Source organism: Pan paniscus, chromosome 6, assembly GCF_029289425.2.
Source record: "Pan paniscus chromosome 6, NHGRI_mPanPan1-v2.0_pri, whole genome shotgun sequence".
Classification (NCBI taxonomy): domain Eukaryota; kingdom Metazoa; phylum Chordata; class Mammalia; order Primates; family Hominidae; genus Pan; species Pan paniscus.
In genome coordinates, this window is record NC_073255.2 from 185721190 (window position 1) to 185776332 (window position 55143).

The following is a 55143-nucleotide window of genomic DNA, read 5'->3' on the forward strand; positions in this document are numbered from 1 at the left end:
GCCCAGCTAATTTTTTTTTTTTTTTGAGACGGAGTCTTGTTCTGTCACCAGGCTGGAGTACAGTGACGCATCTTGACTCACTGCAACCTCTGCCTCCCAGGTTCAAGCAATTCTCCTGCCTCAGCCTCCAGAGTAGCTGGGACTACAGGAGCACGCCACCACGCCCAGCTAATTTTTGGATTTTTAGTAGAGACGGGGCTTCACCATGTTGACCGTCTTGATTTCTTGACCTCCTCGTGATCCGCCCACCTCGGCCTCCTAAAGTGCTGGGATTATAGGCACAAGCCACCGTGCCCAGCCAATTTTTTTTTTTTTAAGTTTTAATTTTTTTTGTAAAGATGGGGTCTCACAATGTTGCTAAGCTGGTCTTAGACTCCTAGGCTCAAGTGATTCTCTCATCTGGGCCTCCCAAAGTGCTGGGATTATAGGCATAAACTAGTGTACCTGGTCTATTGTTACTGTGTGAATACCTACTTTTAAATTTAGGTATTCTAAATTCCAAATGTAACTTGAAGTATAAAATCTAATGATGTGCCTGCCGGGCGCGGTGGCTCACGCCTGTAATCCCAGCACTTTGGGAGGCTGAGGCGGGCACATCATGAGGTCAGGAGTTCGAGACCATCCTGGCCAACATGGTGAAACTCCGTCTCCACTAAAAATACAAAGATTAGCTGGGTGTAGTGGCACATGCCTGTAGTCCTAGCTACTTGGGAGGCTGTGGCAGGAGAATCACTTGAACCCGGGAGGCGGATGTTGCAGTGAGCGAGATCAGCCACTGCACTCCAGCCTGACAACAGATAAATAAATAAATAAAAATTTGGCCGGGCGTGGTGGCTCACGCCTGTAATCCCAGCACTTTGGGAGGCTGAGATGGAGGGATCACGAGGTCAGGAGATCGAGACCATCCTGGCTAACACAGTGAAACCCTGTCTCTACTAAAAATACAAAAAATTAGCCAGGCGTGGTGGTGGGCACCTGTGGTCCCAGCTCTACTCAGGAGGCTGAGACAGGAGAATGGCGTGAACCCAGGAGGCAGTGAGCCGAGATTGCGCCACTGCACTCCAGCCTGGGCAACAGAGCGAAATCCATCTCAAAAAAAAAAATAAATAAATAAAATAAAAATTTAAAAATAATAAAAGTAAAATCTGATGATGTGCTTTAATGTTCAAATCCTAGCAGTCAGTTGAAGTATATATGAATATATATTTAATACTGCAAAAGTAAAATGCTATAATAATTATTGAGGATTACGAAAGATGTTATTTTATGTAATAAACAGGAACTTTCAAATAGTTACATACATTGACAGTATATTTAGAGTGTGTTATCTAGATAACTTTAGAAAGAACATTATGTTCTTTTTGAGCCTACAGATGTTTATAAAAATATAATTCTACCATAGGGAAAGAGAATTAACATTAGACATAATAATTCTAGTTACTATGGAATTATTTTGCACAGTTGCATTCATAACAGTACATAAAATACTCTTTTTTTTTTTTGAGACAGAGTCTCGCTCTGTTCCTCAGGCTGGTGTGCAATGGCACGATCTCAGCTCACTGTAATCTCTGCCTTCCAGGTTCAAGCGATCCTCCTGCCTCAGCCCCCTAGTAGCTGGGATTACAGGCATGTGCCACTATGCCCGGCTAACTTTTGTATTTTTAGTAGAGACGGGGTTTCATCATGTTGGCCAGGCTGGTCTCAAACTCCTGACCTCGGGTGATCCACCCGACTCGGCCTCCCAAAGTGTTGGGATTACAGGCGTGAGCCACCACGCCAGGCCCATAAAACACTCTTTAGAAACGAATGTTTAACAATTTTGTTCCATTCTGTCCTTTCAAAAAAAAAAAAGATCCCTGGCTGTGCGTGGTAGCTCACACCAGGAATCCCAGCACTTTGGGAAGTCAAGGCAGGAGCATCCCTTGAGCCCAAGAGTTGGAGACCAGCTTGGGCAACATAGCAAGACCTTCTCTCTACTAAAAATTTAAAAGTTAGCCGGGTGTAGCAGGGTGGGCCTGTAGTCTCAGCTACTTGGGAGGCTGAGACGGGAGAATTGCTTAAGCCAAGGAGGTCAAGGCTGCAGTGAGTCATGCTTGTGCCACTGCACTCCAGCCTGCGCGACAGAGGCACAGCCTGTCTCAAAAAAAAAAAAAAATCCCTATTTGGTAATTTTTCACACATTAGGGAGAAAAAAGCAGTGTCAACTTGGTCACCTCAAAATTTCACAAGGAGGGAGAATCTCATCTACAACACATATATGATAAATCATCTTTAAATCATCTTTGAGTCATGATTAAAATTTTTTTTAAAAGAGAGTATGAAGAAAAAGAGAAAGTTTAGATTAAAATGGGGCACTCCAAATACAACTGTTCTCTCTAATCCACAGATTTTTTTTTTTTGAGACAGAGTGTCGCTCTTGTGGCCCAGGCTGGAATGCAATGGCACAATCTTGGCTCACTGCAACCTCTGCCTCCTGGGTTCAAGTGATTCTTCCATCTCAGCCTCCCGAGTAGCTAGGATTACAGCTACTTTTCTTTTTTTTTTTTTTTTTTTTTTTGAGATGGAGTCTCACTCTGTAGCCCAGGCTGGAGTGCAGTGGCATGAACTTGGCTCACTGCAAGCTCCGCCTCCCGAGTTCATGCCATTCTCCTGCCTCAGCCTCCTGAGTAGCTGGGACTACAGGCGCCCGCCACCACGCCTGGCTAATTTTTTGTATTTTTAGTAGAGACGGGGTTTCACCGTGTTAGCCAGGATGGTCTGGATCTCTTGACCTCGTGATCTACCTGCCTCGGCCTCCCAAAGTGCTGGCATTACAGGCATGAGCCACTGTGCCCGGCCTCATTTTTGTATTTTTGTAGAGATGGGGTTTCACCATGTAGGCCAGGCTGGTCTTGAACTCCTGACATCAGGTGATCCACCCACCTCAGCCTCTCAAAGTGCTGGGATTACAGGCGTGAGCCACCGCGCCCGGCCCTAATCCACAGACTTTAGAGCATGCTTTTAATAAGACAAGTTATCATAGGTTGGCATCCATGAAGGCTGTTTTTGTTTGAGACAGGGTCTCGCTTTGCCACTCAGGCTGGAATGCAGTGGCGCAGTCATGGCTTACTACAGCTCCAAACTCCTGGGTTCAAGCAATCCTCCCACCTCGACCTCCCAAAGTGTTGAGATTACAGAGGTGAGTCACCGTGCCTGGACTAATGTTTTTAGAGCTTGTAGAGATAATTGCTATAGACTGGTAACCATTTTCGGTTGAGATTTCCTCAAGATCTTAATTCTAAATATTGATTTATTTTAGGAAACATTCCTAAAATATTTTTCCTGATTCATTTTCTGCTGTGCACAAAAAGGTTAATGAAATATTAAAAATGCTGCAATAAAATATTGAAAATGTCTTATATACCAGATATATACTGTATATATCTGTATATGTACCAGATACTGTATATATCTGGTATATAAGATATTTGGGGCTGGGAGTGGTGGCTCACGCCTGTAATCCCAGCACTTTGGGAGGCCGAGGCGGGCGGATCACGAGGTCAGGAGATCGAGACCATCCTGGCTAACACGGTGAAACCCCGTCTCTACTAAAAATAAAAAAAATTAGCCGGGCGCGGTGGCGGGTGCCTGTAGTCCCAGCTACTCAGGAGGCTGAGGCAGGAGAATGGCGTGAACCCGGGAGGCGGAGCTTGCAGTGAGCCAAGATCGCGCCACTGCACTCCAGCCTGGGCAACAGAGCGAGACTCCGTCTAAAAGCAAACAAACAAAGAAACAAAAAACCAGACATTTGGATATGAAGAATCACGCTTAACTTTTTATGTTTGACCATACAGAGGACCAATTATTAATTCAACTGGGTTTCCATTTTCCCTACTTAATGAAAAATTCCTAGGTCTCAGTGAATCTGACTTTGAGAAAAATTTATGGAATGTAAAATCAGTAAACAGAAACGCATGAACGTCGAATTTCCCATGGAAAAATACAGTAAAGGCTATGAGCACAAGCACACTATAGTTTGTTCCCATCTTCAGTTTTACATTCAGAAAACAGGTATAGCTTCATGTATGTTATTTTATTGATTGATGATTGATTAGTATAGTGGCATGATCTCGGCTCCCCGCAAACTCAACCTCCCAGGCTCAGGTGATTCTCCCACCTCTAGCTTAATGTATTAATGATGTAATAGACAATTACTGGCCAGGCGCGGTGGCCAGAGCGAGACTCCATCTCAAAAAAGAAAAGAAAAGAAAAGAAAATTACTGGCGGCAAGCAGGAACATTGTAGATTTTGAAACTGTCTTGTTTTACAAGATACTGAAGCAAGGTGGTGCAATTATTACGTCCTTTTAAGCTGATCGGATAAAGGCTTTAATTTTGTAATTTTCAGAGAATATTACCAATGTAGCAAGATTTACCAATAACCAATGGTTGCTTGAAGACAAAAGAGTTTGTTGGAACTTGCTGAATAAATTGATGTGCTATCAGTGTATTTTTTACATGATACATGCTGAAAAAAATCTGTCCTTGATTCTATGCAAGGGAAGATGCTGAAATTGGTGTGCATATGCAGGGAAAGTCAAGATGCAGATGGAAACTGGGATTATTTTGTTAACTCAAAAACCAATTGGCAGGGTGCGGTGGCTCACGCCTGTAATCCCAGCACTCTGGGAGGCCAAGGCGGGCAGATCACCTGAGGTCAGTAGTTCGAGACCAGCCTGGCCAACATGGTGATACCTCATCTCTACTTAAAATACAAAATTAGCCCCCATGGTGGCGCATCCCTGTAATCCCAGCTACTTGGGAGGCTGAGGCAGGAGAATCACTTGAACCCGGGAGGCAGAGGTTCCAGTGAGCAGAGATTGCGCCATTGCACTCTAGTCTGGGCAACAAGAGTGAAAACTCCATCTCAAAAAACAAACAAACAACCCCCCAAAAAAGCCAATTAAATTGTTTCATAGTCACATTTCTAGATCCAAACTTTTAGGACAATTTTTTTCTCTAGTGATTATGTATAGCAGCAAGAGCAGATAAAAATATTATAAATTAAAAATAAGTTAGTACAACAACCTTACATCTGCTTCTGAAAATATTGTGCATATTCTTTAAAAAGTACACAAAAAGCTTCAGTCAGTGAAATTGCTTAATGAAATGCCAGTACCATCCAAAGAATTTTTAAGGCCAAGAATTAAATAGGAAGAATTTCTTGTCTTAATATATTCTAATATATTAAATGAAGGAACATTTAATAAGTTGGTGGTAATATTACCATATTAAAGCAGAGAGGTAGCCTTGCTTTCTATGGAGCTCAGTTGGAAGTGTCTTATTTAGTAATACAAATGTCCCTGTTAAATGGCCATAGGAGCATCTGACAGAAATTGTTGTTCTTGCCTTATAACATCAAACTTGAAAACTTTACTACTTTTTTTTTGGAGATGGGATGTCAGTCTGTCGCCCAGGCTGGAGTGCAGTGGTATTATTACAGCTCACTGCAGCTTCAACCTCCCTGGCTCGAGTGATCTTACCTCAGCCTCCCGAGTAACTGGGTCGACAGGTGTGCATTACCATTTCAGGCTAATTTTTGTATTTTTTTATAGAGACAGGGTCCCACCAGGTTGCCCTGACTGGCCTTGAATTCTTGGGCTCCAACAATCTACCCACCTTGGCCTCCCACTGTGCTCGGCTACTACATTTTTTTTTCTTTTTTGAGATGGAGTTTCACTCTTGTTTCCCAGGCTGGAGTGCAATGGTGCAATCTCCGCTCACTGCAACCTCCTCCTCCTAGGTTCAAGTGATTCTCCTGCCTCAGCCTCCTGAGTAGTTAGGATTATAGGCGCCCACCACCACACCCGGCTAGTTTTTCTATTTTTAGTAGAGATGGGGTTTCACCGTGTTGTTCAGGCTGGTCTCCAACTCCTGACCTTAGGCGATCCACCCACCTCGGCCTCCCAAAGTGCTGGGATTATAGGCGTGAGTCACCGTGCCCGGCTTCTCGGCTACTACATTTTAAATAATAAAATTATACAACAGAATTTTCTTTCCAAGAAAATTCAGATTATTATTTTTTTGTAACCTACTCATATTGTGAGTCAGAGAATGGCAATTTTCATTATTAAGCATTCACCATCTGACAAATATGTATATTCAGGTAAATCCCAAATTACGGACTGCATATGTAGCCACAGGCTAAAAGTAACTTAGTCTGCTCAAGAGCAGTTGCCCCAACAGGATAGTTCTCATACTTTTGTGATTTACAGATAGTTATACTGTTAAGGGCATTGACTTGATTCATGTGTTGAAATACAGGTTTGGCAGGGTTTGATTCATACATGTTTGAAATGAAGACTTCCTGGAAAACCAGGGTCATGTGCTTATCCTATCACCACACACATGAAACCACCCCAACAGGGTTGACAAAAATTGCATGCAGGTTCTGGATAGAAATATAGTTATCATTAAGCATTAATCAGGCTGCACTTCGGCCTACTTCCTTGTTGCTAATAGTCACAAGGCACTAGATACTGACATTTGCATCTCTATTGTTCCTATAGATAGGATTTCAGACATCAGACTAAGAATTGATTTGCATCCCTGTTGTTCCTGTAGACAGGATCTCTGACATTAGAATCATAAGGCTTTTGTTTAAGGATCGCTTAAGATGTTTTTCAGACCACGAGTTCCGGTGAAACAGTTGAGTTCAACCAGCTTGAAGACCCCCCACAGAGGAATGGGATGAGCATGAGAATGTAGTTTCTTCATCTCCTTGTACCACGATTTCACCAGCACTCTCCCACCAATCAGTCAACTCCATTACCCTTACAAACTCTAACCCCAAATTCCCAAATTCCTAGCAGAGATGGATGTGAGGCTTCTTCCTGTCTCCTCCTTAGGTGGCCCTATGATTAGACCTCTTTCTCTGCTGCAACCTGGTGTCTCTGCATATAGACTTGCTATGTGCATTGGGCAAGGAACCTACTGCTGTTACACACACTCTGTTGACTTAAAACACAACCTCCCCAGAAAACACTTTGTTCGCGCAGGTCCTTTTTTTTTTTTTTTTTTTTTTTTTTTTTTTTTAAGATGGAGTCTAGCTCTGTCGCCCAGGGTAGAGTGCAGTGCTGCCATCTCTGCTCACTGCAACCTCCGCCTCCTGGGTTCCAGCGATTCTCTTGCCTCAGCCTCCGGAGCAGCTGGAATATCAGGTGCACGACACCACGCCCGGCTAATTTTTGTATTTTTTAGTAGAGACGGGGTGTCACCATGTTGGCCAGGCTGGTCTGGAACTCAGGTGATCTGCCCGCCTCGGCCTCCCAAAGTGCTGGAATTACAGGCGTGAGCCACTGCGCCCGGCCTGTTCTCGCAGGTCCTTTAGCTCAGACGCAGCAAACCGTAACCCCAAGCTCGATCTCTGCTGCTCTCAGGAATTCCACTTCCTCCAGCTTGGGCAACATAGCGAGACCCTGTCTCTACAGAAAAATAAATAAGTAAATAAATAAATACAAATAAATAAAACATTAGCCGGGCTTGGTAGCTGCGCCTGTAGTCCAAGATGCTCGGGCAGGCTGAGGGGAAGGATCGTTTGAGCCCAGCAGTTTAAGGCTGCAGTGAGCCTTGTTTGTGCCACTTGCACTCCAGCCTGGACGACAGAGGGAGACCGTCTCTAAATAAATCAATAAATAAGGCCGGGCGCAATGGCTCACGCTTGTAATCCTAGCACTTTGGGAGGCCAAGGCGGGTGGATCATTTGAGGTCAGGAGTTTCAGACCAGCCTGGCCAACATGGTGAAACCCCGTCTCCACTTAAAAAAAAAAAAAAATTAGCTGGGCATGGTGGTACATGCCTGTAATCCCAGCTACTTGGGAGGCAAAGGCAGGAGAATCGGTTGAACCCGGAAGGCGGTTGCAGTGAGCCGAGATCCCGCCACTGCACTCCAGCCTGGGCGACGGAGTGAGACTGCGTCTCTAAATAAATAAATAAACAAAAATTAAGAATCCTATTTCCAGACCAGGCCCCGGAGAGTCAATAATCCGAGATGTGAAGGAGACCTTAAAATATTATTGATCCCAACACGGGCCGCGTGGGACGTGAACCGCCTCACCTTGGCAACCACATTTGTAATTTCCGCAAATGATCTATATCTTCTTCATTCCAAAATTGTGCCTCTCCGTCACTCATTCCACCCATAGGCTCCCTTCAGCCCTGTCCCCCTTACTCTCACCCTGCACATTTCCGCTGTTCTAAATACGGCTGCCCTTCAGCAGAAGCTGTTCCCTGCAGACGGCGCCTGCGTATCGAGCCTCCGTGAAGAAAATCACTCCCCAGAATGAGCCCGGCTTTGCGGCTGGGTCCTAAACTGCGGTGAGCTGAACCTTCTCGTGGGAATGTGAGAAAGCGGAACACACGTGGGCCCCAAATAACAACCCTCCCCACACCGAAGCCCAAGAGCTGGGGGGGAGGGGCGGAGGCGACGCGGGCGGCGCTGGCCGCAGGGGCCGGCAGGGGGCGCGCTGGCCGCGGCGGCTGGGCAGCGCGAGCCTGCGGCGCGTCTAGGCCCGCGCGGTTCCCGGTGCACTCGCTGCCCACAAAGCGCCAGCTGAGGGGCCGCTGCGGGTGGAGTGCGGCGGAGTCGGCCTCGCGACCCCAGCTTGACCCGCCGCCTGCTGCACCGCGCCTCCGCCGCGTTCCTGCGCGTCCCGAGCCCCGACGGCCGCGTGAGTCCCGTCCGTGCGGGGAAGGCAGGGCCGGGTCGGCGCCGCCTGTGGAGAGGACCCGGCGGCCGGGCCTGCTTGGAGCCGGGCGCGGCGGCAGCGGCGGCGACTTCCGAGGCCCGGGCTAGACAGCGCAGGGCCATGGCTGAGGCGGCCCCGGCCCCGGTAAGGGCGGCCGCGCGCGAGTGTTGTGAGCCCCCGAGACCCAGACCCCGAGGGAGGAAGGCGGGCGGGCAGGGAGCTGCCAGGCACAGGCGCCGTTCTCGGGTCCCGCCGGCCACGTCGCCTGTCGCCCGTGCTTGGCGGCTGCAGCCTCGCGTGAGGGGACTTAGCGGGTGGGTGTGAAACCGCCGACCCGGGGACACCAGGCTGGGCCGCAGGTCTGAGGGGGACTCGCAGGCAGCTATGAGACCCGGGGCCCTGCAGTTGGGTTGAAGTCGAGGGGGTGCCTGCTGCGTGTCAGCCCCACGCCTGCCCGCCAGACGCGCAGCGGGGTTGGGCTGGGGAGCCGTCAGCCATTCTCGCGGCCGCGGGAGCGTTCGTCACCAGCAATCTGAGCGGTGGCGCGGGCGGCATTTAAGTGTGCGGAGGCTCATTCCCGCCGCGCTGCGTGACGCCTGGGCTCCCGGCACCGGACGCGGGACACGCGGGAGGCCCTCCCGAAATAGCTGCCGAATGAATGGTGCGGACCCGGAGGCTGGAGTGGCCTCGCGTGCGTGGCGGTTCATTCGCGGGTGTTTGCCAAGGCCTGCGGGGGCCGGCAGCGGCCAGTTGCCAGGGCGACCGAGGCGACCGGGCCGCGCCTGCACGCAGCCCCGTAGAATGAGAAGGGGACGGTCAGGCCGCGGGGAAAGCACTGATCGCATTTGCCACCCAAGAGGTCTTTGGTCACCTCTAGGAGAGCGATTGTACTGGGTCAGGAGCCACCCTGGCACATTAGGGGTGACTGGGAAAAGGAGGAAGAGCAGCGATGGGTAGGGGATAGAGCAGAGGGAAGTGCCACCTCCACTCTTGGACCTGTTTTTCTTTTTTCCAACCTTTTTTTTTGTGTATAGGTGGGATGGTAGCGATGATCCTGTGTCTGTGCCAGTCCTGGCTAATAGAAATATAAGGGAAGCCGCATACAAAACTCTAAATCAAGCTTATCCAACCCGCGGCCCCCAGGCCGCATGCGGACTAGGACTGCTTTAAATGCGGCCCAACACAAATTCGTAAACTTTCTTAGAACATCATGAGATTTATGCACGGACCTTTTTCTTTGTCTTTTTTTTTTTTTTTTTTTTTTTAGCTCATCAGCTATCATGATCAGTATTTTATGTGTAACCCAAGACAGTTCTTCCAATGTGGCCCAGGGAAGCCAAAAGATTGGACACCCCTGCTTAAATTCTCTAGGCGTCACGTTTAAAAAGTAAAAAGCCAGGCGCTGTGTTGTGCACACCTGTAGTCCCAGCTAGGCCGGGGACTGAGGCGGAAGAATCACTTGAGCCCAGGAGTTCGAGGCAGTCCACACCGCGTCTCTAAAATGAAAAAAATTTTTGAGAAGTTAAAAAATAAAGATAAATAGATGAAATTAATTTTAATTATATATCTAACTCAATATATGCAAAATATTATTTCAACATGTCATCAATTTATTTATTTATTTTTTGAGGTGGAGTCCCACTCTGTCCCTCAGGCTGGAGTGCAGTGGCGCCATCTGGGCTCACTGCAACTTCTGCCTTGCCGGTTCAAGCGATTCTCCTGCCTCAGCCTCCCGAGTAGCTGGGACTACAGGCGCGTGCCACTACGCCCGGGTCCTTTTGTATTTTTAGTAGAGAGGGGTGCTTCACTGTGTTTGCCAGGATGATCTCAATCTCCTGACCTCGTGATCCGCCCGCTGGGATCCAAAGTGTTGGGATTACAGGCGTGAGCCACCGCGCCTGGCCTCATGTAATCGATTTAAAACATAAATGGCCGGGTGTGGTGGCTCAAGCCTGTTATCCCAAGCACTTCAGGAGGCTGCCGTGGGAAGATAGCTTTAGCCCAGGAGTTGAAGACCAGCCTGGGCAACATAGGGAGACCCCATCTCTACAAAAAAAAAAAAAATTTTTTTTTAAATTAGCCAGGCGTGGTGGCATGCGCTTGTACTCCCAGCTACTCCGGAGGTGGGAGGTATTTGAGCCAGGGAGGTGGAGGCTGCAGTGAGCTGTGATCCTGCCACTGCCCTCCAACCTGGGCAACAAAGTGAAACCCTGTCTCAAGCAAACAAACAAATATTTTTTTCATACTAAGTCTTCAAAGTCTCGTGTATTTTATACTCATAGCACATCTCAATTTAACTAACCACATTTCAGGTGCTCAGTGGCCACATGTAGGTAGTGGCTACTGTATTGAACAGTGCCAGTCCACCCTATGGAGAAGAATCAGGAGACAGATTGACACTAAGAAAGGAACAACCTACCCAAAAAGGTGGAAGGGGTTGGCATAAGTGAAGCAAATGTGGAGAGTTAAGATTTAAATAGGATGCAACTTCCTTAGGAAGTAAAGAAGAAAACTTAGATTCGGTTACTGATAAGTTTGAAGCGAGGAGTATGAAGAGAAAGTTGAATGAATTTAGGTCTGATTAATTTCCATCTCAAAGTAAGAGGACATGTCATCTTCTGAGAGTGGGGGCTGCAGCAGAGAAGTCTTACTACTCAGTGTCAGCATCACCTGGGAGTTTGTTAAAAATACAAAATCTCAGGCTGTGTACCATGGCTCACACCTGTAATCCCAGCACTTTGGGAGGCTGAGGCAGGTGGATCACTTGAGCTGAGGAGTTTGAGACCAGCCTAGGCAATATGGTGAAACCCTGTCTCTACCAAAAATAAAAAATTAGCAGGGCATGGTGGTGTGTGCCTGCGGTCCCAGCTACTCGGGAGGCTGAGGTGGGAGAATCGCTTGAGCCCATGAGATGGAGGTTGCGGTAAGCTGAGATTACACCACTGCACTCCAGCCTGGGTGACAGTGAGACCTCATCCCAAAAAAACAAAAACAAAACCCAACAGAATCTCAGTTTTCCTTACAGACCTACTGAATAAAAATCTGTACTTTGACAAGATCTCCAGGTGATTCTTCCCTGCCCCCTGCGCCCCCTGCGCCCCCCCGCCGCCTCCCCTCCCACCCTAGACAGTCTTGCTCTGTCACCATGCTGGAGTGCAGTGGCACGATTTCAGGTCACTGCAACTTCCGCCTCCTGGGTTCAAGTGATTCTCTAGCCTCAGTCTCCCGAGTAGCTGGGATTACATCGCTTGCCACCACACCCAGCTAATTTTTGTATTTTTTAGTAGAGATAGGGTTTCACCATGCTGGTCAGGCTGGTCTCAAACTCCTGACCTCAGGTGATCCACCTGTCTCAGCCTTGCAAAGTGCTGGGATTACAGGCATGAGCCACCGTGCCTGGCCCCTCCAGGTGATTCTTATTCATGTTAGTTTGAGGACAAACTGTACTAAAAGCTGAAGGACTGTGCTGAGGCTTTGTAGTAGCCACTTTATGGAATGGGACAAGCGGCATGGAGGGCACGAGTCAGTGTTGAGATCCCCACTAAGCTTAGAAACCATTGGTATGTGGTGACAGCAGTTTACCTGGTGATTTCCTCTAGGCACGCTTACTAATCTGCTTACAGGAATGGAGAAAGAATGATTGGACTGATTCAAGGCCGGAGGTTAGCTGAGCAGGTGAGGCAGAAAGACATGAGAGAAGGGGAGTTGGAAGTAACTGACGTGATCAACTAGAGAAAAAAAGCCAGGAACGGGCAGATACCAGGAGCGAATGGAGTGGTCAAAGGACTAGGTGAAATGAGAATAAAGTAGTGGGTGAGTTGGAAAGATGGGAGGTTGTGGTCAGAGAGTGGCTTATCAGGTTCATAGAGTTAGAAGGCTTTGTATACATCATCCTAGTCCAACTTATTTGTTGTGGGAATTTTTTCCTTTTATACTACTCTTTGTTTCAAAGTAAATTATTTTGGAGCAGCCTTTTATTTTCTTGGAAAGATCAATAACCCAGGAGTTATAGGTTACAAGGGGCTATGGTCATGTCAGTGCACTCCAGCCTCGGTGACCCTGTCTCTAAAAATAAAAAAACATAAAAAAAAATTAAGCTATAGAAGGCACCCTGAGGCGGCTGGTTTGCATGCAAGCCTATTTATTTATTCATTCATTCAACAAAAATTTTTTTCTTTTTTTTTCTTTTTTTTTTTTTGAGACTGAATCTCGTTCTGTTGCGTAGGCTGGAGTACAGTAGCACAATCTTGGCTCACTGTAACCTCTGCCTCCTGGGTTCAAGCAATAAGTGGATAACATTTAAACTATCCATCTTAGACTTTAAAATCATATATAAAATAATGTGGCCGGGCACGGTGGCTCACGCCCGTAATCCCAACACTTTGGGAGGCCGAGGAGGGCGGATCACGAGGTCAGGCTAACATGGTGAAACCCCGTCTCTACTAAAAATACAAAAAATTAGCTGAGCATGGTGGCACGCTCCTGTAGTCCCAGCTACTCGGGAGACTGAGGCAGGAGAATCACTTGAACCCAGGCAGCGGAGGTTGCAGTAAGCTGAGATGGCACCACTGTACTCCAGCCTGGGCGACAGAGCGAGACTCTGTCTCAAGAAATAAATAAATAAGTAAATAATAAATAATGTGATTTCCCTTAAAGATTTCTTTTTTTTTTTTTTTTTTGAGACGGAGTTTCACTCGGTCACCCAGGCTGGAGTGCAGTGGCGCGAAGTCGGGTTACTGTAAGCTCCGCCTCCTGGGTTCACGCCATTCTGCTGCCTCAGCCTCCGAGGTAGCTGAGACTACAGGCGCCCGCCACCACGCCTGGCTAATTTTTTCTATTTTTAGTAGAGACAGGGTTTCACCGTGTTAGCCAGGATGGTCTCGATCTCCTGACCTCGTGATCCACCCCCTCGGCCTCCCAAAGTGTTAGGATTGCAGCGGTGAGCCACCGCGCCTGGCCTAGATTTCTTTTTTTCTTTTCTTTTTTTTTTTTTTTCTGAGACGGAGTTTTGCTCTTATTGCCCAGGCTGGAATGCAATGATGTGATCTCGGCTCACCGAAACCTCTGTCTCCTGGGTTCAAGCGATTGTCCTGCCTCAGCCTCCGAGTAGCTGAGATTACAGGCATCCGCCGTGATGGCCGGCTAATTTTGTATCTTTAGTAGAGATGGGATTTCTCCATGTTGGTCAGGCAGGTCTCGAACTCCCGACCTCAGGTGATCGGCCTCTCAAAGTACTGGGATTACAGGTGTGAGCCACCCACCGCGCCCAGCCTCTTTTTTTTTTTTTTTTTTTGAGACACAGTCTCCCTCTGTTGCCCATGCTGCAGTGCAGTGGCATAATCTTGGCTCACTGTAACCTCCGCTTCTCAGGTTCAAGCTGATTCTCCTGCCTCAGCCTCCCGAGTAGCTGGTGTTACAGATGTGCACCATCACCTGGCTAATTTTTGTACTTTTAGTAGAGACGGGATTTCACCATGTTGGCCAGGCTGGACTCGCACTCCCAAGCTCAGGTGATCTGCCCACCTTGGCCTCCCAAAGTGCTGGGATTACAGGCATGAGCCACCGCACCGGCAAGAATTTCTTTTTTTGAATAGTTCAACAATTATTTATTAGTGGGTCACAATGGCCCACACCTGTAGCCCCAGCTACTTAGGAGGTTGAGGCAGGAGGATTGCTTGAGCGAGCCAGCCTAGGCAACATAATGAGACCCCGAGACCCCGTCTCTAAAAAGAAAAAAATGTATTTATTGTAGGCCAAAGTTTGCCTGTCTGAAAATTTCGTTATATTGGTTCTAGTTCTGCCCTCTGGAGTAACATAGTGTAAGATGAAACAAGGCTGTTCTGCCTTCTGTTTTGTAACCCTCATTATCTGAAAACAGCTCTCATGTTTTTTTCAGATTCAAGATTCTTAGCTTATTCAGCCATTACTGAATGGTGTGGTTGTAGTTTGTAAACAGGGTGATTGACAGGTCTAGAGCATAAGTCTATAATGGATTTATCAGAGGGCACTAAGTTCAGTGAGGCCTGGAAAGGATCCTTGTGCACATTTGCCTTTTCCAGAGATAGAGGATGCTGCAGCAACCTAAGCTGGGCCTTATAGCGGAGGAAATATACCAGACTAGTTCAAGAGCCAATTTCATTAATTCACTGTCTTACCCAATCTATCCCAGAACCACCAAATCAGGTCTCTTGGCTGTTGATGCCAGTGAGCTCCAGAAAGATGAGGCATACGCAGGCAGTACTAGAACTATATTCAAATTAATCTCTGCTGGACAGTTAAGCAGTCCTTATCTGATTTTAGTTTGGAGTTAGGGTTCCTTCTAACACTCAATGTCTTGTTCCATCTTTCCACTGCATGCAGACATCTGAATGGGACTCCGAGTGCCTTACATCCCTGCAGCCCCTTCCTCTTCCTACAACCCCAGCAGCAAATGAGGCACACCTGCAGACAGCAGCTATCTCTCTGTGGACAGTGGTGGCCGCCGTGCAGGCTATAGAGAGGAAGGTGGAGATCCACAGCCGGCGACTCCTACACCTAGAAGGTCGGACAGGGACAGCAGAGAAGAAACTAGCCAGCTGTGAAAAGACAGTTACCGAGCTTGGGAACCAGCTGGAGGGCAAGTGGGCCGTGCTGGGAACCCTGCTGCAGGAGTACGGGCTGCTGCAGAGGCGGCTGGAGAACTTGGAGAACCTGCTGCGCAACAGGAACTTCTGGATCCTGCGGCTCCCTCCAGGTATTAAGGGAGATATCCCAAAGGTAATACCTTCATTTCCAGATGTAAAGTGGTACCACTAGAACTTACATTAGTAGTAGTCTTGGTCATTCAGTTACTTAGATTTTTTATTTCCTTTTAAAGTTTCTTAAAATATCTCAGGCTGAAAGAATCATGAAGGTGTTTTATGTTTGTCTATTTGGGAAACATTTTATGTTCAATTTAGTACCCATTTAGAGTGCCAAGATTCAGATTGGAAACCTCTTGCCGGACCAAAGTTGGCTATCTGGTAGATGGATTTTTTTTCTCTTTTGGTTTCTCCTACCCATTACCCATGAGCCGCTTCTTTCTTCGTTAACTTGTGTGCCAGATTCTTGGGGAGGAGACTACATAAATATTCTTCTAAATCAGTCAATTTGAGGCTGGGCGCAGTGGCTCATCCCAGCACTTTGGGAGGCTGAGATGGGCAGATACCTGAGGTCAGGAGTTTGAGACCATCCTGGCCAACGTGAGGAAACCCTGTCTCTACTAAAAATACAAAAATTAGCCGGGTGTGGTAGCACACGCCTATAATCCTAGCCACTTGGGAGGCTGAGGCTGGAGAATAGCTTGAACCCAGGAGTTGGAGGTTGCAGTGAGTCGAGATCATGCCACTGCACACCAGGCTGGGCAATAAGAGCAAAACTCCTTCTAAAAAAAAAAAAAGGCCTGGCGAGGTGACTCACACCTGTAATCCCAGCATTCTGGGAGGCTGAGGCAGGTGGATCTCCTGAGGTCAGGAGTTCAAGACCAGCCTGGCCAACATGGTGAAACCCCGTCTCTACTTAAAATACAGAAATTGGCCAGGCGTGGTGGCTCACACCTGTAAACCCAGCACTTTGGGAGGCCGAGAAAGGCAGATCACAAGTTCAGGAGTTCAAGACTGGCCTGGCCAACAAGGCGAAACCCCATCTCTATTAAACATACAAAAATTAGCTGGGCTTGGTGGCGGGCACCTTTAATCCCAGCTACTTGGGAAGCTGAGGCAGGAGAATCGCTTGAACCCGGGAGACGGAGGTTGCAGTGAGCTGAGATTGCGCCACTGCACTCCAGCCTGGGCAACAGAGTGAGACTCCGTCTCCAACAACAACAAAAAAGAAGAATCACCTGGTAGGCTTTTAAAATTTTGGTGAGCATCACATCCAGATTCTGACCTAATAGGTCCAGGATGGAGCTTAAGCACGAATAATTTTTTAAAAACCTCCATAGATGATTCTAATATATGACTAGGGTTGTGAATCACTGATGTGTAGGGCATTTAAAACCAAGGAAAGGAATTTGGATTTTTAACTAAGGTGTAATGAGGAGAAATTGGAGGGTTTGAAGCAGAGGAATTATATTTGGTTTTATTTATATTTTTATATATATATATATATATATATATATTTTTTTTTTTTTTTTTTTTTTTTTTGAGATGGAGTCTCACTCTGTTGCCCAGGCTGGAGTGCAGTGGCGCCATCTGGGCTCACTGCAAGCTCTGCCTTCCGGGTTCACGCCATTCTCCTGCCTCAGCCTCCTGAGTAGCTGGGACTACAGGCGTCCGTCACCATGCCCAGCTAATTTTTTGTATTTTTAGTAGAGACGGGGTTTCACCATGTTAGCCAGGATGGTCTTGATCTCCTGACCTCGTGATCCGCTCACCTCGGCCTCCCAAAGTGCTGGGATTACAGGCGTGAGCCACCGCACCCGGCCAGTTTTATATATTGAAAGAATCCCTTTGGCTGCTTTGTGGAGGATGGATCGTAGGGGAAGAACTGAAGAAGGGAGGAAATACTAAGGCAGGGAGGGATGCAAGTGGCTTGGATGAGGGTAGCAGTTGTAGAGATGGAGAGAAGTGGACAGATGCAGGATGTTTGGTGGTAGAACTGACAATAAGAGTTACTGATGGGAAGGCCGGGTGCATTGGCTCACGCCTGTAATCCCACCACTTTGGGAGGCTGAGGCGGGCGGATCACGCGGTCAGGAGTTTGAGACCAGCCTGGCCAACATGATGAAACCCCGTCTCTACTAAAAATACAAAAAAATTAGCTGAGCATGGTGGTGGGCGCCTGTAATCCCAGCTACTTGGGAGGCTGAGGCAGGAGAATCGCTTGAACTTGAGGGGGAGGTTGCAGTGAGCCGAGATCACGCCACTGCACTCCAGACCAGGCAACAGGGTGAGACTCCATCTCAAAAAAAAAAAAAAAAAAGAGTTACTGATGGGAATTAGGAAATAAGGCATTAAGAACAGTAATTGTAGGCCAGGCGCAGTGGCTCACGCCTGTAATCCCAGCACTTTGGGAGGCCAAGGCAGGTGGATCACCTGAGGTGAGGAGTTTGAGACCAGCCTGACCAACATGGAGAAACCCCATCTCTACTAAATATACAAAAAAATTAGCTGGGTGTGGTGGCGCATACCCGTAATCCCAGCTACTTGGGAGGCTGAGGCAGGAGAATCGCTTGAACCCAGGAGGCGGAGATTGTGGTGAGGGGAGATTGTACCACTGAACTCCAGCCTGGGCAACAAGAGCGAAACTCCATTTCAAAAAAAAAAAAAGAATAATTATAAATTTACTGTGTGGTAATTTAGTTAGAACTTACTATTCTAAGTGTTCTTATTTTAAGGCATATGAGTCTCAGAAGAACCCAACTTGCCCGAGATCACATAGTTAATATAAATAACAAAGTTATGTTTTAACTAGGTTGGCTCCAGAGCAGATGCTCTTAACCACGTTAGGTTTACTGTCTCAGGCTTTCGGCTTGAAGAACTGGGTAGATGGTGTTGGAGTTTCCTTGAGGGGAATACCTTGGGAAAGTGTGGCCTTGGGGGTGGGAGGAAATTAGGAGTTCCTCTTTGACAATGTTAGGTTTGAAATGCCTGTGATACTTTCAGGAGAGACGTTAAAAGTGGACTAAGAAAGTCCAGGACAGGGCGGGGCGCGGTGGCTAATGCCTGTAATCCCAGCACTTTGGGAGGCCGAGGCGGGCGGATCACGAGGTCAGGAGATCGCGACCATCCTGGCTAACACGGTGAAACCCCGTCTCTACTAAAAAATATATAAAATTAACCGGGCTTGGTGGCGAGCGTCTGTAGTCCCAGCTACTCGGGAGGCTGAGGCAGGAGAATGGCATGAACCCGGGAGGCGGAGCTTGCAGTGAGCCGAGATGGCGCCACTGCACTCCAGCCTGGGCAACAGTGAGACTCCATCTCAAAAAAAAAAAAAAAAAAAAAAGAGAAAATCCAGGACCAGCAGGGCGTGGTGGCTCACGCCTGTAATCCCAGCACTTTGGGAGGCCAAGGCAGGCGTTTCATGAGGTCAAGAGATCGAGACCATTGTGGCCAACATGGTGAAATCCTGTCTCTACTAAAAGTACAAAAATTAGCTGGGCGTGGTGGCGCTTGCCTGTAGTTCCAGCTACTTGGGAGGCTGAGACAGGAGAATTGCTTGAGCCCGGGAAGCGGAGGTCGCAGTGAGCCGAGATCGTGCCATTGCACTCCAGTCTGGGCAACAGAGCAAGACTCCGTCTCCAAAAAACGAATAAAAATAAAAATCAAAAAGAAGGAAAGGCTGATGAGGTAGAGGAAAAAACAAACAGGAAAGTATGTGGTGTCACAGGGCCAAGGAGAAAAAAAAGCATCCCAAGTAGAGAGTTGTCATTTATGTTGAATATGTTACTGGGAGGTTTAGAAAGATGAGGACATTGAGTATGATTTGTCTGCATAGATGTCACTGGTGGCTTTTACAATAATTGCTTGTGTGGACTGGTGGGATAGAAGACTGAATGGAACAGATTTTGAAGAGTGAATGCGAAGAGAAAAAATGGAAAGATGATCAACAACTTTTTCAGATTTTTCTGTGAAGTGGGGTGGAGAATGAGGAAGTACCTGGGAAGGATATTGGAGCCGTTTCTCATAGAGAACCTTCTCCATAGTACCTTTTGTTTGTGCATCTGGAGCTCCTCCAGAAGTTCCTTGGGATAATTTAAATTTAGTATTCATGGCCTGGCGTGGTATCTCACACCTGTAATCCCAGCACTTTGGGAGGCCTAGGCAGGCAGATCATCCGAGGTCAGGAGTTGGAGACCAGCCTGACCAACATGGTGAAACCCTGTCTCTACTGAAAATACAAAATTAGCTGGGCATGGTGGCGCATTCCTCTAATCCCAGCTACTCGGGAGGCTGAGGCAGGAGAATTGCTTGAACCCGGGAGGCAGAGGTTGCAGTGAGCCGAGATCATGCCATTGCACTCCAGCCTGGGTGACAGAGCGAAACACTGTTTCAAAAAAAAAAAAAAAAGAAAATTAGTATTTATTTTAAGAATAATAGTAAAGGTAAGTTAAAGTTATTGTCTTATCTGGAATAAGTGGTTAACAGTTAAACTGTCCATCTTAGACTCTAAAATCATATATAAAATAATGTGATTTCCCTTAAAGATTTTTTTTTTTGAGATGGAGTCTCCCTCTTGCTCAGGCTGCAGTGCAGTGGCGTGATCTCGGCTCACTGCAACCTCCACTTCCCGGGGTCAAACGATTCTCCTGCCTCAGCCTCCCAAGTAGCTGAGATTACAGGTGTGTACCACCACGCCTGGTTAATTTTTGAATTTTTAGAGGAACTCTGACCTCAAGTGATGCACCTGCCCTGGTCTCCCAAAGTGCTGGGATTACAGGTGTGAGCCACTGCGCCTGGCCGTCTCTTAAATATTTCTTAATGAAATTAAAATGCATTTGATTCTAGTCAAAATGTATTAAAGATTTACTAAATTGAAATATGAGAAACTTTTGTGTCCTTGCTTTGTTGAAAATGCTCTTTTTCGGCTGGGCACGGTGGCTCACGCCTGTAATCCCAGCACTTTGGGAGGCTGAGGCAGGTGGATCATGAGGTCAACAGATCGAGACCATCTGGCTAACATGGTGAAACCCCGTCTCTACTAAAAATACAAAAAAAATTAGCCGGGCATGGTGGCGGGTGCCTGTAGTCCCAGCTACCCGGGAGGCTGAGGCAGGAGAATGGCGTGAACCCGGGAGGTGGAGCTTGTAGTGAGCTGAGATCGCGCCACTGCACTCCAGCCTGGGCTACAAAGTGAGACTCCGTCTCAAAAAAAATGCTGTTTTTCTGCTCTTAAATTTGAATGCCAAGTTCCAGGTCCAAAATAACTTTTCCTCAAAAAAAAAAAAAAAAAAAAATTTTTTTTTCAGACGGAGTCTCACTCTGTCTCTGTTAGAAAGATGGAGTGCAGTGGCACAGTCTCCACTCACTTCAGCCTCCACCTCCCAGGCTCAAGCGATTCTCATGTCTCAGCCTCCCGAGTAGCTGGGACTAAAAGCATGCACCACCATGCCTGGCTAATTTTTGTATTTTTAGTAGAGATGGGGTTTCCCCATGTTGGCCAGGCTTGTCTCGAACTCCTGACCTCAAGTGATCCTTCTTCCTCAGCCTCCCAAAGTTCTGGGACTACAGGTGTGAGTCACCAGGCCCAGCCAGTGTGATACTTTGATACATTTGTATAAAGTGTAATGATAAAAGGAGGGTAAATTAGCATATCTATCACCTGAAGCATTTATCATTTTTTTGTGTTGGGAACACCAAAAAATCCTCTCTTCTAGGCCAGGCGCGGTGACTCACGCCTGTAATCCCAGCACTTTGGGAGGCCAAGGCGGGCGGATCACAAGGTCAGGAGATCGAGACCATCCTGGCTGACATGGGGGTCTCAACTAAAAATACAAAAAAGTAGCCAGGTGTGGTGGTGGGCGCCTGTAGTCCCAGCTACTTGGGAGGCTGAGACAGGAGAATGGTGTGAACCTGGGAAGCGGAGCTTGCAGTGAGCTGAGAGTATAGACCAGTTTATACTAGGAAGTGGGATTCTCTTCTGCATATGGCCATTCCCTACATGCAGTCTTAACCTCAATGAGGCAGAATTCACAGTCCTCCTCTGAATGCACTCTTCAGTTTCCTTCACTTGAATGTTTTCTCCATTCCCATTAGGACTAGCCAAAGTCACATCTCTTTTTGAGTCATGCCAGCCCCATGTCTTGTCCATGTCATTCATTTGCAGATAGTCATATTCCCCTTTGGGGCAGAAACCATATTTTAGTTATCTCAATGCTTAGGGAAAACCTTGTATGTAGTGGATACTCAGAATATTTTCTTGTGTGAATTAAGTATGCTTTGCATTTGTATCTAACTCTGAGTAACTCTGAGTCCTCCACCCTCCAGAAGCTCACAGCTTTAGATTATCACCTTTCTTCTTGAAATCATTGTGAACTCCTAGAGATTGGTCTGTGTCTTATTTTTCCTGTATCCTTTCAGTACCCCATATAGTTTTCTCAGTCAGGAGGCACTTAGTAAACAGTAAAGATTTTTAGACTGAGGGGTCTAGAGTGGGGGCGGGCTGCTGGCTGAGGTGGTGTCTCTGCTCTGCACCCCAAGGAGGCCTGTCAGGAGGAGGTGGGCTTTCCCCAACGCTGCCCTCTTGACCCTTGGAGCTCTCCCAGGATTCCTCAGATTTCCCCAGCGCCCCTTTGGCACTGTGTCTCCTCCTCTTTGCCCTGCCTCCTCCCTGTCCCACCACCACCTCCTCACCCTGTCTCTCCCTCCTCCTCTTTGCTCTGGCTCCTTGCCACCAGGATCTTTTCCTGACTTTTTTCTTTCCTAGTAAAGACAATGGGCTGACAACCTGACTTCCAAAAAATATTGAGGAAAGGCAAAAACTAGTTTTTAGGCCAGGTGTGGTGACTCAAGCCTGTAATTCCAGGGCTTTGGGAGGCTGAGGTTGGAGGATTGCTTGAGGCCAGGTGTAGGACACCAGCGTGGGCAACATAGCCAGACCCATCCCTACAAAAATTATGTTTCTAAAGATTGACTCGCCATAGTGGCATGTCACTTCCTGACTCATCCCAGCTACTCAGGAAGCTGAAATCGGAGGATGACCTGAGCTCAGGAGGTCGAGGCTATAGTGAGCAATGATCACATCACTGCACCCCAGTTTGGACGACAGAGTGAGACCCTGTCTTAAAAACAAACAAAACAAAACAAAACCAAAACCAAAACCAAAAACAACTAGTTACCAGATTCTGAATGCCTAACATACAAGCATACAAGGTGGCAGGATGAGTACATAAAGTCGCAAAAAGTACTCAAGCGCCTATTAAATGAAAAGCAAACATACCAGGAAAAACTTCAGCTCCTGCTTGAAGAACTAAGAGGGGAATTAGTAGAAAAGCTAAGGACTTAGAAGAAATGAAGCTGCAGGTAATTAACTCCAAAAAAAAAAAAAAAAAGGGAATTGTTAAAAGCCCAAATACAGCAAGAATTAGAAACTCCAGTGTTTTTGCAATTGGGATGAAGAAGTGGAAAAGTATAGAGCTGCAAGCTTTGCTATAAACATATATTTCTTAAATAGAATCTGAAACACTAGGAAGAAGAATTTACATGTAGTTTAGAAAAAAACTCTAAAATTTGAATTAGAGATTTATTTTTATTTTTACTTATTTATATATATTTCAAGACAGGGTCTTGCTCTCGCCTGGGCTGGAGTGCAGTGGTGCTATCTTGGCTCACTGCAGCCTTAAGGCTCAAGTGAGACTCTTGACTCAGCCTCCCGAGTGGCTGGGACTACAGGTGTGCATTACCACAGCTGGTTAATATTTTTTTTTGAGTTGGAGTCTCGCTCCGTCGCCCAGGCTGGAGTGCAGTGGCGCAATCTTGGCTCACTGTAACCTTCGCCTCCTGGGTTCACGCCCTTCTCCTGCTGCAGCCTCCCGAGTAGCTGGGACTACAGGCGCCTGCCACCATGCCTGGCTAATTTTTTTATATTTTTAGTAGAGACGGGGTTTCACCATGTTAGCCAGGATGGTCTCGATCTCCTGACCTCGTGATCTGCCCGCCTCGGCCTCTCAAAGTGCTGGGATTACAGGTGTGAGACGCTGTGTCTGGCCCCACAGCTGGCTAATTTTTAAATTTCTTTATACAGACAGGATCTCACTATGTTGTCCAGGCTGGTTTCGAACTCCTAACCTCAAGTGATGCTCCTGCCTTGGCCTCCCAAAGTGCTGAGATTACAGGCATGAGCCAGTGCACCTGGCCTGAATTATAGATTGCAAGACTGGGGAAAGATGTAGAACTATATAACTAGCTGCTTAGTGTTGATCCCACAAGAGGCAACAAATGAGTAGAGGAACTTGTTTGAGAAAAAGTCCATTTGTTTCAGAAATTAAAATATTCATAGGCTGGCTGGGCACAGTGGTTCACGCCTGTACTCCCAGCACTTTGGGAGGCCGAGGTGGGCAGATCGCCTGAGGTCAGGAGTTTGAGACTAGCCTGGCCAACATGGCAAACCCCTGGGTGGGGGGAGGGGGGCGGCGGAGGTTGCAGTGAGCTGAGATCGCGCCATTGCACTCCAGCCTGGGCAACAGAGCGAGAGTCTGTCTCAAAAAATATATATATATTCATTCAGAGGCTGAAGTAGCAGATTTAACGGCTGAAAAAGAGAATTCTGGTGCTCAGTTAGAAAATGTCCTAAGAATACAGGTGTGACAGTTGGCTGAGATGCAGTTACAGTCAGGTCCCAGGAGGCCAAAAATGTCACGTAAACTGTAGGTTAAATGCTCGGAAAAAGAGCCACAATCAAACAATGAACAAAATACCTGTGTTTTGTTTGTTTGTTTGTTTGTTTTTTTCAGACGGAGTTTCACTCCTGTCGCCCAGGCTGGAGTGCAGTGGCGTGATCTCAGCTCACTGGAACCTCCGCCTCCCAGGTTCAAGCGATTCTCCTGCCTCAGCCTCTTGAGTAGCTGGGATTACAGGCATGCGCCATCATGCCCAGCTAATTTTTTTTTTTTTTTTTTTGAGACGGAGTTTTGCCCTTATCATGCAGGCTGAAGTACAATGGTGTGATCTCGGCTCACCGCAACCTCCGCCTCCCGAGTTCAAGCGATTCTCCTGCCTCAGCCTCCCAAGTAGTTGGGACTACAGGCATGTGCCACCACACCCCTGGCTAATTTTGTATTTTTAGTAGAGACGGGGTTTCTCCATATTGGTCAGGCTGGTCTTGAACTCCTGACCTCAGGTGAGCCACCGCGCCTGGCCACGCCCAGCTAATTTTTGTGTTTTTAGTAGAGACAGGGTTTCGCCATGTTGGTCAGGCTGGTCTCAAACTACTGACCTCGGGTGATCCACCCGCCTTGGCCTTCCAAAGTTCTAGGAGCCACTGCGCCTGGCCAAAGTACCTTTTTAATCATTAAAGATTACATAAAACTGAACAAGAAAGAAATACCCTGACCAGGCTGGGAGTGGTGGCGGTGGCTCACGCCTGTAATCCCAGCACTTTGGGAGGCTGAGGTAGGTGAATCATTTGAGGTCAGGAGTTGAGACCCACCTGACCAACATGGTGAAACCCCGTGTCTACTAAAAATACAAAAATTAGCCAGGCGTGATGGTGTGCACCTGTAATCCCAGCTACTTGGGAGGCTGAGGCAGGAGGATTGCTTGAACCCAGGAGACAGAGGTTGCAGTGAGCCGAGATAGCGTCACTGCACTCCAGCCTGGGTGATGGAGCAAGACTCCATCTTATAAAAAGAAAGAGGGCCGGGCGCAGTGGCTTGAGCCTGTAATCCCAGCACTTTGGGAGGCCGAGGCGGGCAGATCACAAGGTCAGGAGATCGAGACCATCCTGGCTAACACGGTGAAACCCCATCTCTACTAAAAATACAAAAAATTAGCCGGGCGTGGTGGTGGGCGCCTGTAGTCCCAGCTACTTGGGATGCTGAGGCAGGAGAAGGGCGTGAACCCGGGAGGCAGAGCTTTCAGTGAGCCAAGATCGCACCACTGCACTCCAGCCTGGGCGACAGAGCAAGACTCCGTCTCAAAAAAATAAAAATAAAAAAAGAGAAAGAAAGAAATACACTGACCACTAAAGTCAAAGAACGAAACTTTCAAGCATACTAGAAATAACAGCCATGAAACTAGAGGCAGCAAGAGTGAGCTAGAAAGGGAAAGGAAAAAGATTCAAAGTGAACTGGATGGTTTACTGTCAGACAATGAAATTCTGAGACCAGCTATTGAACACCACAAAGTGCCCTTAGTAAAAAAAGAGCATATATTAATATGTAAGGCACCAGATGCCAAGGAAGAAGGTTGTAAAAGACTTGTGGCATTACAGGATGAAAAGCTAGAATTTGAAAACAAGTTAGCAGATAGAAAATGAAAGTGGATCATGATGTCTGCAAGCAATGTGAAAAGCATCAGTGTGAAAAGAAATTGTGGGAGGCCGGGCACGGTGGCTCACACCTGTAATCCCAGCACTTTGGGAGGCTGAGGCAGGTGGATCACGAGGTCAGGAGCTCGAGACCAGCCTGACCAACGTGGTGAAACCCCATTTCTACTAAAAATACAAGAATTAGCGGTGTGTGGTGGCGGGTGCCTGTAATCCTGGCTACTTGGGAGGCTGAGGCAGGATAATTGCTTGAACTCGGGAGGCAGAGGTTGCAGTGAGACGAGATCGCGCCACTGCACTCCAGCCTGGGTGTACAGCGAGACTCTGTCTCTAAAAAAAAAAGAAAAGAAAGAAAGAAAATGCAGAGGAAGAAAAAAAATGAAAATTTTGACCTGGAATAGTAAATCAGTAGTTTTCAGATCCAAGTTACCTCACTTGCAGAGTTCAAACCGAATGCTGAAAGAAACTATGGAGACATTAAAACAGGAATGCTGAAATATAAGAAATCAAGCTGAGAAAGTCTAACTAGAAGTCAAAAAGACATTGGAAAAAGAACAGACACAGCAGTTAGAAGAAAAGCATATGCTTCATGAATGTATCTCAGAGAAATGTAAAGCTAAAGAGAAATTGCAGTGAGCTGCAGTTGCCCAGAAAAAGAGGAAATCTTGCCGTGAAAACAATTGAAGAGATGGCAGGACAAGGTGTAAATCTTGGAGGCAGGTAGAGAAGAAATGGAAACAGAAAATTGGGTTTTAAATAGACAAAATGTTCCATTTGAAGAATGTACAAAGCTTCAGAAAAGACTAAAGGATACACACAGAAGACATAATGAATTTTGAAGTTTAATTTTGGTTCCTAACATGCCTCCAAAATCAATCCTGTTTGCTCTCAGTCATCAGCCATGGTATTATCCTTTCCTCCTCATGTGCATGATGAACAGCATCAAAGGGAACTCTGTACTTGGCAAAAGACTAGAGGAACTAGAAACAACACAAAGAAAACAAATAGAGGAATTTGGATCTCCTGGAGAGTGATGTTCTTAGAGAAAAGGCATTTTAAAAGAGGTGAAATCAAAGACTCAATAAAGCTTGAAGTTTTAACATACATGGTATTTAGATATTTTATTACTGCTTACCGAAATACTCGAATGTGCCTCAAGAAAAGGTACCAGCTTTATTTAAGGGACTCATGCTGTATTGCATGAGTACTAGGATTTTAGGATTTTCTAATGACAAGTGAAGCATTAAAAGAAACCATTTCAGAGATATTTAGAATATTTATTGACCACTCTTTGAAAATGTAAAAAAAATAAAAGGAACTAATTGGAAAGAGATTTATTGAATGACTGAATTATAATGGGAGGGACTAACCCATGTGATTGTAATTTTAGGTGCCTGTGGCATTTGATGATGTCTCCATCTACTTTTCCACTCCAGAGTGGGAAAAATTAGAAGAATGGCAAAAGGAACTTTACAAGAATATCATGAAGGGCAACTACGAGTCTCTCATCTCCATGGGTGAGGCTGAGTTGACACCTTTTGAATGAAGTGACAGCAGCTCCAAGAGGGCTCAGAACAGTCCCTTTTCCTCCAGTGACCTCATTCTCACTCTATCTTCACACACTTCAAATTCTGGTTTCAAGCCAAAATTTGACCAATTAATGCTTGCTAACTAGGAATCATAATCTCTCTTTTTACCAAATTGTAGGACAGAGAATGAAGTTCAGGGTTATGGGTGTGACAGCTGGTGGTTTCCATGGGTATCCTTCACTTGGAAAGGAGCTTGACTTCTCCCCCTTGAGGCACACTGTCACTCTGAAAGCAGTGCTAACCTAGCACATGTGCTTTCCCCACACATTACATCTCCACTGCCTGCTTTCCTGAATAGATATCCACAGCTGAAGATGGATAGATGGGAAGAAGTGATATGAAATCTAAAAGAAATTCCCTGGCACTGTGACCACAAAGCTTCAGCTCAGCCTTGATGGCAATTAGTTGTCATCATCATTTATCTCTTTGTAATACTCTCTCTTCCTTTTTCCTCTCCTAGATTATGCTATAAATCAACCTGATGTCTTATCTCAGATTCAACCAGAAGGGGAACATAATACAGAGGACCAGGCAGGGCCAGAGGAAAGTGAGATTCCCACAGACCCCAGTGAAGGTAAGTGGGAGAAGAGATGCCTACTTCTTGTCTCCCTTTCCTGGTCAGACATGGTGGCTCAGAACTAAGCAGGGCTTAGGGGCTTCTAGAGCCATTCATTGCTAAAGCAACTAGATTTTGAATGTGTCATCAGGCATTTAAATATAAAAGGGAGCTTAGAGGTCACCTTGTCCAGTGTCTTCACCTATCAGTACTACACACCTAACAGTTACAAGTTGCATTTCCTGACAGAAGTACTGACACCTAGCTGTTTAATAAAATAAACATGTCCTTACATGATGAAGGAGGCAGTCATGCTCATTTGGACTAAATTGGCTTGAGCAAATATAAGCATGGCCCTTCATAAGTGCTGAAGGGACTAGGAGTCTGCATGGTCCCTCTAAGATGCATGGAACCAGTAGACACTGATGACATCCATCTGGGCAACATGGATTTTCTCAGGTCTGGGAAGCTGGCTATCATGAACTCTTCCTAACTTTTTGGTTGGCAGCTGCTTAATATTGTGTGGGAAAGACTGCTAACCAAAGTCCAATTTTATTATTTCTCTCATGCCTCACCTTTGCTGTCAGAAAATTCTCATACACTTTTTTGTTCTTTGATGGATAGAAGCACACAGAAAGTTCATCCTCCGGGCATCTCTATTATATGAACTTCTCTTACAACCCACCCGCTATCCCATATAGTTATTTTTTTCTTTTTCTTTTCTTTTTTTTTTTGAGACGGAGTCTTGCTCGTGCGATCTCGACTCACTGCAAGCTCCGTCTCCTGGGTTCACGCCACTCTCCTGCCTCAGGTTCCCAAGTAGCTGGGACTACAGGCGCCCGCCACCACGCCCGGATAATTTTTTCTATTTTTTAGTAGAGATGGGGTTTCACCATGTTAGCAAGGATGGTCTTGATCTCCTGACCTCGTGATCCGCCCGCCTCGGCCTCCCAAAGTGCTGGGATTACAGGCGTGAGCCACCGCCACATTTATTTTTTCTAACATTTTATTATGAAAATTTTCAATCAGAAAAGTTAAAATATTTTTATAGTGAACACCTGGATATCCAGCGCCTAAATTCTGCCACTAACATTATACCATCCTTCCTTATCATGTATATATCTATCACTGCATCACTCCATCCAGCCATCCGTCTATTATTTATTTATTTATTTTGGAGATGGAGTCTCACTCTGTCGCCCAGGCTGGAATGCAGTGGTGTGATCTTGGCTCACTGCAACCTCCACCTCCTGGATTAAAGTGATTCTCCGGCTCAGCCTCCTGAGTAGCTGGGATTACAGGTGCCCGCCACCACGCCTGGCTAATTTTTGTATTTTTAGTAGAGACAGGGTTTCAGCATGTTGGCCAGGCTGGTCTCGAACTCCTGACCTCAAGTGATCTGCCTGCCTTGGCCTACCAAAGTGCTGGGATTACAGGCATGAGCCACCGCACCCAGCCATCTATCCTATTTTTGATGTATTTCAAAATCAGTAAAGACATCAATGCATTTTCCTGTAAATAGTTCAGCATGAATATTATTAACCTAGAGTTCAATATTTGTTTTTTTCTTTTCAGGTAAATTTTACATATAATGAAATTTCAAGTCTTAATTGAGTTTTAAGCAATGCACACATCTGCCTCACATATATTATTATTATTATTATTATTATTTTGAGATGGAGTCTCACTCTGTCACCCAGGCTAGAGTGCAGTGGCGTGATCCTGGCTTACTGCAACCTCCGCCTTCCAGGCTCAAGTGATTCTCCACCCTCAGCCTCCTGAGTAGCTGGGATTCCACGCCCGGCTAATTTTTGTGTTTTTAGTAGAGATGGGGTTTCACCATGTTGGCCAGGCTGGTCTTAAACTCCTGACTTCAAGTGATCCACCCACCTTGGCTTCCCAAAGTGCTGGGATTACAGGAGTGAGCCACCACGCCTGGCCATATTATTTTTTTAAGAATGTGTAGGTGATTGCATTTAGTCAGTGTAACAGGTTGCATTTTACTAATCTTTACATCACAGATATAAGTAATGAGGCTAAAATAATACCACCAATAAAGATAAGTGACTTGACTACAGAAAGATTTCTTTTTTTTTTTTTTTTAATTGATCATTCTTGGGTGTTTCTCGCAGAGGGGGATCTGGCAGGGTCACAGGACAATAGTGGAGGGAAAGTCAGCAGATAAACAAGTGAACAAAGGTCTCTGATTTTCCTAGGCAGAGGACCCTGCGGCCTTCCACAGTGTTTGTGTCCCTGGGTACTTGAGATTAGGGAGTGGTGATGACTCTTAACGAGCATGCTGCCTTCAAGCATCTGTTTAACAAAGCACATCTTGCACCACCCTTAATCCATTCAACCCTGAGTGGACACAGCACATGTTTCAGAGAGCACAGGGTTGGGGGCAAGGTCACAGATCAACATGAGCCCAAGGCAGAAGAATTTTTCTTAGTACAGAACAAAATGAAAAGTCTACCATGTCTACCTCTTTCTACACAGACACGGCAACCATCCGATTTCTCAATCTTTTCGCCACCTTTCCCCCTTCTTTCTATTCCACAAAACCGCCATTGTCATCGTGGCCCGTTCTCAATGAGCTGTTGGGTACACCTCCCAGACGGGGTGGTGGCCGGGCAGAGGGGCTCCTCACTTCCCAGTAGGGGCGGCCGGGCAGAGGCACCCCTCACCTCCCGGACGAGGCGGCTGGCCGGGCGGGGGGCTGACCCCCCACCTCCCTCCTGGACAGGACGGCTGGCCGGGTGGGGGGCTGACCCCCCTACCTCCCTCCCGGACGGGGCGGCTGGCCGGGCAGAGGGGCTCCTCACTTCCCAGTAGGGGCGGCCGGGCAGAGGCGCCCCTCACCTCCCGGACGGGGTGGCTGGCTGGGTAGGGGGCTGAGCCCCCCACCTCCCTCCCGGACGGGGCGGCTGGCCGGGCGGGGGGCTGACCCCCCCCACCTCCCTCCCGGATGGGGCGGCTGGCCGGGCGGGGGGCTGACCCCCCACCTCCCTCCCGGACAGGGCGGCTGGCCGGGCAGAGGGGCTCCTCACTTCCCAGTAGGGGCGGCCAGGCAGAGGTGCCCCTCACCTCCCAGACGGGGTGGCTGGCCGGGCGGGGGGCTGACCCCCCCACCTCCCTCCCGGACGGGGCGGCTGGCCGGGCAGGGGGGTTAACCGCCCCCCCACCTCCCTCCCGGCCGGGGCGGCTGGCCGGGCAGAGGGGCTCCTCACTTCCCAGTAGGGGCGGCTGGGCAGAGGCGCCCCTCACCTCCCGGACGGGGCGGCTGGCCGGGCGGGGGGCTGACCCCCCCACCTCCCTCCCGGATGGGGCGGCTGGCCGGGCGGGGGGCTGACCCCCCCACCTCCCTCCCGGACGGGGCGGCTGGCCAGGCAGAGGGGCTCCTCACTTCCCAGTAGGTGCGGCCGGGCAGAGGCGCCCCTCACCTCCCAGACGGGGCGGCTGGCCGGGCGGGGGCTGACCCCCCCCACCTCCCTCCCAGACGGGGCGGCTGGCCGGGCAGAGGGGCTCCTCACTTCCCAGTAGGGGCGGCCGGGCAGAGGCGCCCCTCACCTCCCGGATGGGGCGGCTGGCCGGGCGGGGGGCTGAGCACCCCCACCTCCCTCCCGGACGGGGCGGCTGGCCGGGCGGGGGGCTGACCCCCCCCACCTCCCTCCCGGACGGGGCGGCTGGCCGGGCGGGGGGCTGACCCCCCCACCTCCCTCCCGGACGGGGCTGCTGGCTGGGCGGGGGGCTGACCCCCCGACCTCCCTCCCGGACGGGGCGGCTGGCCGGGCGGGGGGCTGACCCCCCACCTCCCTCCCGGACGGGGCGCTGGCCTGGCGGGGGGCTGACCCCCACCTCCCTCCTGGACGTGGTGGCTGCCGGGCGGAGACGCTCCTCACTTCCCAGATGGGGTGGCAGCCGGGCGGTGGGGCTCCTCACTTCTCAGTCGGGGCGGTTGCCAGGCGGAAGGTCTCCTCACTTCTCAGACGGGGCGGCCGGGCAGAGACGCTCCTCACCTCCCAGACGGGGTCGCAGCCTGGCCGAGGCGCTCCTCACATCCCAGACGGGGCAGCGGGGCAGAGGCACTCCCCACATCTCAGACGATGGGCGGCCGGGCAGAGACGCTCCTCACTTCCTAGATGGGATGGCGGCCGGGGAGAGGCACTCCTCACTTCCCTGGTGGGATGGTGGCTGGGCAGAGACGCTCCTCACTTTCCAGACTGGGCAGCTAGGCAGAGGGGCTCCTCACATCCCAGACGATGGGCGGCTGGGCAGAGACGCTCCTCACTTCCCAGACGGGGTGGCGGCCGGGCAGAGGCTGCAATCTCCGCACTTTGGGGGGCCAAGGCAGGAGGCTGGGAGGTGGAGGCCGTAGCGAGCCGAGATCACGCCACTGCACTCCAGCCTGGGCACCATTGAGCACTGAGTTAACGAGACTCCGTCTGCAATCCCGGCCCCTCGGGAGGCCGAGGCTGGCGGATCACTCGCGGCTAGGAGCTGGAGACCAGTCCGGCCAAAACAGTGAAACCCACCAAAAAAACACGAAAACCAGTCAGGCGTGGCGGCGTGAGTGCAATCGCAGGCACTCGGCAGGGTGGGGCAGGAGAATCAGGCAGGGAGGCTGCAGCGAGCCGAGATGGCAGCAGTACAGTCCAGCTTTGGCCCGGCATGAGAGGGAGACCGTGGAAAGGAGAGGGAGAGGGAGACGGGAGACGGGAGACGGGAGACGGGAGACGGGAGAGGGAGACGGGAGACGGGAGACGGGAGACGGGAGATGGGAGACGGGAGAGGGAGACGGGAGACGGGAGCGGCGGGGAGTTTTATTGAGTGATGAAACAGCTTTCATCACTTTGGGTGGTCCCCCTACCCAAAGGCAGGAAAGTCCCCCAGAAAGATTTCTTATTGGGTATATTTCTTTGGTCTACATTATTAGTTATCTGTCATAGCCCTCAGCAAGTACAAATGAATATATCATTGTATTTTATGGGATGGGTGAAAAAGATAACAAATAATTAGGTTTTGTAATAACGTATCAAAGTTTCATTTTGCTGTCATCTTGTCAGTTTGTTTTTACCATGGGTTTTCAAGATGCTCATGCCTCAACCCCCTGAGTAGCTGGGACTATAGGCATGTGCCACCAAGCCCAGCTAATTTTTGTATTTTTAGTAATGATGGGGTTTTGCCATGTTGGCCAGGCCGGTCTTGAACTCCTGACCTCAGGTGATCCACCCACCTCGGCCTCCTAAATTGCTGGGATTACAGGCGTGAGCCACCGTGCCTGGCCCGTTATTTTCTGTTGGTTGATCAAATTGTCAGCTTCACAATTTCTTTCGTTTGTTTGTTTGTTTTTAAGACAAGGTCTGGCTCTATTGCCCAGGCTAGAGTGCAGTGCCATGATCAGAGTGCTGTGCCATGATCTGAGATCAGTGCAGCCTGTGCCTCCTGGGCCCAAGCCATCCTCCCATCGCAGCCTCCCAAGTAGCTGGGACTACAGGCACACACCACCATGTCTGGCTAATTTTTGTATTTTCTGTGGAGATGGGGGTTTGCCATGTTGCCCGGGCTGGTTTTGAACTCGTGAACTCAAGTGATTTACCTGCTTCGGCCTTCCAAGGTGCTAGGGTTACAGGCCTGAGCCACCACACCCAACCTCAGTACTTGTTTTCTTAAAAAAAAATATGCTCCTGGCTCTGTTGGAGGCCCCAAAGACCACTCCCAGATTTGGTGATCTGCTAGGAGGACTCACAGGATTCCCATGTGGTTGTACTCACAGCAAGATTTGTTAGAATGATACAAAGTAATATCAGCAAAGGGAAAAGGTACCTGGGACAAAGTCTGCAGGAAACCAGGGACAGGCTTCCCAGAGTCCTCTCCCAGTGGAGTCTTATAGGATACGCTTAATTGTTCCAGTAATGAGTTGTAACAACCAGAAAAGCTCATTAGAGACTCAGTGCCCAAGGTTTTTATTGGGGGCTAATCACATGCATACCCTCTGTCTAGCACTTACCCAAATTCCAGACTCATAGAAGGAAAGCACGTGTTCTGCATATACCACACTGTTTGACAAACACAATCATGCGCTGCTGAACAATGGGGATATCTTCTGAGAAATGCATCATTAGTTGATTTTGTCATTGTGCAGACATCATAGCGTGAACTCACACAAACTAGATGATGTAGCTTTCTATGTACCTAGGCTATATAGTATAGCCTATTGCTTCTAGGCTACAAACGTGTACAGCATGTTATTGTCCTGAATACTGTAGGCCATTGTAACACAATGGTAATTGTGTTTGTAAACACATGTAAAGATAGGAAAGGTACAGCAAAAATCTGGTGTAAAAGATACAAAATGAGCTGGGCACAGTAGCTCATGCCTATAATCCCAGCACTTTGAGGCCAAGGCGGGTGGATCATGAGGTCAGGAGATAGAGACCATTCTGGCTGACACAGTGAAACCCTGTCTCTACTAAAAATCCAAAAAATTAGCCAGCCATGGTGGTGGGCGCCTGTAGTCCCAGCTACTCGGGAGGCCAAGGCAGGAGAATTGCTTGAACCCAGGATGTGGAGGTTGCAGTGAGCCGAGACTACACCACTGCACTCCAGCCTGGGCAACAGAGCGAGACTCCATCTCAAAAAAAAATACAAAATGGTACATCTCTATAGGGCACTTGCCATGAATGGAGCTTGCAGGACTGGAAGTTGTTCTCACTGAGTCAGTGAGTGAATGTGAAGGCCTAGGACATTACTAGGCTGTAGGCTTTATAAACACTGTATACTTAGGCCACACTAAACTTATAGAAACATTTTTCTTTTTTTTTTTTTTTTTTTTGAGCCTCCTGAGTAGCTGGGACTGCAGGCACATGCCACCACGCCCAGCTAATTTTTTGTTTTTTTTTTTTTTAGAAGAGACGGGGTTTCACCATGTTAGCCAGGATGGTCTCGATCTGCTGACCTCATGATCCACCTACCTTGGCCTCCCGAAATGCTGGGATTACAGGCATGAGCCACCGCGCCTGGCCAAAAAATTTTTTCTTTAACCATAAATTAACCTTAGCTTACTGTATTACTTTATAATACAGTAATATACTTATAATACTACTTTATAATATAGTAATATACTTTTATTATTTTATAACTTTCTGACTTTTGTAATAACACTTAGTGTAAAACATATTATACATATATACAAAAATATTTTTTATTTATACCCTTTTTCTATAACTTTTTCCTATTTTTAAATTTTTTTACTTATTTTTTTGAAATGAAGTCTTGCCCTGTCGCCCAGGCTGGATTGCAGTGGCGCAATCTCCGCTCACTGCAACCTCTGCCTCCTGGGTTCAAGTGATTCTCCTGCCTCAGCCTCCCCAGTAGCTGGGATCACAGGCATGCTGCGCCCCCACGCCCGGCTAATTTTTGCATTTTTATTAGAGACGAGGTTTCACCATGTTGGCCAGGCTGGTCTCAAATTCCTGACCTCATGATCCACCCGCCTCTGACCTCATGATCCACCCGCCTCGGCCTCCCAAAGTGCTGGGATTTACTTTTTATTATTTATTTATTTTGAGATGGAATCTTGCTCTGTAGCCCAGGCTGGAGTGCAGTGGTGTGATCTTGGCTCACTGCAACCTCCGCCTCCCAGGTTCAAGTGATTCTCCTGCCTCAGCCTCCCAAATAGCCTGTAGGCTCAAACCACCACACCTGGCTAATTTTTTTTTATTTTTTTTATAGAGATGGGGTATAGCCATGTTGCCCAGTGTGGTCTCAAACACCTGGACTCAAGTGATCTGCCTGCCTTGGCCTTCCAAAGTGCTAGGATTACAGATGTGAGCCACCATGCTCGACAGTGGCCTGTTTTTGACCAAAACACCATTATGCAGTGCACGACTCCATGTGTCTTGCTCAAAACTGTCCTTATATTCAGCACAAATATAAACCTTTTTACTACTATACAAATGTTACATGGTACGTGACTGCAGTTAGGTACAGCCAACCACTCATCATTTAGGGGAAGTTTTGTATCAGCATAGAGACTACATACAGTAGTCCCCCTTTATTGATGGTATCATTTTCCGCAATTTGTTACCTGCCGTCAACTGTGATCTGAAAATATTAAATGGAAAATTCCAGAAATAATTTAAAAGTTTTAAGTTTGCCATTCTGAGTAGTAATGATGAAATCTTGCACTATCCTGCCCTGTCTCATCTGGGGCGTGAATCATCCCTTTGTCCAGTGCATCCACACTGTATACGCTACCTGGCCATTAGTCACTTAGAAGCTATGTCAACTGTGGCAGTATTGCAGTGCTTATGTTAAGTAACCCCCGCTCCCCCACTTTTTAAAAATAAATAATGGCCCCAAGCTGCAAAAGTAGTAATGGTGGCAATTCAGATGTATCAGAGAAGCTGTCAAGTGCTTCCTTTATATGAAAAGGTGAAATTTCTTGACTTAATAAGGAAGGAAGGAAGTTACATGCTGAGGTTGCCAAGATCTCTGGTAAGAACAAATCTTCTATCTGTGAAACTGTGAAGAAAGTAAAAGAAATTTGTACTAGTGCTACTGTTGCACCTCAAACTGCAAAAGTTACAGCCACAGTGTGTAATAAATACTTAGTTAATATGGAAACAGCATTAAAGGCAAGTACAGGCATCTCCAGGATATTGTGGGTTCAATTCCAGACTACTGCAATAAAGTGAATATTGCAGTACAAGTAACAATAACTTTTGTTTTCCCAGTGCATGTGAAAGTTAAGTTTACACTATGCTATACAGTCTATTAAGTTGGCAATAAATTATGTCTAAAAAAACAATGTACATACCTTAATTTAAAAATATTGCTAAGAATCCTAACAATCATCTGAACCTTCAGAGTCATTATCTTTTTGCTAGTGGAGGGTCTTGCCTCAGTATTGATGGCTGCTGACTAATCCGGGTAGTGGTTGCTAAAGGTTGGGGTGGCTGTGGCAATTTCTTTTTTTTTTTTTTTTTTGAGACAGAGTCCTGCTCTGTCGCCCAGACTGGGGTGCAGTGGCACGGTCTCGGCTCACTGCAACCTCCGACTCCTGGGTTCAAGCAATTCTCTTGCCCTGGCCTCCTGAGTAGCTGGGATTACAGGCGCCTACCACCATGCCTGGCTAATTTTTTTGTATTTTTAGTAGAGACGGGGTTTCGCCATGTTGGCCAGGCTGATCTCGAGCTCCCGACCTCAGGTGATCCACCCGTCTCGGCCTCCCAAAGTTCTGGGATTACAAGCGTGAGCCACCATGCCTGGCTGAAATATGTTTATTTATTTTTTTGAGACAGAGTCTAGCTGTGTTACCCAGGCTGGAGTGCATTGATGCTGAAATACATTTCTTATGCAATAAGACTTCAAAGTAAAAATTACTCCTTGATCTGTGGGCTGTAGAATGGATGTTGTTTTACAGGGATGAAAACAACACTCATCTCCTTGTTCATCCCCATCAGAGATTGTGGGTGACCAGGTGCGTTGTCAATGAACACTAGTATTTTGAAAGGAATTTTTTCTTCTTAGCAGTAGTTCTGAAAAGTGGGCTTAAAATATTCTGTAAACCATGCTGTAACAGATGTGCTGTCATCCAGGCTTTGTTGTTCCATTTCTAGTGCACAGGCAGTGTAGATTTAGCATAATTCTTTTTTTTTTTTGAGACACAGTTTGGCTCTTGTTGCCCAGGCAGGAGTGCAATGGCGCTATCTCGGCTCACCGCAACCTCCGCCTCCTGGGTTCAAGCGATTCTCCTGCCTCAGCCTCCTGGGTAGCTGGGAATACAGGCATGCACCACCATGCCCAGCTAATTTTGTATTTTTAGTAGAGACAGGGTTTCTCCATGTTGGTCAGACTGGTCTCAAACTCCTGACCTCAGGTGATCCGCCCGCCTTGGCCTCCCAAAGTGCTAGGATTACAGGTGTGACCCACCATGCCCGGCCTGATTTAGCGTAGTTCTTAAGAGCCCTAGGGTTTTCAGAATACTAAAATGAACACTGGGTTCAAGTCACCAGCTGCATCAGCCTGTAACAAGAGAGTCAGCTTGTCCTTTGAAGCCAGACATTGACTTCTCTCTAGTTATGAAAGTCCCAGATGACATATTCTTCCAATAGAAAGTTGTTTCTCATACATGAAAATTTGTTGTTTAGTGTAGCCCCCTTCCTCAAGTAATTGTAGCTAGGCGCGTGCCACCACAGCCAACTAAGTTTTGTATTTTTAGTAGAGACAGGGTTTTACCATGTTGGTCAGGGTGGTCTTGAACTCCTGACCTCGTGACCTGCCCACCTCGGCCTCCCAAAGTGCTGGGATTACGGGCGTGAGCCACTGTGCCCAGCCCATTCAGAAAATTTTTAAAAACAAGCAGGTGTTTTAAAAGTCAGGTTTTTTGGCTAGGCATGGTGGGTCATGCCTATAATCCCAGCACTTTGGGAGGTTGAGGCAGGTGGGTCACCTGAGCTCAGGAGCTGAAGAACAGCCTAAGCAACATAGTGAGACCCCATCTTTACCAAAAATACAAAAAATTAGCTGGGCGTGGTGGCACACACCTGTGGTCCCAGCTACTAGGGAGACCGAGGTGGAATAATCGCTTGAGCCTGGAAGGCAGAGATTGCAGTAAGCCAAGATCACGCCACTGTAGTCCAGCCTGTGATAGAGTGAGACCCTGTCTCAAAAACAAACAAACAAACAAAAGTCAGATGTTTTGAATGGAAAGTTAATCCTCTGGATATCGGTTCAGAGGTTTTCTTCCTTATATCCAGTCTTTCCCCCCCTCTGCCTTTTTCCTTATAGATATCTATGTGTATAACATCTGGAAGAGAACAAAGATAAGATTGGACTATGTTTAATACACTTCAGCTTTTCTTTTAGGTCAGAACAGGAAGTTGGAAAGGCAACTGTTGCATGTGCTAAAATCTATTTCCCAAATCGCTCCCCATAACTGATGGTCGTTTGGGCTTTCGTCTTACCTCAGCCTCTTATTTCTGCTTTGAGAACACTTTTAGATTTCAGTGGCGTCTAACTGATTTAAAAGACATTGGGTAAAGTAGTCAGTTCTGTTAATTTGCTGTGAATTAAACCATATTCTGCCCACAAGGCTGTGTTTGAGAAATAACTATAGAGAGCTTCAGGGGACTCTCTGGAGCTTGACAAGCTCTCTTGTCAGCTTGCCAACTTGTCCATTTAGTCCAAAAATAAATAAATAAATAAAGCCATATAGGCCTAGGTTGTAATAGCTAGCACAGCTGTTTTGGTACTGATCAGATGAGGCATGTTGTGTGCAAAGCCTCTATCGGCTGTGCACTTTTTCCTTCAGAAAGAACCCCCAAGACCTGAAGGACTTGCCAATACTATATTCTTCCCCCTCCCAGCATTTAGGAAACAATGACTTGTATGATATAATAGACAAAGATAATACATCTCATAGAAAGAGCCCAGAATTGGGAATCTGAAAAGTGTGTTTCTAGGGAGTTGGATTCTGTGTCTATACTGACCTAACTTTGTAATTCTGGAAGTTGATTTGTTTTTTGTTTGTTTGTTTGTTTTGAAATGGAGTTTTTTTGCTCTTGTTGCCCAGGCGGGAGTGCAATGGTGCGATCTCGGCTCACTGCAGCCGCTGCCTCCCAGGTTCAAGCAATTCTCTTGCCTAGCCTCTTGAGTAGCTGGGATTACAGGTGCCTGCCACCACGCTTGACTAATTTTTTTTATTTTTAGTAGAGGCAGGGTTTTGCCACGTTGGTCAGGCTCATCTTGAACTCTTGACCTCAAATGATCCACTTGCCTCGGCCTCCCAAAGTTCTGGGCTTACACGTGTGAGTTACCACACCCATCCTGTATGCATTTTTTAAAAGGCTGGTTCTGTGTTATTGTTATAGTTATTTAGAAATAAATATTTGGGGCTGGGCGTGGTGGCTCAAGCCTGTAATCCCAGCACTTTGGGAGGCCAAGGCGGGCGGATCATGAGGTCAGGAGATCGAGACCATCCTGGCTAACACGGTGAAACCCCATCTCTACTAAAAACAAAAAAATTTTAAAAAAACTTAGCTGGGCGTGGTGGCAGGCGCCTGTAGTCCCAGCTACTCGGGAGGCTGAGGCAGGGGGGAGAATGGCTTGAACCTGGGAGGCGGAGCTTGCAGTGAGCCATCGTGCCACTGCACTCCAGCCTGGGTGACAGAGCGAGACTCTGTCTCAAAAAAAAAAAAAAAAAGAAAAGAAAAATATTTGGGGCAAAATATAGTGTTCAACAAACCAACATGATTATCTTACCTTCTTATTCAAGTTCATGAAGGCCATTTTTTTTTCCTCCCACAAATTAGAGCCTGGTATTTCAACATCAGATATTCTGTCTTGGATTAAACAAGAAGAAGAGCCTCAGGTTGGGGCCCCACCGGAGTCCAAGGAGAGTGATGTGTACAAAAGCACTTATGCTGGTGAGTATGAAATTAAAGAGGTGTTCATGTCCATATCCAGCTCATGCCAGGACTGACTGAAGAAACAGCAGGTGAAATTTGTAGAGGCAAATATGTGGGAGAAGAATGAGGGAAAGAAAAAGCCATGCTCAACGTTATGAATGAAACCAAACAGTCACTAAGATAAATTTGAAGTGAGTGAGAAAATACACTCTTACATGCAAAGACAAATGAGAATTGTCAGAAGAAAAATAAGTGCATACAGACGAACCAAAATTATGGGGATGGGGAAAGACAGAAGAAGATTTGAAAATCATGTAGAAAGGGTAGAAAACGTGGGAGTGGGGTGGGGAGACAAGCCCTGGAGACAGAAATGGCCGTGGAGAGGTGTAAATGGGAATGTTAATTAAGAGCCCTCCCTCAGTGAAAGGAAAATCAATGATGGGAGAAGAAATAGAAGTATCTTCCTTCTAAGATACTTTTGCCATTTGTATTGTAGAAGAGAATCTCAAGATCAGAAGGGTCCCAGTCATTTATACAGCTTAATGCATTCTGTTTTTTTTAGTATTTTCTGTGCTCTGTGTTCTTTTAGACTGGGAAACACAAATGAAAAATAAGATAGTTTTAGCTCTTGAAAAAACTTATACTAGGGACATACATATCAGTACTAGGCAAGCCTGTTAAGTGTCAAGGATGAGTGGGGTGGACGACTTATATAAATGAATGAGAAGTTTCAGGAACATGCATCAGGTTTGGCTTGGTGACTCATGCCTGTAAGCCCAGCATTTTGGGAGGAGGTTGAGGCAGGTGGATCACTCGAGCCCAGTTCAAGACCAGCCTGGGTAACATAGGGAGACCCTGTCTCTAAAAAAAAGGAAAATATGCATCAGTTTTAGTTCAGGTATTTAGATAAGACCTAAAGAAGGGCATAAAGCCACAATTGTACCTTAAAAGATTGGTATGATATGGCTGGGTATAATTTGGAAAGATGGGGAGAGAGGGGTAGCATTCTGCAAAAGGGAGGACAGAATAAGTCAAGATGCATAGCAGAAATGTGTACTCTGTTCTCAGGGGAAGTAAAGAGACAGCTGACCACAGTGATGGGTTGATCTGATAGAATACAGAGAAATAGGAATAGATAATTATGTGATTTTAGGCTTTGTCACAACAGGCAATAGAGAAAGTTCTTGAGTAGAGGTAAAATATAATGAAAGTAACGTTGGGAAGATTGATGCCAAGGATTTTCTGTTTCTTAACAGATAGCATAGAAGAGGTACAGTGTTAAATTTTCTGATGAGGGCTGGGTGTGGTGGCTCATGCCTGTAATCCCAGCACTTTGGGAGGCTGAGGCATGTGGACTACTTGACGCCAGGAGTTCGAGACCCCTGGTCAACATGGCAAAACCCCATCTCTACTAAAAATATAAAAATTACCTGAGCACAGCTGGACGCAGTGGCTCATGCCTGTAATCCCAGCACTTTGGGAGGCCGAGGTGGGTGGACCATGAGGTCAGGAGATCGAGACCATCCTGGCTAACACGGTGAAACCCTGTCTCTACTAAAAAGACAAAAAAATTAGTTGGGCGTGGTGGCGGGTGCCTGTAGTCCCAGCTACTCGGGAGGCTGAGGCAGGAGAATGGCGTGAACCCGGGAGGCGGAGCTTGCATTGAGCCGAGTTTGTGCGACTGCACTCCAGCCTGGGCAACAGAGGCGAGACTCCGTCTCAAAAAAAAAAAAATTACCTGAGCACGGTAGTGCATGCCTGTAATCCCAGCTACTCAGGAGGCTAAGGCAGGAGAATCACTTGAACCCAGGAAGTGGAGGCTGCAGTGAGCTGAGGTCACGCCACTGTACTCCATCGTGGGCAACAGAATGTGATCCTGTCATAAAATAAATTTAAAGTGTCATTTCATTTCTCTGATGATTTGCCACAGAGACTACAGATGTCTCGGTTATTATTGCAGTCTTCTGCTGAATTTCTGATCTGAGCTTCGAGTGATCTGTTAGAGCTGGGTAGGAATGCATGAGAGTTGCTAGTGAGACAGTTATTGATGGGTATAACTCTGGAGTCTTTTCTTTCAGATGAAGAGCTTGTCATCAAAGCTGAAGGCCTTGCTAGATCCTCGTTGTGCCCTGAGGTTCCAGTCCCTTTCTCTTCTCCACCAGCAGCAGCAAAGGATGCTTTTTCAGATGTGGCTTTCAAAAGCCAGCAGTCTACATCCATGACACCTTTTGGACGTCCAGCCACTGACCTGCCTGAAGCCTCTGAGGGACAAGTGACTTTTACTCAGTTGGGTAGCTATCCCCTCCCACCTCCAGTTGGCGAGCAGGTGTTCTCATGCCACCACTGTGGCAAGAATCTCAGCCAAGACATGTTGCTGACCCACCAATGTAGCCATGCTACTGAGCACCCCTTACCCTGTGCCCAGTGCCCTAAGCACTTTACTCCACAGGCGGACCTCAGCAGCACCTCCCAGGACCATGCCAGCGAGACACCCCCCACCTGCCCACACTGTGCCAGGACTTTTACTCACCCATCAAGACTTACCTACCATCTTCGGGTCCATAACAGCACTGAGCGTCCTTTCCCCTGTCCTGATTGCCCCAAGCGCTTTGCTGACCAGGCTCGACTCACCAGCCACCGGAGAGCTCATGCAAGCGAAAGGCCCTTCCGCTGTGCCCAGTGCGGCAGGAGCTTCAGCTTGAAAATCAGCCTCCTGCTCCACCAGCGGGGTCATGCACAAGAGCGCCCTTTCTCCTGCCCTCAGTGTGGCATTGACTTCAACGGCCACTCGGCCCTGATCCGCCACCAGATGATCCACACAGGCGAGCGTCCTTACCCCTGCACTGACTGCAGTAAGAGCTTCATGCGCAAGGAGCACCTGCTGAACCACCGGCGGCTGCACACAGGCGAGCGGCCCTTCAGTTGTCCTCACTGTGGCAAGAGCTTCATCCGCAAGCACCACCTAATGAAACACCAGCGCATCCACACCGGGGAGCGGCCCTACCCCTGCTCCTACTGTGGCAGGAGCTTCCGCTACAAACAGACACTCAAGGACCACCTCCGTTCGGGCCACAATGGAGGCTGTGGGGGTGATAGTGACCCATCAGGTCAGCCACCCAACCCGCCAGGTCCCCTCATAACTGGGCTTGAAACTTCTGGCCTGGGTGTCAACACTGAAGGTCTAGAGACCAACCAGTGGTATGGGGAAGGGAGTGGAGGGGGAGTTTTGTAAATCCAAATCTCTGTGGCTTCATGCTTGTATATGCTCACAGCAGGGCACAAAATCCAAGAGAAGGTCTGTGAGCCCCATCCAACACCCACAGTAATTATTATCTGGCACATCAATGAATTTGGGGTCCTATACACTTGACTAGAGACATGCTTGTGTTTTGGAATTTCACACCCTTACAAGAATACCACATTTTGAAACCCAGAAAGACCTGGAAAGGAGCCCAGCATGTCCATCTTTTCAAAGATACAACAAAAGCAGAAGTTACAAGAATATTGCGGAGAGGTTGGAAAGCAGGATTTAACCTCTAGTTCTCTTGTTCTCAGAGAACAGCAGGTTGATAGTAGATTATGTCTCTAGGTAGAGACAGATACATGAGAAGAGCCTCCAAAACTGGAAGCCCATCATAAGGCATGAGAATGTTTAACTATAAAGCCTTTTATTAGTTCCTTGATAGCTAAGATGGTTGTTGGAGAAAGTGCTTAAGCCACTGTTTATGTTGCTGCCTCCTCTCTCAAAACCAGCCAAGATCTGTTCACACACCTCTGTGGCTGTCTTTCCCTGAAACATGGTAACTCAAGACTGCCTGCCTAGGTTTCTTAGATTAATTATTCACATAAATTTTGTTTAATATTGGTTGAACAAGAAATCTGACTTTAAAAAATTATTAAGGAGAATATTCCTTAACTATGCTGGCTTGATTTGAAACAGGCTCTTATTGCCATTTAAACTGCCAGAAATCTTTGCCAAGGTCCTGGTTAAAAAAATTAGAAACAGTTTTCTTAGCCCCAGCTTTAAAAGCTAGAGATCTCAGAGAAATAGCTGGCTTAACAATGACAGAACAGCCTAAAATTTGTGCCTACACCATGTTCTGAGAGTCGTTCACAACAAATTCTTATCTTTTCCAAGCCAGTAAGTTGGCTTCTCCATTCCTGGTGTCTGATATTCTTGACAATCATCAGCAACAAAGATCACAGCACTTACCAGAAGCATGGAGCTTCAGAAAGTGCCAGTGAACTCTTGGTCCTCAGTAGTGAGATGATAACAGTGTTATAATGCAGCTTCCTTGAGCCATCAGAGAGAGTGTATGTTCACCCTATCTGGCTGTATCCCATTGGCAGTGGACAGATTGAGGAACTTCCTAGATCAGTGAGAGCTAAGCACCATGCATAGACAACAGTTTGTTCTTGCCTGTGTTGCTTTTAGGGACTTTGACTACCACGTGTTCTTTTCTTGGGGTGATTTAATCACCTGGGAGCATCTGAGTCTGCTCCTAAGTGGCTTTGCAACTGGGCCTAAGTTCTGTTTCCTTTATGGATCTCAAATTTTCATCTGCAAAATGAGGCTGTTGAAAGGAAAAAAAGTGAGCCTCTAGGAATTATTCAAAAAAAGTCTTGTGATACATTCCTTTTCCTGCCAAAGTTCTGTCTCTGTCTTTGGCTTCTGTCCAGGCAAAGCTAAATAAGACAGCAAAGTCAAAGCAGATAAATTCTTGTTGAAACTTGACTAAAATTTATTTGATTTGTTGTTTTACTCCCACTTGGAATCCTGAGGTAGAAGACAGAATGCAGAAGTCTTACATCTTGGTTAGAAAACTGGTTTATTCCTATACTCCTGTTTCCTCTGCTTCTTCCTGAGGTCTAGAACAAGGTCTGGAAATGTTTAGACAGGATATTTTCTTGATGAAGTGATAAGGAAAGGACCCATTTTTTTGCTCATCACCTAGCCCAACCTTCACTCTCTCTAGTTATGCATAACAACACTAGAAGAAGGTGTTAGCCCAGCTAACTTTGCTTCTGGGAAGGCTATGTCTGAACATGTTGCTCTGTAGGATAATCACACTTAGAAAACATCTGCTCCATGACATTCACAATACCAGGGACCATGGGAGACACAAGAAATGTGTGTCTGCTGTCATAACTTATAGTGAAAAAGCCCAATAATACAGAACAAGACATGATGGGCAATACCCTAGCATATTGGGATTAAGACCTTTCTAGCCAGAATCTGGACCTATACCATGGGAAAATTTAGGGGTGCTGGGAATCCCAAAGCCAAGGTTCTGGCTTCATTGGCAACCCACTAGGAACTTGAATGTGAGATTCAGCTCTAGTTTGCACCTTGATTTCCCCAGTGAAAAGGGAGAAGAGCCAAAGTATTGTCTAGGTGCTGAGTTCCCTTTTCTGAGTGGATTTCAAGCATTTGCCAGGGTATGCTGGAGTAGGGACTCCTAAAGTAGGTGAGATGTGGGACTAGGTAACACTTTAAATACTTTTTTACTCAAAGATTCGCCAAGAACACAGCTTATTAGTGAAAGAGACCTGTGGATTGAAATGGCTGCAGATAGATCCCGCAGTCCCTTCTGAAAGGAATTGTGTAGCCAGCAGGGACCTAAACTTTGGCAAAAAGTGAACACAATTCAAATACGAATGAAGCAAGAGCCCTCAAATGGAACGAAAGGCGATGTGCAAGGCCATCCCAGAGAGACGGAAGCAGGTGCGATACTAAGCCTCAGCCCAAGAATAAAAGAGAGTTCAACTGTTACTCTTTTCTTTCATCAATCCCCTATCAGTTAGAACTGCAGGCCAGCTCCAAAGAGTGTTTGCTTAAGATTCAAAAGTGGGTAAGTAAAATGGATCAGTGGGAAGGATAAGGTGTCCAGCAGAAAGTGTGGAGGAGAAACTCTTGGCCTATCAAGTGCTCCTGAGAGAAACCATGCAATTTAACACTTCAGTTAAAGAAATACATGAGAACTGCTTGTCATGACCAGACAAGATAGGAAAGGGGAAACGCCAGAAACGTGCTCTTCATCTGTCAGCCTTTTGGACCAAGAAGCTGTCACTATCACACATAAGCACCATTCCCTTAGAGTGGATCCAGGTGTTGACTATAACCAGATTTACTCTTTGCTTACTAGGTTTTCCATTGTCACCATTGGATGAACCTCTGGTTTAGCCACAGTTGTGAAAATAAATGGAAGTTGGTTGATTGTCTAGAAAGTGCAAGAAGATGGCCCTGCTCCTTTTCTGCTGAACATTTAGTATTGGAAACTCCTACTTCCCTTTTCATTAATAATGTGTGCAAGTTTCCTATTAGCGGGGAAGGTGTGGGGCTCTGCTGGGCTTCTCTTGAGCATATCTGAGAAATGATGTTCATGTCTATGTCAACCAGGACCAGACCCTGTGACTTACTTGGTAATAACAGTCCACAAAAGCCTCGTTGATATTAAAAAAAAAAAAAAGGACCTCATTCCAAATCGAATGGGAATCCCAAATTTCTGCTCAGATTTTCTCTGAGGAGGGGCAGGACTCCTGCCCTTCCTCTCATGTCTTAGCTTCTTAAACTACAAAAAGCATCCTCAGTGACTGCCTGAGATCAGCTCAGTAGCCATGAACAAAAGCATCTTTCTCTCTCAAAAATATTTTCTTACGGACAAGGACCTCTGATGTCACCAAATATGTTTTTTTTTCTTTCTTTGTGCCTGATTTTTTTTTTTTTTTTTTGAGACGGAGTCTTGCTCTGTTGCCCAGGCTGGAGTGCAGTGGCACAGTCTCGGCTCACTGCACTCCGCCTCCCGGGTTCACGCCATTCTCCTGCGTCAGCCTCCTGAGTAGCTGGGACTACAGGCGCCCGCCACCACGCCTGGCTAATTTTTTGTATTTTTAGTAGAGATGGGGTTTCACCGTGTTAGCCAGGATGGTCCCGATCTCCTGACTTTGTGATCCGCCCTCCTCGGCCTCCCAAAGTGCTGGGATTACAGGCATGAGCCACCGCACCCGGCAACCTGATTGATATTTCTAACCCTGTTCTCTTTAGTCTTGGTTTTTTGTTTGTTTTTGCTGAAAAATTCTTTTTAGAGAAGTCTCACTGTGTTGCTGTGTTGCTCAGGCTGGTCTTGAACTCCTAAGTTCAAGTGATCCTCCTGCCAAGGCCTCCCAAAGAGCTGGGATTATAGGTGTGAGCCTCCTTGCCTGGCCTAGCTCCAGTTCTTTATCTGTAGCAAAGGAGCAGTCATTTCTCACAGGGTTTATAGACAGAGGCTGTTCTTTGTTTTTGGTTTTGGTTTTTGAGACGGAGTCTGGCTCTATGGCCCAGGCTGGAGTGCAGTGGCACGATCTCGGCTTACTGCAACCTCTGCCTCCTGGCTTCAAGTGATTGTCCTGCCTCAGCTTCTGAGTAGCTGGGATTACAGGTGCACACCACCACACCTAGCTAATTTTTGTATTTTCAGTAGAGATGGAGTTTCACCATGTTGGTCAGGCTGGCCTGGAACTCCTGACCTTGTGATCTGCCTGCCTTGGCCTCCCAAAGTGCTGGGATTACCGTGCCTGGTCCGTTCTTTGTTTTAAAATGTTTCAGACTCTTACAAGCAAAAGATACTCAAGTTAGATCAAATTGGTGGGGGCAGGGAGTGTGCAGGGCCTTAACAACAATACATCATGTATGTTAGTACAGCTTAATGGTTATGAGCAGGGACTCTGGAGTCCTCGATTCAAGTCCTGACATCGTAAGTAAGATAACTGATGTATTATTTAACCATCCTGAGCCTTAGTTTCCTTATCTATAAGATAGGGATAATAATACCTGTGTCTCAGAGGTGTTAAGGCTCAAGAGGAAACCTATGTAGTATGTAACACAGGACGCTGACAGGAGGTGTTCAGTATATCGGCTATCAGATTTTACAGGACCAACCAGACGGGGGGTCATAAAGCTGGGCTGAATTTGAAGTGAAGGTGCCAAAAACGGAGGCTGCTCTGCAGAACTATCGTGGGCCAGAGCATATTGTTTCTTGCAGAAAACAATATGGAAGGTTCTGTGTATGTATCTAGAAGGTTAGGTTTATGTATCTTGCAGGAGTCATTTGTCACTTTCTAGGATGTTATTCCTTCTGGCCTTGTTTTAGTTTCTTTTTAAATGAGTAACTGGCCACAATCATGTATACACACATTCACAATGACTTTTCTCAACTTGGTCAATTAAATTGCCTCTTCAAAAAAAAAAAAAAAAAAATTTACCCTTAAGACCAACCTCCTGGCCGGGTGTGGTGGCTCACACCTATAATCCCAGCACTTTGGGAGGCCGAGGCGGGTGGATCACGAGGTCAGGAGATCAAGACCATCCTGGCTAACACTGTGAAACCCCGTCTCTACTAAAAAATGGAAAAAATTAGCCGGGTGTGGTGTTGGGCCCCTGTAGTCTCAGCTACTCAGGAGGCTGAGGCAGGAGAATGGCGTGAACCCGGGAGGTGGACCTTGCAGCGATCTGAGATTGTGCCACTGCACTCCAGCCTGGGCAACAGAGCGAGACTCTTGTCTCAAAAAAAGAAAAGGAGACCATCCTCCCATCAAAGAAGGCAGATATTCCAGCCCAGAGATGCCTCAAAAGCAATGTCCTGCAATGCTCTCAAAAATTCCCAGGTTACATTTCAAATAAAATACTTGATAAAGGCTGGGCACGGTGGCTCATGCCTGTAATCCCAGCACTTTGGGAGGCTGAGGCGGGCGGATCACCTGAGGTCAGGAGTTTGAGACCAGCCTGGCTAACATGGCAAAACCCCATCTCTGCTAAAAATACAATTAGTTGGGCGTGGTCGTGGGTGCCTGTAATTCCAGCTTCTCGGGAGTCTGAGGCAGGAGAATCGCTTGAACCCTGGAGGTGGAAGTTGCAGTGAGCCGAGATTGCGGCACTGTACACCAGCCTGGGTGACAAGGGTGAAACTCCATCTCAAAAAAAAAATCCATAAAATAATAAAACCTCATTGAGCTATGTGGCTTTATGTTTATTAGCAAAGCTAGTATTTACTGTAAAATCTTAAAACTGGTCTAAAACTTAAGCTACCCAAGAACAGAGGCCATGTATTATTTTGTATTCCTCATGATGCCACATGCTGTTAGGCACATGGTTGCTCAATTAATGATCATATAGTATGAAGACCACCAGAAGTAGGAGTTAAAAAGTGGATGATGGTCCTTGCTTAACATTCTCTACTTGTATGGGGCAAACTACCTAATTTACAAAGATCTCAGCTCACTGCAGTCTCCCAGGCTGGAGTGCGGTGGCGTGGTTTCGGCTCACTGCAACCTCTGCCTCCCAGGTTCAAGAGATTGTCCTGCCTCAGCTTCCCGAGTAGCTGGGACTACAGGCGACACCACACCCAGCTAATTTTTTATTTTTAGTAGAGACAGGGTTTTACCATGTTGGCTAGGCTAGTCCTGAATTCCTGACCTCAGGTGATCCGCCCGCCTCGGCCTCCCAAAGTGCTGGGATTACAGGAGTGAGCCACCGCGCCCGGCCTGCGTAAAGCATTTTTAATGTTTTTGTAAGAATAAGGATTATTGTCATGAAAAAGGTCCTGGAAAGCAAGTCAGGAGGCCAGAGTTTTAACCTTGCTTTCAGTTCTCATTCATAATGTGAGGATAATACCTAGTTTACAAAGGTGTTGTGAAGATCAAATGAGGAAAGTTTTTTTTTTTTATTTTTTTTGAGATGGAGTCTTGCTCTGTCACCCAGGCTGGAGTGCAGTGGTGCGATCTCAGCTCACTGCAACCTCTGCCTCCGGGGTTCAAGCGATTCTCCTGCTTCAGCCTCCTGTGTAGCTGGGAATACAGGCGTGCACACCCCCGCCACCCCCGGCTAATTTTTGTATTTTTAGTAGAGAGGGGGTTTCACGGTGTTGGTCAGGCTGGTCTTGAACTCCTGACCTCGTGATCCGCCCTCCTCGGCCTCCCAAAGTGGTGGGATTACAGGTGTGAGCCACCGCACCTGGCAGGAAAGATTTTAAAGTGCTTTGAAGTCTGTATGTCAAACATAAGAAGACAGTGTTGATATAGTAGTTGCAGGAGAATTAATTTGTTAACCAGTTAAACAATATCATGGGTCATATTGATGTTTCTCTTCATTCAAGACTGGGCAGAGGCTGGGTGTGATGGCTCACTCATGTTATCCCACCACTTTGGGAGGCCGAGGCAGGAGGATCACTTGAGCCCAGGAATTTGAGACCAGCCTGAGCAACATAGTGAGACCCCCGTCTCTACCAAAAACTTTTTTAAAAGCTGGGTGTGGTGGCACATGCCTGTAGTCTCAGCTACTTGGAGGCTGAGGTGGGAGAATCCCTTCAGCCCGGGAGGTTGAGGCTGCAGTGAGCCATGATTGCGCCACTGCACTCCAGCCTGGGTGACAAGAGTGAGACCTTGTCGCAAAAAAAAAAAAAAAAAAGCAGTAGTTGTTTGTTTCCAATTTGCTTGCCTATGATGAGGAGAAGCTAGCCCAATATTGCAATTTGGGGAGCAATGGGAGAAGTGGAAGTATGGACAGAGATGAAAAAATGTAATGCCAAAAAATTAGTTTTACATGTACAGTGTGTTTAGCTCTGGCAGCAACTTTTGTAAGATAACCACTTGTATGTATAGTAAGAATTAGAACATCAGGAAGGCAGGCACGTTACTAGAGAGAGTTGACTAAACAAGCAGGATTCCAAATTAAGGATGTACATCAATCTGTGTACATCAGGTCAGTTCTTGGCCTTGAGTTCATAATTTAAAAAAATTGTATAAGACAATACCTACAAGCCACCCTCAGTGATTAAAGAGCAGGATAAAAACAAGAATAATTACACCAATCATATTTATGTTATTAGCCAAGAAAGTAGTCATTTAGGGTGTTTATTTTCCCAGATGATCTTGTGGGGCTGAGACAAGGAGATGAGGAGTAGGAGGAAGATTCTGTTGCACTAGTTGTTTTTGGCTGAACTTTACAATAACCTGGGGAGCTTAAAAAAATATTTATGCCAAGGCCCGCCATGGTATGATTTAATTGGTGTGCGATAAGACCTGGATGTTCTGTTTTTTAGAGTTCCCCCAAGTGGTTTTAATGTGCCTGCAAGGTACAGAAGATCAGAGAAAGTGAATTATTGGACTGGAAATGGCTACTTAGCCTGCTTTACTGGAGCAGGGAGCTGTGGATTGGGGATTAATAAAGGGTCTTTGAATCCACAATGGGAAGTCATAATTTGATTCTAGAAGCAGGACTCAGAAGGATATAAAGCTATGGGAATGGTGGTTGAAAAAGTTCTGACCTCGATAGGAGCTCTAGAGTCAGTGGGAAAAGCAGCATTCACTTCAGGCTGCAGAGCTGTGTCCAGAGCCTGTGATTAAAAAAAGTTGGCAGGACTGGGGGAGCACAGATGAGACTGGCACCCCATGCCTATGCTGTAGACCTAACTAACTTCCAGAATGGTGAGGCTAGTGCCTCCTTATAAGAGCAGTTTAGTGAAGAACAAGAAGAGACTTTAGTGACATCCTTACCAACTTGGATTTAACAATAACACATTTTTTTTTTGTTATTGTTGTTTTTTTTGTTTTGAGACGGAGTCTCACTCTGTGGACCAGGCTGGAGTGCACTGGCGCGATCTTGGCTCACTGCAGGCTCCGCCTTCCGGGTTTGCGTCATTCTCTGCCTCAGCCTCCGGAGTAGCTGGGACTACAGGCGCCTGGCTATTTATTTTATTTTATTTTATTTTATTTATTTGTATTTTTAGTAGAGACAGACGTGGTTTCACTGTATTAGCCAGGATGATCTCTATCTCCTGACCTGGTGATCCGCCTGCCTCAGCCTCCCAAAGTGTTGGGATTACAGGCTTGAGTCACCGCGCCTGGCCAACACTTGGTTTTAATGCCTTATTTTTGAATTTGGAAGAACTAGGATGTTTCTGTATAAGCACTAGACTTTATTTTACATGAATTTTGGCCATTATTAGTAATCAAATCTGCACTTGAACGGTTGCTGGGCGCGGTGGCTCATGCCTGTAATCCCAGCACTTTGAGAGGCTGAGGTGGATCACTTGAGGTCAGGAGTTCGAGACTAGCCTGGCCAACATGGTGAAACCCCGTCTCTACTAAAAATACAAAAATTAGGCGCATGCCTGTAATCCCAGCTACTTGGGAGGCTGAGGCAGGAGAATCACTTGAACCCAGGAGGCAGAAGTTGCAGTGAGGAGATCGCACCACTGCACTCCAGCCTGGGCAACAGAGCCAGACTCAATCTCAAGGAAAAAAAAAAAAAAAGTTGAAATCGAAAGGTTGTCTACTGAGGAGATTCAAGAGAACATATAGCAATTACCAACATAAAACCTGTCATCTGCATAAAGAGTTTCTAAGCCCTAGGTGTCTGTTGTGTTAGTATGTTAGTAGCATACTCAGTTACCTGAGCAGTGGAGAGATACCATGGAGTCACTAAGAACTGATGAGAAGCCAGTGAACTTTACTCATCTACAGTGTCAAAATTTGTAAAGGTAATGAAATGCTTATTTGAAGGAGACTGAGAATGAACTCAAGAGGAAAAAAGTATTTTCTCCAAACATTGCATATGTATAAAGCAAAAATTTTCAGAAATAAGAGAAGGAGAACATGTATGTGTTTGGGTGTTTAAGTTTGAAATAAAATGTTGCCAAAAGGAGGGTCTGTAAAGGGCAGAGATATTAAAAAATGCCTTTGCAAGAGCAAATTGCCCTAAAACTTTATAATACAAAATATTTGACTGTATTTCTCCCCCAACCCCACATTAATACTTTCTGCCCCTTTAAGTGGTCTGGGAGCTTTGTCACCTTACTCCTAGTGCCCATCCCCTCCATAAAGCCCTGCCTCTGATTTTTTTATCACACTGAGGCTGTCACTTGTATTGTAACCTAAATTGTTGCTTGGTCCAATGCAGTGGTTCATGCCTGTAACCCCAGCACTTTGGGAGGCCGAGGCAGGCAGATTGCCTGAGTTCAGGAGTCGAGACCAGCCTGGGCAACATGGTGAAACTCCGTCTCTACTAAAATACAAAAAAATTGGCTGAGTATGGTGGCACGTGCCTGTAGTCCCAGCTACTCGGGAGGCTGAGGCAGGAGAATAGCTTGAACCCGGGAGGCGGAGGTTGCAGTGATTGGGTGACACAGCAAGACTCTGTCTCCAAAAAAAAAGAGTTACTCTTCCTTGGAGTTTGGCATAACTAGGCACAGTGTCCTAAAATGAAGGTGGAAAGCTGTGACCAGGGACATGCCAGTGGTGGAGGAAGCCTGAGAAGCTGAGCTGCCTTCCTTTCCCTATCCCGGTGACCACATTGGTACTTCGTAGCCTGCTCATTAAATTAGGTATGGGGCAAAAAACCAAGATAGGAGTGCAAATTTGGTTACCCTCTTCACTTAACTAACAGTGAGTCTAGAGGTTTTCTTCCTCAAATAAAGCTTTATTGCAGTTGTTGAAAAGACGCAGAGCACCAGAAATCTTTAGGAAATAGTAGACATAAATGTTCTGGCGTTGATGCATCCCCTCTCCATTGGCCTCTCCTGTATTTTTTTTTTTTTTTTTTGAAGTGAACATAAACTCAAGATTTTATTGTCTTCATAATAAAAGATGACACTTAGAACTGGATCACTTGGCCCTTTTTCCGGAAAATCGGCTTAGTTTGCCCACCATAGCCACTCTGCTTCCTGTCATAACGCCGCTTTCCCTGGGCATGCAGAGAATCCTTGCCCTTCTTGTACTGTGTCACTTTATGGGGTTGGTGCTTGCCACACTTCTTACAGAAAGTCCGTTGGGTTTTAGGGACGTTAACCATGCTTGCGTGAGCGCTATCCGCACGGAAAGAAAGAAGCCGCGCCGCAAACGGAAGTATACCTTTTTTTTTTTTTTTTTTTTTTGAGATGGAGTCTCACTCTGTCGCCAGGCTGGAGTGCGGTGGTGCGGTCTCGGCTCACTGCAAGCTCCGCCTCCCGGGTTCACGCCATTCTCCTGCCTCAGCCTCCCGAGTAGCTGGGACTACAGGCGCCCGCCACCACTCCCGGCTAATTTTTTTGCATTTTTAGTAGAGATGGGGTTTCACCGTGTTAGCCAGGATGGTCTCGATCTCCTGACCTCGTGATCTGCGCACCTCGGCCTCCCAAAGTGCTGGGATTACGGGCGTGAGCCACCGCGCCCGGCCTCTCCTGTATTCTTTAGCTCAGCATCTATCACTTCAAATATCCTGTCCAGAGCAGTAACAATAAAATTCCTAGGGGAGGGGATGAAAAGCAGTCAGTTCCCACCTGAGAGACTGAGGGGCCAGGCCTGGGTCCTTCCCTAACAAGAAACGTGTGTTAACCGTGATACATGGCATTTATAATCCACTTTATCCAGTTGCTCATTCTGCTCCTCGGTACGTTAGATAACTGTCTCCTAGTCACCCAGTGATTTCCGGAAACCAGTCTTATGACTGAACACTTCTCCCAGTGCAGGGTCTCTCCCACTCTTGGGGATCTCTCTGTCTCATCAGTCCGTTGATCATGGGAGGACCTATAATGGGGCCCACAGCCTGTGCAGCTACAGCAGCTTCCTCCTCATTCCCTGCTTGTTTTCCTTCTGGGAAGTTCTCCTTAATCACTCCCTTCACTACCTTCCTGCTGGTATCCACTACGGCCTTTTATGGCCTGTGGTTGCTAGGCTTGGTGGTTATAAAATAATGTTAGTGGCCAGGTGCGGTGGCTCATGCTTGTAATCCCAGCACTTGGGGAGGCCAAGGCGGGTGGATCATGTGAGGTCAAGAGTTTGAGACCAGCCTGGCCAACATGGTGAAACCCCACCTCTACTAAAAATACAAAAATTAGCTGGGCGTGGTGGCAAGCGCCTGTAATCCCAGCTACTCGGGAGGCTGAGGCAGGAGAATTGTTTGAACCT

At 47.0% G+C, this 55143-nt stretch overlaps 1 protein-coding gene across 6 annotated transcripts; it reads left to right on the top strand.

Annotated features, from left to right (window-relative positions):
* The first annotated feature begins 8508 nt into the window (after positions 1–8508).
* On the top strand, positions 8509–53862 carry ZNF398 (zinc finger protein 398). 6 transcript variants are annotated; one of them, XM_055115503.2, is made up of 7 exons: positions 8922–9678; positions 12349–12400; positions 15086–15481; positions 27057–27183; positions 27716–27829; positions 40126–40239; positions 42300–53862. In XM_055115503.2, the coding sequence occupies exons 1-7, from the start codon at positions 9380–9382 to the stop codon at positions 43451–43453; spliced, it is 2256 nt and encodes a 751-aa protein (XP_054971478.1). In that variant the 5' UTR covers positions 8922–9379; the 3' UTR covers positions 43454–53862. The 6 variants fall into 6 exon arrangements, with proteins under 6 accessions (XP_003820552.3, XP_008972202.3, XP_054971478.1 ...); XM_055115505.1 differs by having other exon boundaries at positions 9067–9084; XM_055115506.1 differs by having other exon boundaries at positions 9474–9584; positions 12325–12400.
* The last annotated feature ends 1281 nt before the right edge of the window (positions 53863–55143 follow it).

Bases quoted from the DNA above. Each gene is read 5' to 3' on its own strand.
- ZNF398 (XM_055115503.2), top strand. From the start codon at position 9,380: ATGAATGGTGCGGACCCGGAGGCTGGAGTGGCCTCGCGTGCGTGGCGG. The intron at 12,401-15,085 runs GTGAGGCAGAAA...CACTGCATGCAG, and splicing joins GCCGGAGGTTAGCTGAGCAG to ACATCTGAATGGGACTCCGA. The intron at 27,830-40,125 runs GTAAGTGGGAGA...CCCACAAATTAG, and splicing joins TCCCACAGACCCCAGTGAAG to AGCCTGGTATTTCAACATCA.